Source organism: Rhinolophus hipposideros, assembly GCF_964194185.1.
Source record: "Rhinolophus hipposideros genome assembly, chromosome: 9".
NCBI lineage: Eukaryota > Metazoa > Chordata > Mammalia > Chiroptera > Rhinolophidae > Rhinolophus > Rhinolophus hipposideros.
Window position 1 is genome coordinate 53,131,734 of NC_138055.1, and position 62,900 is coordinate 53,194,633.

General features: G+C 49.3%; 3 protein-coding genes across 3 annotated transcripts; all 3 read right to left on the reverse strand.

The window, feature by feature from the left end:
• Positions 1-9,255: 9,255 nt before the first annotated feature.
• LOC308502481 (keratin, type II cytoskeletal 74-like) lies at positions 9,256-16,472 on the reverse strand (the record flags this gene model as incomplete). Its single annotated transcript, XM_081060333.1, has 9 exons — positions 9,256-9,458; positions 9,982-10,016; positions 10,425-10,645; positions 12,112-12,237; positions 13,443-13,607; positions 14,080-14,175; positions 14,652-14,712; positions 15,168-15,382; positions 16,002-16,472. The coding sequence occupies 9 exons, from the start codon at positions 16,470-16,472 to the stop codon at positions 9,256-9,258; spliced, it is 1,593 nt and encodes a 530-aa protein (XP_080916459.1).
• A 14,232-nt stretch (positions 16,473-30,704) lies between these two features.
• Positions 30,705-44,287, reverse strand: KRT72 (keratin 72). Its single transcript, XM_081060326.1, has 9 exons — positions 43,424-44,287; positions 41,328-41,542; positions 36,716-36,776; positions 36,223-36,318; positions 35,333-35,497; positions 34,582-34,707; positions 32,783-33,003; positions 32,049-32,083; positions 30,705-31,274 (listed from the first exon to the last, which is right to left on the reverse strand). The coding sequence occupies exons 1-9, from the start codon at positions 43,880-43,882 to the stop codon at positions 31,081-31,083; spliced, it is 1,572 nt and encodes a 523-aa protein (XP_080916452.1). The 5' UTR covers positions 43,883-44,287; the 3' UTR covers positions 30,705-31,080.
• A 6,005-nt stretch (positions 44,288-50,292) lies between these two features.
• Positions 50,293-60,493, reverse strand: LOC308502479 (keratin, type II cytoskeletal 73; the record flags this gene model as incomplete). Its single annotated transcript, XM_081060331.1, has 9 exons — positions 50,293-50,543; positions 51,349-51,383; positions 52,345-52,565; positions 52,721-52,846; positions 55,770-55,934; positions 56,681-56,776; positions 57,432-57,492; positions 58,315-58,529; positions 60,050-60,493. The coding sequence occupies 9 exons, from the start codon at positions 60,491-60,493 to the stop codon at positions 50,293-50,295; spliced, it is 1,614 nt and encodes a 537-aa protein (XP_080916457.1).
• Positions 60,494-62,900: the final 2,407 nt, after the last annotated feature.

The window sequence follows — 62,900 nt, forward strand, 5'->3', positions numbered from 1 at the left end:
CCTTCCCAGGTGTGGGAACACCCGTGGTGGTTGGAGCAGCAAGCAAATGGCAGGGACAGTGCATCTTCAGGGAGCCAGCACCCGCCTACAATGGCACCAGGTAGGAGCCCAGGCTGCCGGAGCTGCCCCTGGGGTCTAAATTCTAGTCCACCATTACACTCCAGCAGTGTCACTCTGCTTCACCACTCTAAGCCTCAGCTCCCCAACTATACATGGGATAAGAAACTTCTCGTGGGGTACTTGTGGTAACTACATGTGTCAATCCATGTAAAGCACTTGGTAAGTGCCTGGTACATAGTCAGTGTTCAATGAATGTTAACAATTACTAGAAGGAGGGAGTAGAGTAGAATTTAGGAATCGCGCTGTCCTCTCCTCTTCTCCTCTCTCTTCTTCTTCTCCTCTGAGGGAGAATGTCTGGATCTGCACATTCCCATAAAGTGCCATCTGCTCATGGAGACAAGGAGGGAGTGGCGTTCCCAGAGGTCCCAGGCTCAAGGAATCTCTCCACTCAGCCCATCTCTGATCATAGAAAATTCACCATTAGAAATAATAATAATGAAGCCCCTGTCTAACAAGAGCTTGCCAAGTATAAAACTCAGGAGGAAGCATTTTTCACACATCAAGTTCTTGGTTTGACCCATTCATCAAATATTCATTGAGCATTTGCCATGTGCTGAGGGGATCGACACAAAGTATTCTGCCCTCAAAGAACTTAGTTTCTGGATCCCTCCAAATGCAGGTGTCCCTGGGAAAAAGCATCTCATCAAGCTATTAACAAGTCATTAACACTTCAGCATGAATTAGTTAATCAGATACTGGCCATTAGGTATGAAACACCCAATGTTGTTGATGAGGATGATGATAGAACAGGAAGGAGGAGAGTTCTGGGCCACCCACAGGAAGGGTGGGCCCAGGTGGGGCTCCTGGGGTGCGTGTGTGTGTGTGTGTGTGTGTGTGTGTGTGTGTGGTTTTTTTGTTGTTTTTTGGGGGGGGTTTGCTAGCTTTTTTTGGGGGGGGTATGCTAGAGGGAAAGGGGAGGGATTGAAGGAAACCAGGACAGGGCCACAGTTCACCAAAGTTGCAAAGGCCCTTCGCCAGCCTTAATTGAGATTTGGGGAGACTTGGGTCAAAAGGAGGAAGAGCCCCCTCCTTGGGGAGGCCTGTCATGCTTGTGGGGGAGACACAATGTGATCTGTTGTACTCTAGCTTCGTTTTCCCTTCATGCCCTTCCGTGGGATTTCCCAGCTTTCTAAGTGGGAATGAAATTCTGAGTGGTGCTTGGCCAGCCGTGGACGTCTCTGAGCCAGTTTTACTCTTCTGTGAAAAGTGGAAGGAATTGTGTCAGATCAGAGAATCAAACCCCCAATCTACCGGGATCATGAAGCTCAATCATCGAAGGAAAATTTAAATTGTGTATTAAATAAATTACACTTGTGTGTCTCTTGGTTTTATAACCAAATGTTTTATTTGGTTCACACAAATGTGTAGCTTTCTTTGTATGTGTTGTTCAATGTCTGTGATGATGATAAGTTTGACATGTTTGTAGGGATCCCTTGGCCCCAGTTGGGACCCACTGGCTCCCTCCTCAGTGTTCTGGGGTTTGATAAGCCTCCAAAGAGGGTCTCAGAGAGATGAGCAAATACAAGAGGACAATTGCTGAGTGAGAGAAAAAGGAAATGCACAGAAGAGAGGCAAGACCTGGAGACAGACACTGACTCCACAAGGGCTGCCTGGCAGATGGGGTTTGGATTCCAGTCTTTTAAAGGAAGAGGGCTTGGGTGGACTGGCAGTGAGAAACAGGGAGAATAACCCAGGCTGGCAGGAGGAAAGGCATTGAGGAAAGGACCCTCCAGGCCAGAGCAATCATGAAAGTGAAGAGTGACCGTGGGTGAAGACACCCTAGGTCCTAGCTGTGTATAGGATAGGGCGAGTGGTAGGGGGCCACTGAGGGCTCTTGAGCCAGGCAGAGCCTGAGCCATACATGTTCCAGGAAGCAGAATCTAGCTGCTGTGTAGGTAGGCATAGTGGAGGTAGGGAGAGGCTAGAGGCACTGAAAGAGGGGCAGGTAGTTCTCTAAGCAAATAATTGTCTCCAAAATTAGAGAATGAGCTGGGCTGTTTGAATGACATCAGCTCAGGTCCTGCCAATCCTCCTGAACAGATGGACCCAGGAAATGAGCATGTTGTCTGTGAACTCCTACAGGTCCCCCTCCTTGCTCCCCGACATACTCCTGTCATTTCAGGCAGGAAAGATGCTCAGCCCCAAGCCAGCGGGATGGAGCACAGTCCCTGGGGCACTTGGCCACAATCAAAGCCACTCATCTGGGGGCAGGACAGTTGTTCAACAGGTTTGTAGCTGGCAAGGGCAAAGGTGAGTTCACCCCGGAGGAGCTGGGATATAAAGGACAGAGGTGGACTGCCTTGCTAGGCCCTCTGCTTCGCTCCCCTCCTGCACTATGGCTGCCAGAGAGATGCTTTTCGGGGCAGCTCTGCCTCTCCTTCCTCCTCACTCAGCTTCGTGGCTAGAAGCACCTCCTCTAAGCTTTGCTGGCCATCTCTTACCTTCAGCCCTACCCCAAACCCCTGGCAAAGTGTGTACACCTGGCGCTCTGAGGACGCAGATCCTCGTCCTGCCGGGTAACCATGGGCTGATCCCCCAACTTCCTAAACCTCTGTTTCCACATCTCTAAAAAGGGAAATGCTAATACCTGCTCCACCTACTCCCCAAGGTGGATGGCAGGAACCTTGTAAATAATAATAATGATAATATTAACAACAATAACAGTAATAATAGCTAACACACTGTGTGAGCTCTGCCAGCCTCCGAGCACGTCACATGTATTAACTCATTTAATTTTCACAACAGCCTTCTGAGGCATATACTATTATTATCCCCATTTTACAGATGAAGATACTGAGGCACAGGAAGTTAAGTAATTTACTCAAGGTCACAGAGCCAGTGAGTAGCTGAGCCAGGATTTCCAGCAGGATTCAACCCAGGCGGCTTTGCTGCAATCTGTGCTCTTAGCCTCTTCACTGTCTTGGCTTTCTCATGCACTAGTGTCTAGCACAGAGCCCTGCCCTATTCCAGGGGCACATGCCCCACTCCAGCCTCCCACAAGCTCTGAGTCCTATTTCCTGCTGCCCCTCTTACACCTACAACAGAGTGTGGAAAACTGAGCTCAAATTTCCTATCATAATGGGCTCCGCCACACGGGGACCCACAGCCCCATTCTCCCAGGTGCTCGCCTCCTTCAGGAAGTCACCTGCCTTCTCTTGCCACGGCTCCTCTGTCCCTATCGCCCCTGCCATGGCCCAGGCTGCACCCCATCCTCTCTCCCTTCAGAATTTTGGCAGGAGCCCCTTGGGCAGTCCTCCCCTGCTCCGCCCATCTGACCCCTTCCACCCATCCTGCAAGTTCCCTTCTGACTTCTCCCAGATTCTTTTCTTCCTGTCACAGATCTTTCAGCCAGCCAGATCTAACCCCTTGCTCCTCTTCTCAGCCTTCTCTGCTCTTCTGAAGAAAATTAACATAATTTCAGGACTTGGGTGAAGATGGGGTGGGGGTGCTTGTGAGACAATTACATGTTTCCCACACAAATCATGCTTTTCCTTGATGTCATGCTCTGGGCTGCTCTCCCAGCCTCCCGCCCACTAAGGCAGGCTTGTCCTGTTCTTTAAGACAAAAAGACACACCTTCTATGAGAAGCCTCCCCTGGCCCTCCCTGATGTCTCCAGATTTCCGCACTCTCCCTGTCAGGGCCCACTACACCTTTCTGCACATAACTGTGTTACTCCGGTGCTTTGTGTATCCCTCCAGCCTGCGATGAGCTAACAGGCCCCTCCAAGGCCGGGCAATACTCTCCGCTCCTGTGGCCGCAGGCTCCAGGCTTTGTGGCATGAATTGTGAGTGCTGCTTGGCAGCTGACAGACGTGTCCGAGGACCCGTGTGGGAGCAAATCTGTGTGAGCATAGATATGAACCTGGATATGAGCACAATGGGTGTTCAGCCAAGTAGGAGGTGGCATGACTGTCCCAGTTGTCTGTGGCTGACATCTACTGTGAAGGGTCAGTGCCTGATTATACCATTTGTTAAATAGTTTCAGTATCTTCCGTAGACAGGAGCTTGTGAGCCAATGAGCATGTGTCTACGGGTGTGTACATAGGTTTCTGATGACCGCCCACCTGACAATGGGCCCCATCTTGAATTAGCTTTTGCTTGCTGCCCTTGATATTTCCATTCATCTCCACTAGTAGAACACAAGTGAGAGCCGATTGTCTCATTTTCACTATATTCTTTTTTAATAAAAGCCATAGGGGGATATGGTGACTCATAGCTGGAGACCAAGTAAGGGAATCAAATTCACTAATTCAGTCAACATCCCTGAGACCATGAAAGCAGGAGAGATTCCGACTAGATGGGCCTGAAAGAACTTTCCTTCCCAGAGGAAGGAGGATAGACGAAGTGACTTCTCAAGGTCACAGAGCAACCATTTCAATGAGACTTTCTCTACCAGGGAACATGTATGAATGAGTTAAAGTCTTGCACTACATCGAATTTGGAATCTATGGAGAACGTTTGTAAAGATCAGGAAATGGGAAGGCGGGAGGCAGAGGGAAAGGCACAGAGAGGAGCAGCAGGGAAGATAAGGGTCCAGGAGACAGGTCACAGACATCGTGATTGCTGTCTTCTTTTGCAATCAGTGATTCATTCTCCAATTACTGAGCAACCTCTGTGTGCCAGACATTTGCCACATATCCCAAATCCCCCAGGCTTGCCCTTGATTAATTAAATGGAGGGTAAGTTATCTCTGTCCTCCGACTGGTCCCAACTGCTTTCCCCATCTTTAATCCAGGTTGCTATTTGCCACATGCTGGGAAAAGCTGGGGGCAAAGTCTGGGAACACAATTTCTCTGGCCTCTTCTCTGCTACCCTCCCCCCACCACCAAAAATATTTATTTTTTATTTGGGTGGTATTCACATAACATAAAATGAACCATTTTAAAGTGAACGATTCAGTAGTATTTAGGATATTCACAATGTTTTACAACCATCACCTCTATCTAATTCCAAACATTTCCATCACCCCAAAAGGAAACACAGTACCCATTAGTCGGCACTTTTTATTCCTCCTATCATGATCCCTACAACCACCAAATCTCTCTGGATTTACGTACTCTGGACATTTCAGATGAATGGAATAATACAATATATGGTCTTTTGTGCCTGGCTTCTTTCACTTAGCATAATGTTTCCAAGGTTTATCCACACTGTAGCATGTACTTTATTCCTTTTCATGGATGAATAACACTTCGTTGTAAAGTATGTACCACAATTTTTTTATCCAGTCATTCGTTGATGGACATTTGGAATGTGTCTTTCTCCTTTCAGGATGCTATAACAAATACCATAGGCTGGGTAGCTTATAAAACACAGAAATTTATTCCTCACAGCTCTAGAGGTTGGGAAGTTCAAGGTCAAAGCACCAGCACGGTCACGTTCTGTAGAGGACCCTCTTCCTGGTCACTGCCAGTGGCTTCTCGCTATGTCCTCACGTGATGGAAAGTGCGAGGGAGCACTGTGGGGTCTCTCTTATTAGAACAGCAATTCCAATTCACAAGGTCTCCACCCTCATAACCTAAGCATCTCCCAAAGGGCCCACCTCCTAATATCATCTTTGGGGATTAGGATTTCAACATGTGCATTTTGGGGAGACACAAACATTCAGATCATGTTAGGCTGCTTCTACCTTTGGCTATTGTGAAAAGTGCTGCTATGAACATACTTGTGCATGTACTTGTTTAGCACCTATTTTCAATTCTTTTGGATAGATACACCTAGGCGTGGAATTGCCCAGTCATACGGCAATCTAAGGTTTAATTTTATGAGGAACTGCCCAAGTGTTTTCCACAATGGCTGAACCATTTTACATTCCCACCAGCAATGTATGAAGGATCCAATTTCTCCATATCCTGACCAACACTTTTTATTTGCCATTATTTTCTATTATAGTCATTGTAGTGGGTGTGAAATTGTACCTCATTGTGGTTTGGATTTGTATTTCCCTGGTGACTAACCATGTTGAGTATCTTTTCATGTGCTTTTTGGGCATTTGCATATTTTCCTTGAAGAAAGGTCCATTAAAGTCCTTTGCTCATTTTTTAATTGGGTTGTTTGACTTTTGTTGTTTTGTGGTAAGCGTTCTTTATATATTTTGGATACTAGACCCTTATCAGATATATAATATGCAAATATTTTCTCATTCTGAAGTTGTCTTTTCATGTTCTTAATAATGTCCTTTGATGGACAGTTTTTAATTTTGACAAAGTCCAGTTTATCTATTTTCTCTTTTGTTGCTTGTGCTTTTGGTGTCCTATCTAAGAATCCTTTGCCAAATTCAAGGTCATGAAGCTTTATCCCTATATTTTATTCTAAGTGTTTCTATTTAGGTTACTAGTCCATTTTGAGTTAATTTTTGTATATGGTGTTAGGTAGGGGTCCAACTTCATTTTTTTGCATGTGGATACCCAGTTGTCCCAGCACCATTTGTTGAGGAGTTCCTTTCTCTATTAAATGGTCTTGACACCTTTGTAAAATGGCTATAGATGTATGGGTTTTACCCCGAAAAATCTTTTAAACATATTTGTGCTGGGTAGAAAGATCCTAGGAGCCTCATCCTTTGGGTGTCTCTGTTAGATTCTCCCTTAAGCCCAGCAAAGAATAAGGCCAGTCCTTGCCCTTGGGGACCCAAGGTCTGGTGGCGATGGGCTCAGTCCCACAGAAAGATCATCTCAGTCACACGTGGAACTGTCACCATGGAAAGGAGCTTTGAGCACTGCAGATCCTAGATGATAGGTACTTAGCCCAGCCTGGGGGTTCAGGAAGTTTTCCAGGAGGAGTTGGTACCTGAGCAGAATCTCTAAAGAGCAATAAAAGTTGTCCCCTCTGCCCTCCTCCACACCCCAGCACACGAAACGTTCTCTCTGTCCCCCAAGATCACATCCACCGAGGCTCTGGGTACTTCACCGGGCTTCTAGGGCTGGGTGCAGCCCTCAGCCTCACAGGCCAGTAGTCAGAGGTGTGCCTACACCCTGACCCCGGAGGAGGTGATTCCTCAGGTACTTCACAGATTCCTCTAAAGGCTATTTCAGGATGAGGGTCCCATCCACTCCCTCACCCCAGCTCCTCTTACTCTGTCCCTTGGAATTTGGTCTTTTGAGAAAGGCAGAGCATCAGTGCTGGGAAGGGCCTGAGGGGGTATTTGGTCCTGGGATTCACGGCCGAAGGAGTCCATGGATGAGCTTCAGGGGTCTGGGGACTTCTGAGCATGCAGATGTAATTGTCTACACTTCCAAGGGAAAAGGCCCATAGCCTGCATCAGATCGCAGAGGGGTTCATGACCCACAAGGTTAAGAGCCATTGGTGTGATCTAAGTGTAACAGGTGACCCAGAGCATTATTTCCAGTCTCCACAGAGATGGCAGCAATGACATCAGAGGGAAGCAGACTCTGAGCTCTTGTACTTCCCAAGACTTATTATATCCTGACGCACAGAAGAGGACCTCCTTAATACATGAAAGGACAGCGAGATCAATGGAGGCAGCCCCTGAGGACCAGAGGCCCCGCCATCACAAGGCCCTGTCCCCCTGATCGAAGGGCTATAGATGCAAGATCCCTGTGGACACCTGTAACACAGACGGATCAGATACCTAACTATAGGCCTGAATTCTGCTGACCAAAGCCAAGAGATTTGGAAACTCATCCAGCCCCACTACTCACCAGAAAATCTGAGTCCCTTCCACACACACACACCAAAACAGCACACAAAACCTGCACCCAAATCTACTAGAATGATTTGATTTCAATTTCTCTCTAGTAATCTATGCGCCCATCTTTCTGATTATTTGATTCAACTTTCCTCCTCCTCCAGGAAGCCTTCTTTGCTTAGCCCCTCCATTTTGGTCATTTTTCAACATTGCTGCACTAGGCTGCCCTTCCTTGATTTGTATGAGTGCTTTTCATATGTGTCTGTCTCTCCCCTCAGCCTGAGATCACCCCCAGAGCAGCCTGCTCTGGTCGGCCTCCAGCCTCCCGAAAGGCTTGTGTCCATGTGTGAGGTGGGAAGATCATCATTAGGGATGGGCAGTTTGGAGAGATTGACACACTGGCAGGAGTGTACTGACATTACTCAGGGACAGTTTATTGAGTATACAGCAAAAATTCAGAGTTCTTGACCGAAGCAAAGGAGGGACTGGGTGTTAAGTATTCTTGGGAAGATTTACATCAAGAGCCACAACTTCTGGGCTGGGAGGTGCCACCAGAAAGAGATCAAGCTCCCCTTACTGAACACATCTGATGGTAACAGGAATTGAGAGTCTGAAACTACTGCAGAACACAGCTCAGAGAGAAGACAAATCACATGCCCACAGTCTTTGACAAAAAGACAATGTAATTTCGCTGCCCTCATCAAAAGAACCATGAATTGACATTGCCTTTGTTAAAGAGGCAGTGACACGCCATGAAAGGAACATAGACCCTGGGGTCAGCCAGGTCTAGGCCCATCTCCTGACCCTGAAACTTAGTGGGTGATGGGAACAAGTTCCGCAGCCTCTCAGAGGATGGGACTTCTTGTCTGTCCCAAGGATGTTGATTGCATCTACCTTACAGGATGGGTAAGAATCAGAGGCAATGCTTGTCGGGAGACTGGTACGTAGGACATGCTTGACAGACACTAGTAGCTATTACTGCTAATAAAGGTGGCAGTAGTGACACAAGTGGCAGAAGATTCCCAGTTCTCTTTCATTTGGCTTTGTGAATATGGATATGGCTGGTTGTCTGACAGTATACACATTTTCTCCTAAATAATGGAGTCATTCTGCAAAAACCTTTCCCTCTCCCCTCCCCTCTCTCCCTCCGTTCCCTCTCCCTCTCCCCCCCCCTCGTTTTCCCCCTCCCTCCCCTCTTCTCTCTCTAGGGATGATGACAACTTCCCAAGGCCAAGAAGATAATTATAGCTTGTGCCCCTAAGCCCCCTGCCAATTGAAGGCAACAGGGAGAAATGAGAGTCTACAAGGGACCTGAGGAAACAGAGAGGTGATGGCTCTGATCAGAACTTGACAGTAAGATAAGCCACGGTGCAAATGGCTGAGGGCACTCGACTGGGGGTGGAGATTTGGGGTGTGGCAGACATGTTCGGGCAGGGTGGCGGCAAGGCCATCTCTTCTCCCAGATGCTGAGGTGAGTGGGGCCCTGTGGCTTATCTGGTGGCTTTTCTGGCTGGGGCGCTGACTGGAGCACTCTTGCCTCGAGAGTCCTTGGGGCCTCCCACTTGTGCCCCTTTGCTTGTGGTCTGCCCACTCTGGGTGCTGCTGAAGCAGCCCGCCACACCACTGGCACCAAGAGCGGCACTCGCAGAGGAGCCGGGGTGGTAGCTGCTTGCACTGCTGCTGCTGATGACGGCTGAGGAGGAAGGGCCAGAGCAGGGAAGGAGGCGGCTAGGTCAGTCAGCAAGGGAGATGGCCCCCTAGTTCCCACATCAACCCTCAGTATAGAGAAATACCACAAAGAAAAAAGTCTAAAAAAGAAAAACAAAGAAATACCACAAGATGAATGGAGTCCCTATTGTGCACCCAGCTTTAAGTGAGATGAGGAGCACAAAGAATGGACAGGCTCCTGACCCTCCTGGAGATACTAGGACCATTTGACTCCCAAGACCATATTCTCAACCCTTTCTCTTGAAGACGATGCCCCAGGGGAGAGCCAGAAATGACATGGGGTGGGCATGACTTCAGTCACTGTTTCCATGGGACAACAGAGGACTAGGACTAGGTTTCCTTTAAAGCCAGAGAACCTTCGCCAGACAGTAACAGCTCCCAGATGGGGGGAGACGATGAGTGAAGGTGGCATCACCTTATCCTCAGGGATGTACTCAGCTTTCCCACCCAGCCGGAATTCCTACCTGGCCCACCTCTCAGATACTCACAGAGGCTCACAGAGGATGGATTTTCCCCAGACATCCTGCAAGATGGAAAGTTAGAGAAGAGAGAAGACCTCAGGAAAGTGTCTAGATTCAGCAAAGCCTTGATGGGCTCCTGCTTTTATATGTATATTCTTTTCATTGATCTTTATAACAACCCATGAGATGGAATTTATAATTCCCATTTTACAGGTAAGAAAATAGAGGCACAGAGACATTAAATCATTTACCAGGACCATACAGCTAGTATGTGGCAAACCAGTAATTAATCCCAGGTCTGTCTGACCCCACTGGCTCTTTTCACAGTACCACACAACTACCTGAGCTTCTTGGCTCACATCTGACCTCCTCTTGCAGGAAGCTCCCATATGGCCCCTCATCCCATCAGGGAGCCAGCCATAGCCCCTTCTCCCTTGGCACTGTGGCATTCCCCAGGCCCAGCCCCTCACCTGCACTCCTCGCCCTCCAGCAGCTTGCGGTAGGTGGCAATCTCCACGTCCAGGGCCAGCTTCGTGCTCATGAGCTCCTGGTACTCACGCAGCATCCGGGCCAGCTCCTCCTTGGCCTGATGCAGGGCAGCCTCCAGCTTGTCCAGCTTGGCCCGGGCGTCCTTCAGGGCACAGTCGCCCTGCTGCTCGGCTTCGGCAATGGCCGTCTCCAGGTTGGAGCACTGAAAGGCAAAGAACAGAGAGATCATCGGAACACAAAATAATTTTTAGATCTTAAAGGGTAGGTGGCACAACCCCCTCACTTTACAGATGACGCCCAATGTGACAGTAAGAAGTACCTGCAGAGCCTACATCAGAACCTGGATCTCCTCTATTTTCTATTGCAGACAGATATTTGTAGTTGTGAAAAGCTGTTGGAACTGTTGCATTTCAGAAATGTAAACAGACTTTGATGTTTGCAAAGTTGTCTAGTGCCTGGGCTTGGAGGTCACCAATGGCTGTAGGTTCCAAGTATGCCAGGTCCAGAAGAATCATGCTGAGACCCCAGCTAGGTTGGCTCTGAGGATCAGATAGCATGCCAAGTACCACTTTGACCAGATTCCTGCCTGCAGGACATCTCCGAGTGGGAGCCCTTCCTACCTGTCAGCACTAAGCGTTGACTGCTTCTGGACAGGGAGGGTCTGTCTAAATGCTCCCCAGGTCCGGCCAGAATGGATAAAGGAGTTTCCTTAGAGCAGGAGGTTAAGGGCCTGAAATTAGACCGCAGCCTCAGAAACTGGGCTCTGACGAACATCTAGCAGCCCTGTGATGACAAGTCCTAATGGGGAAGAACGGTCCTCCTGGAGTCTGCAAATCAGCCTTACATACGGTCACAAAGCTGTCCTCGTGTTCCCCACATTGCCTGGCATGGAAAGTTGTGGGGCACAGGAGGAAAGCAGATGCTGATTTTCAGTTTGGCAATTCTGTCACTAGCAGAATTGACCTGGATTGGGAGGGAGGACACGGGAAGGATTCCCAACCCCCCAAAATTGTCTCCCCACTGACCTGATGTTTGAGGGTTTGCTGCCTCCAGGTAAGACAGAATCCCCCAGGTGACATGGAAATGGTATTGTGGCCCAGGGCAAGGGACTCAGGAGGGCTTCCCCCGCTGTCATCCTCACTCTGTCACCAGGACCATGCCCCACCCTGAGGGCAGGAACTTAACATGGCCACAGAAGCGTCCAGATTCACACCCCACACACCCCACATATACTGAGCGTCCAGTGGTAGGAGGAGTCGTGGAGCCTGCCCTCTGTAGGGCACACCTGAGGGGATGTGGGCAGATTTGGTGCACACAGGAGAGTCTGATAAAGAGGGGGGAAAAGAAAGAGGAAACCTGAATTCTAATGCTGACTCTGCTCAAAAACCAGCTGGGGGCCCTGGGTGAGTCACTTCCCCTCTCCAGCCCAGTTTCCTTATCTAAACTGTGGAGTCCAATGAAAGAAGCTCAAGGCCCCTCCCAGTTTTGAACAGGGTGCCTGCTCTGACTGCAGACGTTCCCTGAGGCAGGGTGGGAGAGAGGGACTGTGTATGGCCAAGGGGTTCCAAGCCCAGGTGGTGGCGATTTGCTTTTTACTGAACGGCTCCGGTTTCTCCAGCAGAGAGGGTGAAATTGACCTCTGGTGTTCTCTGAGGGGTTGCTGCTCACCTGCTTCCTCAGGTTCCCAGTCTCACACCGCAGCCTCTGAAGGAGCCGGGTCAGCTCTGATATCTCGTTCTTGGTCTGCTTGAGGTCATCACTGTGCCGGCTGGCAGCCAGCTGCAACTCCTGGATCTGATTTCCCAGAGACAGGAAGTTGGTAATGAGATGACTGCCGAGCCCCTCAATCAAGGAAGGGGAAGGGTCCTGAGAAAACACTTCCACTGCTGGAATGAGCCTGGGGAGGCGGCTCTGAAGCAGGAGATGATGGCGCCCGGGCCTGGGTATCCTCCCAGCTGTTTGGTGGTGGTCCTGACCAAGAAGTCCACCTGCTTCTTTCAGCAGAACCTATTTGCTGGGCCTATCCTCCTCTCTCCTCACCCTGCCTACTATCTTTCCTGAGCTGGATAAGGGAAAGAAGCACTTCACATTTATTAAGCACTTTCTAAAGGTAATAAGAGCACTGACCCTCTCCGCTCATTTAGCATCTCTTTATAGAGGCATCTTTGAAAGCCCAGGTTCTGCTGAGGTACTGGCGATACAGCCGGGAAGAGGGTAGGTAAGGTCCTTGCCCCCATGAAATCTGCGTTCTCCTGCAGCCCTTTTGTAGGGACAGGCAGAGGGCCAGGGAAGCCAAGGGCAGCACGTACCTTTGGGATGGTGGCATTTTTTACTCCGGACTTGTAGCTCAAACCTTCCCCTGTCCCTTTGGCCAGTCCTTCAAAGAAGAGCGGCTGACATGGCGATGGATAGGGACACGGAAGGTGTGACTCCATTGTTGGTGGGATTTGACGAAGGTGAAAAGGAGTGCTAAAGACCCCCAGGTAAAGGGTCTTCCAGTGACAGTGCTGAAGGGTTTTACTCCAAAGCATACGTCCCCTTACCCAGAAGCCTCCTAGAATTCTACTTTCTCCTCTTGGAAGTCTTCCCACACTGATCAGAAAAGAGCTCCTGGCTTCCTCTCCTCATACCTCTCCTGCCCCAGCTCACGCATAGCCACTCTCCTCCATGTCTGTTCCTCTCCTTCTGTCCCTTGGCAACATGCCCCAACTCCTGGAAATATATTTCCTTTATGACAAGGACACCTCGCTTTTTTCTTCACCAATGGATTGGCTATCCTTCTATGTTGGATGGGCCCCCGCATACCAGTTTTTTAACTTATTTTTCATAATGGTCTCTGCCGAGAATTTTTTAGGGGTAGAATGTCATTAAACCATTGGTTATAATCACTCTTTCATTCAGCACATCTATAAAGACACCTCTCGCATTCACTGGTGGAGGTGTCCCTTCCCAGGAAAGGAGAGGATGGTGGAGGAGGGACATTCCACGCTGGTGCTCACCTTGCTCTGGTACAGGGCCTCGGCCTCGGCCTTGCTCTTCAGGGCGATGTCCTCGTACTGGGCCCGGACCTCGGTGATGATGCCGTCCAGGTCCAGGGAGCGGTTGTTGTCCACGGACAGGATGACGGAGGTTTCACTGGCATGAGTCTGAATCTGGGCCATCTCCTGAGTTGAGAGGTGAGGACAAAGTCAGGATCCCCCGGCCTCCTCCCCTGCCCATCAGTTGTCCTGTCCTGCAGCCCCTGGCAGAACAAGCCAAAGTGGAAGGAAGAAGTGCCTGCTGGAGACCTGTCTGTGGGAGCCGAGGGAGAAGAATTACAGTAGCAGGACATGGAAAGCATTTCCTTCCTTTCACAAAATCAAGAACCTGTGCTTTAGGAGGACTTCATGGGATCACGTCTCCCTGCCTACGGGCAAGACCACTGTCTTGGTCAGATGGGATTGTCTCCTGTGTGTGGTCTCTGGGGACTAGGGTCCTACATTTCCATGGTCTCCCAGTGCAGGGTTTTGCACCTTCCCATCAAAACATCCTTCCTTCTGTTTATCCTAAATCCCTCCTAGTGGCATCTCCTTGGAAGAGCCAAATAAAGCCCTCGGTTGGAAAGAGGAAGGATGGGGAGCGGGGAAATGTCCTCACCGCATCGTATAGACACTGGAGGAACTTGATGTCTTTGTCCAGAGCGTCCACTTTGGCCTGGAACTCCACCATGGCGGTGTAGGCCGCATCTGCATCCTGCCAAGAGGCACCCAGAGCCATCGGTCAATAAAACCCTCATCCCGTCAGCCAGCCTGTCCCTGCCCCAAAGCCATTTGATTTTTTATGTTTTGCCCACAAAGGGAAGCATATTGTACAAAATCACTTAATATTGCTTTTCTCTCAGACTCAGTGAATCTTTGGGACTAGGGAAAGGAGAATGAGGCCTGCTCTTCCTGTTACACCTGGAAAAAACAAAGCCCAGAGAGGTGGAGTGAGTTTCCTGAAGTCACACAGGAAGGCTGAGCTGGACCAGAATTTCCCAATTCCCAGACCAGAATTCTTGCCTGTCTCTGTCCATTTCCTGGGAGTATGTCCTGCCTCTCCAACATCTGACTCCATCCCCATTCAGGCACCAGCCACCTCCCAGGAGGCGGGGGCTGAAGTCCTGAGCAAAGTTGGTTCGCATGGGGGTACAAGAAAGACCAGAGTCCATAGGCTGTTCTCTCCCTTACCTTCTTGAGTACCACAAACTCGTTCTCAGCCGCTGTGCGCCGACTAATCTGCACCTCATACCTGTGGGCAAGGAGAGCAGATAGCAGAGGCCTCAGTCCCCTTGGCCAAGTAACCTCCTCTTCCTACTGGTTGGGTACATGCTCAGACTATAGAGTCCCCACAGGATCTCCTGGAGGCGAGTACTGCAGAGGCTGGTGGGGACAGTACTATGTCCCTGAGGTACCTCACTTGCCTTCCACTTGCGGGATCTAGGAAAATAGCCAGGTGCCTGTTAGGCTTCCCCACCCAGCTGCGGAACCAGTCAGTGGATCAGTGAGCATAGGAACTCCTCCCTCGCCATCACCCCGGTAAGAAGTTCTCATCAAACAGGAGAGGTCCTTCCCCCACAACCAGGGAAAGGGTGTGAGCCCCTGACCTTGGTGCTGGCTCCCTCCCCTCCTGAGGTGGCACAAAGATTGGGTGAGTGCAGGAGCCTCTGGGAACATGACCCATGACCTTTGGCGGTCCCCGCTCACCTCTTCTTGCAGTCCTCCACCACGTCCCGCGTGCTCTTCAGCTCCGAGTCCAGCCTCACCCTGTCTCTGGACAGCATTCCGAGCTGCTTCCGCAGGGTGCTAGTGTAACCCTCAAAGATGGGCTCCAGGTTCTTCTTGCAGCTGTTCAGGTCCAGCTGCTGCAGCAGCTCCCACTTGGTCTCCAGCATCTGGTTCTGCTGCTCCAGGAACCGCACCTGGAACCGCAAGAGATGCTATCCTGTCCCATGGACATACACCATTGACTCCCCAGGTTATGTAGATTTCCCTAAAGTTATTTAGCTCGAGTCCTTACTCTCCACTCATGGAATTCCATGTAAACTAGACCCTTTACAAGGGTTCACTCCAGAGCCTTCTGGACAAAACCAACCACTGAAGACTCAGTGAAGGAGATCCCGCAGCTTTCTTCTGTCACCTAACCCAGGACCCAGGCGATGTTCTTCGCTGAGCCCCCGTGAGGTGTTTCTTCTGTGCCATGAGTCCTTCCCTCTGAACGGTTCTGCTTCTATTAGCCCTTTGTCTTCTTTAAAGAGCTGGAGGTCCATCCAGCTGTCCCTTCTTTCTCAAGTTTGCTAAACAGCTACACTTTACCCAATTTCCCATCCTTCCCCGTAAAATCCCCAAAGAAAGCAACACATTCATTTATTCTTTGGTGCTACCTAGCTTACAGGTCTGTTCTTCTCCCTCTGAGGTTCAGGGAACCGTTCCTGAGGTCCCGGTGCAACCTGTCCACCTGCAATGCCCTGTCCACTCCCAGGCAGCCAAGAATCGCTCGTGTCTCCCTGGACTGTTCTATCCTCCTCCTGTGAAATCTACCTTGTCAATGAAGGAGGCGAACTTGTTGTTCAGAGCTTTGATCTGCTCCCATTCCTGGGCACGTACTTTCTTGATCTTGGGGTTCAGCTCCACGTTGAGGGGAGCCAGGAGGCTCTTGTTGATGGTGACTTGATGGATGCCCCCAGGAGGGCACATGGATGGGCACAGAGGCCCCAGGGCCACACTGCCAAACATGCTGCCAGCAAAGCCAGTGGCCTGGCCCCCTCCATACCCAGAGGCAGGCCGGAAGCTGTGACCTCCATTCCAAACACCACCACCAGCCACACTGAGGGAAATACACTGATCCCTTCTGAGGCTGTAGAGGCTCTGACTGCTGAAGCCAGCCCCAGCTCCTTTGCCAGCCACACGGTAAGAAGCTGCTCTGCCCACAGCCTTCCTCAGCACCACGGCTGACTGCCCACTAAAGCCACCCTTGTCACCACCAGACTTGACGTTCAGTTGTTGACTCATGATGGGAAAGAAGGAGTGGACAGAGCTGGAGAAAAGCAGTCACCCACAGACAGAGAACACTGATGGGGTACCCGGAGTGCTGGCTCCTTATATCCTGTGGAGCTCTGGACACCGGAAAAGGGCGTCTCTCTGCTATCTCCTTTCCTCCTGCTGAAGGCCCAGGGGCCCTGGGCAATTTGTTGAAGAGAGATTTCCAAGCCCTTTGCAGCAACAAAGTGCCTCTGATAGCGAGTGGGATATGCTGCCCTTGCAAACTGGAGGGGTCTAATCACGCATTTATCTGTGCTTCTAATTAAGGCCCTGGAGAGTTATCCCCACAAGAGATCTCCTACCTTTATTTTTCCAGGGTTGCCTCCTTCTAGCTTATCTACCAGCAAGGAGCAGGAGAAATGCCTGGCTTTATCCAAGAGGGCTCATCCAGAAACCCCAGGTTTCTCCCCAGAGGTCCTATCTCCCTACTATCTGGTCTTGTTGAGGAGCTGGGGTGTTCATGCCGGAGAAGAAACTCAGAAAGGACACAATGGGTGTCTTCAAAGATATGGATTCAAAAAGGAGTTCCAGGGGCCGCTCTCTGGGTCACTCTAAGAACCACAGCTGTCCAGCAATAGCACAGACCTCAGGAAGATAGCGGAAATGGCTGCATGTCTCCCCATTAGGGGCAATGCCTGAGGCTTTCTGTACTGGGCAGGGCCTGGACGGTGCTGACCTTGATGTTGCCTCTTCAATAGTGGGAACTTTTTCAGGCAGATGGCAGTTCCAGGGGCTGAAGTTTTTCTCCTGGATGAGATGATCTCTTCCATCCATCCTAGGAGGTCAGCCTTAGGAGCTAGGACATTAGCTCTTCTCTCCCTGGGGAGAATGTCTACCCCTATACTCCCTGGGGAAACACTCCATGCCCAGTGATCAAGGTACAGGAGACCCTAGTGCTCAGTCCTGGGTTTAGGGTGGGCTGTTCTGCCAGTTTCCTAATTTACTTCAGAAGCTATTCAATCTTGGCATAGAAGAGACTGGCCCTTTATACCTCAAGTAATCCTGGATTGGGGCTGGGGGTGAAATGTTAAATAATTTCAGAAACAAGTACCAGTAGCTGCCCTAATGCAGGACTCTGACCACTTCTAGAACTAAATTGGGAGCCTTGACCTATTCGCGTCATCCACAGAGCAGTAGCCAACTGCTTTGACTGCTGGAGAGGGTAAGGGGGAGACAGTGAGCTGGGCAGCGGAATGGGTATAGGCCTGGAATGCAGCCTCACAGGGTTTTTCCCTTCAGCGTTCTCCTCTCAGCCTCTGAAGCAGTGGTGGAAGCCCCGTTTCCAGGGACCCTGTTTCCCAGCCTTCCTGGCAAGGCCCAGCCCTAAGGCATGAGAAGGCCTAACTGAAGTGGGTTCTCGTGCTCTTCTCAACCCGATTGTGAGTACTGATGTTCTGAATGCCAACAAACTGTGCAAGTCTTTTGACCAGGGTGACCAACATGTGGCCCCAGCCCCCCCAGGAGCCTGCAGACCAATGAGAGGAATCTACGCAAAGAACTTAATCTGGGGCCAAAGCTTGAGAATAGCAAAAGAGCCTTGTGAACAGGGATTAGAGGTGCACTGGGGAGGGGGGCTAATTTGGATTAGGGGTTTTAGGGACCTCCCAAAGGCCAGGCGTATACCCACAATGGCACTCACTGCAGGGGCTGCCTGAGTAGGTGCTCCCAGGCAGAGGGGATTGAAGGGCGACTTGCAGTTGCAGGAGCAATGGTGGCAGCAGTAGCCTCAGCTGTGGTCACAGGGACAGCAGTACCAACAAGAGTTAACGTTGATTGTTCCTTTTGCGTGTACCAGACATTGTGCCAAACACTAAGAATTTCTCATTTAACCCTTAGGTTACTATTATAGCTTCACTTAATAGTTGAAGATACTGAGGCTTAGAGATGTTGAGGAACTTGCCCAGGTCAGTCAGCTCGGAAGCCAGGGCTAGGACTGGAATTCAGGTGTGACTGGTTTCCAAGTTCATGTCCCTAACCAACGCCATCACGTATTGCCATAGAGATGAGAGTCAGGGCCGACGATGCAGGGGCAGGCACAGCCGCCACGGGCTCGGAGTCCCTCGTGTTGGTGTTCCTCTTACGTTGTTGAGATGAGTTGATGACACGAGGAGAAGGGCAGGTTGCCCCTGAACTGGGGGCTCATCGAAGGTAGTTGCTCTAGATTAGATGTCACTCTAGTGTTCAGAGAGAAAGTCAGCCGAGACGGGGATGGGCAGAAGATGGAAAAGACTCACTTTCATGCACAACTATTTTATTCTAGACGCCTCTGCCTTGAACCGCCCGGGAGCTGGGCCTTCTCTGAGGGGCTCCCAATGGGAAATACACATGAGCTGAGTCTCCTGGGCCAAGTTTGCACCTCTACTGTCTGGCTGAGTATGAACCCCAATCTACTAGGGAAGCTAGACCTCTTACCGGGACCCTAACAAAAGAACATCTACGAAGTAGGAAAGGTACAAGGCTGAATCCTCAAGGCTGGGGAACACTTATGGTAAATAAAAAGCAGAGTTTCAGATGCCCAGGAAAAATGCTGCCAAATGAACTGAGCCCATCCACACTCTGAAGCAATAGGCTGGGGAGAGCCAGGACTAGGGCTGGGGTCCCCGCACCTTTTATGTTTATTCCACACACTCTCAATGAGTGCCTCCCTGGGCCAGGTCACGTGCTAGGGGCTGGTCAACAAGGGTCTAGTGATGGCAATGACGGTGATGATGGCAGTGGCCATGGTGGTAGTGACGCAGAAGAAAGGGGAGGAGGCAGAGGGTGATTTTCTGACAACAGTGTTGTGACCGTGGGCACACACAGGTGCCCCTCCCAGCTGATTCCTAGGGATTTTAATTGCAGAGACTTTCCTTTGGCCTACACAGTAGGGTCTCTGACAGTTCCAATTTTCATTGTGTTAGCCACCCTTTAATTAAATGTCACACTCCACACCCCAGTCTTTGAGTTCACTGGACTAATGCGTGTCCCAGGGCTTGAAGAGATTGCGTTATTTAACAAATATAAAACTGAGTGACTAGTGTGTGTACTACTCAATGCTAGACACTGAAAGATGGAGACATCTAAGACACTCTCCTCCCCCTCTAAGAAACTGAAATTGAACTGGAGGAGACAAAATATAAGCCCGTGAAAGTTGTTTTGCTCTTGTTATTGCTGTAGTTTAACTCCACATGTCGTATTCAATAATGTGCTTAAGTGAGTGACTCAGATAAACGGTTATTGAAATTCTGATTTTTAAAAAAACTCAGAATAAAATACATTGGGCTCTGCGAGGTGGAGGTTGAGAACTGGAAGTTGGGCCAGACTGCATAGTGGGCCCACTGGAAGGTGGGCCAGGTGCATAGTGCACCTAAGAAACAGTGAGCAGCCCAGGTGAATTGTTGGGGAAGGTTTGACTTGGTGAGCAGAGGTTAATGGGAGAAAGATGGTGGCCAAGACAATTCCCTTCTCCCTACAGATAGTGTGGAATCATGTGAGGTCCTGAGGGGAAGAAACATCACAGAGCCAGTGCTTTAGGTTAAAGAACAGGCTCTGTGTTACATGAGGAGAACTCTGCAAGAGACAGGACCACAGAGAGCCCCAAGGAGCTGAGTCCATTTGCACCATAACCTACTGCCATCTTGCTTAAGGATATTCCTGGGGGATAAAAGTCCTGCTTCGCAGAGCACACCACACTGGAGGTAAATAGAAAGCAGTGTCATGAATAACCCCAAATGGACATATACAAAATCATTTCTGCTTGGTTGGAAAATGGATGCTGAAGGTCATTTTACTCTAGTTCATTGGCCTTTTGACTACTGGGTACATTTGAGGGAACCAACATTCTGTAGGTCAAGGTCATTAATAGAAAGAGGAAGAAACTTGAAAGATTCTTGAGCTAACTTTGGGGTGACAAGACTTGGGGACAAACCATAGCATCTTAGAAATGGAAAGGACTTGAAACTGAGCTCTCTGATTATTTGAAAATGAGCTCAGTGAAGAAACCTAATGCTCTCTGCCTGTCTGAACCAGTTTGAAAGGAGCCTGTTTTTCCGTCCACATCCAAAGTTAGCTAGCTCAAACAATGTAGTTCATCTGCTTTTCCCTATTCTCTCCACGCCCCTCTCAACACCTTTCATCTTTCTGACATGAAATTCTCTGGGTCCTGGTGTTATTATTTCCCTGGCAGGTGGAATATGCACCCAGAGAAGGGGCAGAGCCCATTGCTGCAGTCTGGGACCCTAGAAATGGGGGTGGGGGCAGGGTGGGAGAGGATGTGGAGAGAGTGAGGCAGAAAGTTCTGTGTTAGTAACAAGGGGAAGGGGCAACACTGGGCACAGAAGATGAGGAAAGCACCCCAGACAAGACAATTGGGAGCAGCTAGCTGACAACCGTTTTACGGTCGTTTCCCGGGACTGAAGGGTTTTCCAAGACAAAGGGCTTCCAGTGCTACAACCTGGACAGTTCTGGAAAACCTGGATGGTGGATTACCTTAACATCACCCACTATATCACAGAGTTCAGAGTACCAGATACTCCAGTAGTTTGTAGGGGTCACTAAAATTACACCTCTCCAAGTCTTTCAAACTTAAATACCAAGCGATTCACTGATCTCTCACCATCCCTATTATCCCTCTTCCCCTCACCCTGCCCCCCCACACACGTGTTAACGTGAATTCTCCAGATTATTAAGAAAACAGGTAGCTGGATGAGATCAATTTAAATTCAATTCCACTCTCATTTATTAAATAAATTCCTGCTGTTACAGGCCTGGTGCTGAGTGAAATCCCAGACAGGCAGTCAACATGGTCCAAATCCCCATCTGTTGGTGCCACGTTAGTGTAGAGGACATTGTGCAGTAAGCCTCTATTTATTAAAACTTAGCAGAGGATGTTTAGTAACCTGACACCTGGTGGTGGTTCCCTTAACACTGTTAGTCTTAGAACTTTCTAGCGGTACTCCTAGGCATCGCTCCACAAACACCCTTTTCTGAGTCTAGGGCCTTCCCCTGTCCTCTCCTCAGCATGAGCATTTCCTTCCCTGTGCTGCAGCCCAGATCAGGAGGAGCACGTCCTGTCCGTCCCACCTCAAGAGAGAAACATCACAGCAGTTTAATCAAGTGGTTGAACAGCCCTTAGGGTACTTTTGTGCTAATTAGAAGAGGTGCCCCTTCCTCTGGGCAGATGCAGCCCTTTGCCTGGGTTCATAGCTGAATTCCAGTCCCCACTCACCCCTCACCGGGCCCTGGTGCCAGGCACGACCCAGAGGGCCCTCAGGGCTGGGTGGCTTGCTTAAATCTCAAGGAGAGGCTCATGTTATACTGGTGAGCTGGAGCCTCTGGCCGGAATTCTCCTCCTCCCAAGGGGAGGGTCATCAGAGTCACCTGCCTTCTCGACTACTCCTCCAGGGCTGGCTAAGCTCTGTCTTCCAGTCCCAGGTCTTTTCCTCTCTGAGCCCTAGGGGAAAGTGATGGTCCCCCAACTCCCACTTCTGTCCACTCTGGAAACTGCCCTGCCCTACTTCCCTCTGGCTTAGGGACCTGAAGACTCATTTTGATTTTTTCCAGCCTGAGTGTCCTTTTGCCCTTAGCACATCCTGGCATGTGTCTCACTAAGTTCCTGCAGTCTTATTTCCCTCTCCTCCTACCCTGGATTTTCAGGCTTTATGACAGGACGAAGTCCTAGCCCTTTAGTGTCAATCAAGCACTCTAAAGTTCTCTTTCTTTCCTCTTTTTTTTAAAAGTCAAGCTCTCTGGACTCTTTACAATTCCCCCACCCCCCACCCCCCCACCTGCCCTGTCATCACAGGGAGCTTTCCTGTAAGCTCAAATGCACAGAGGTATGTCTGACAAGCGCGGTCTTGTTCTGGGAAGGACACGTTTTCTTCCATTTACTCATTTCAAAATACTACCAGGCCCCCATTCCTGTATTATTTTATCCATCTTCTTACCTTTCCCCCTTCTCCCAGCCACTTCTGGAGGAAGTTTGTAAGGTTTTTTCTGACCCCAACCTCCTTTGTTGCATGATTCTTTTTTAAAAGAGAATAGAGGCTGGAGGAAGTACCTTAATCTTTTGATCCTGACTGAAGTTTGAATCGTGATCCGCCTCTTCCTTTGCCCATTTCCAAAGCAAACAAGCCGGGCTTCATGGCTGGTGGTAATTAAGCCAGTCAGCGGTAATGACACGGTCTCTATTTCCCATCGGAGCACCACACAGCGCTGTCCAAACAGGAGGAAGAAGGCCACCCCTACCCCCACCTGATCCCCTAAGGAGAAGCCCCTGGAGAGGGGGCACCTGCCTCAGGTGTGGGAGAAATGGCTATCACCCTTCCCTGTGCCCACCTTATAACCGAGTCTGTTGGGCCCTGGGACGGGAGGAAGTTAGGAGGGGGACAGGAGAAGAAAGTAAACACCTAGGCAGGGCAGGAGCACTCAAGGTCCTGGATGACCACAGGCAAGGTAGGAACTGGGAGGAAAAATGTAAAAGTGGATGTCAAGAAAGAAATATGAAAACTGAGTGTTTTAGGAAAAGGGAACTAGAAAAGCCTGGGTCAGTGGGGAGGGATGGGTTGGTCCTGAGGGGGAGCCCCTAAAAATGCAGAGAGAGTGCAGGATGAACCCAGAGGCTGGAGGCAGGGACTTGCACTGAGTCCTTCACAATTCCAGCCCAGCCTGGGTGGAAGGAACCTCCTCACCGTTGTGCCAAGGGGCCCTAAGCACCACCCTCTAGGATGCAAACAGATTGGCTCAGACAGCTGGGGCTTAAGTGGAGCTCAGTGCTGGCACCCGAGGCTGGGGGCAGAGTGTTAACTCCTCCATCCAGAGCTAAGACCACCACCCAGCCCCTTTGAAACCTTCTGTCCACCTTCTCTTGTAGAGAAGGAGGCCTGCAGACAAAGTCCCCTTCTCCCCAGCGTCTTAGACCCCCCCACACACACTGAGGCAAGTGGGACTTTATGGCCGGGTTACATGGTGTGAGAGAAGGCTGTGGGTTCAGGAGGCTAGTTGTGAAATGAGCCTACATATCAGAGAGTGGAGAAGAGGGCTGCACACCAGCCCACAAGCAGGCTGTAGGTGTAGGTGTGAGCCAGTGAACCCAGGGGACTGGGGCGGACTGGCTCCCAGGTAGGGAAAAGGTACAGCCAGGCAATGTGCACTCCAGGGCATAACAGAGAACCAAAGGAGAGGACTGAGAGGGCCTAGCAGACATGGGGGGGAACCTTCTGGAAATGGATGTGGGCTGCACGGGCTGAGAAGAACGCAACAGGGAAGAGTTGCTGGTCTGGGATTGGAACTGAGCGGGAAACTAGCCTGGCAGTAGAGCCTCAGTGGTAGACACGGAGCAATCGTTTGTTGAGAGCTCGCTTGGCACATTTTAACTCATTTCATCCTCACACCAGTCCTACAACAAAAGTGCTCTTATTATTCCCACGTGACAAATGAGGAAACACAGGAGCAGGGAGACTGACATGCCCACGTCACGGTTATAAGTGACAAAAGAAACCGACGAACAATGGGATTCACTCCCCACAGGCCAAGTGCAAAGTGCATGTCCTTGTACACTGGGTGACTTCCTACACGGAGGTCCCCTCCATCCCTGGATCCACCACGCTATGGCTCAGGTCATGAGGTGGGAGCAGCTTTAACATGGAGCTTGGGGCTGCATCTGGAGTTCCAGCAGGGAAGCTCTGGAATCCTGAAAGCCCTCCTGGGGATAAATGGATTGGAAGAAGGAGAGTGTGGGGACAGAGCCGGGAGTGCAGTTTCCAGGCTCTCCGCCTCACGTGGAAAGGTGATGGCTCAGGTAGTAAATGGCCGTCAACTGTGATTGATTGGATGGCTATCAGCTGTGGCTAGTTGGCCGTCAGCTGTAACCAGTGAGCCATTGGCCACTAGTATAACTGCCGTGGCTACACTAGCAGCAGATGATGGTTGGCAAGCGCGGATTGCAGTTAGCAAGGGGTTGGTTGGTTGGCAGAGAAGCGGCTGGCGGATTGCGGATCGTGTGGCTCCTGCTTCCTGTGTCTCCAACCCAGCCACCAGAGAGACTTTAGTGGTATGACGCCCCTATCCATGGTTCTGTTGGGGTTCCTTTTTGGCCTCATCATGTCCTGCGTTCTTGTGTGAGGAGCGGGAGCAGAGACCCTGCACGACACTTGGAGCAGCAAGCAGCCAAAGCTCTGGTGCCAGCCAAAGCTCTCCAAAGGGCGGTGAAACAGTTTGTGCATATGAACACTCAGTCTCAGGAAGACCAGGAGGAGCAGCTGCCGGAGAGCTGGACCCCTGTGGAGGCGTGGGAGGACGTGGATGGTTCCCCAACCAGCACAGGCCGGAGAAAGCAAAGATCATTGCAGCCCTGTGAGCTGGGAGGTGCTTGCTGAGGCAGCTCGGATGCAGGACTTGTAGTCCCAGGAGGAAACGCTTGCTGAGTCCTCATTGGGAGATGTGGGTGAGGTCAAGGTCGTCCCTCACCCCCAGGCTGGGGAGGACTAGGAGCCCTCGCCCTGTGGAGAGGACATACGTTGTGGGGCCGGTGCACAGCCCTGGCGAATGACTGTGGACTATGGGGAATTGCCTTCCATCACTGATTTGATGGACCGCTTGACTGTTAGCTTGGGAACGTACCACCATGTAGTGGGACTGGTGGGTGTTTACTTCCTGTGTCTCACCCCGCTGCCAGCGAGACTGGTGCAGGAAGACCCCTTGTTGGGGAGCAGGCGGATGTTTACTTTTTGTGTCTTGACCGGCCGCCATCAAGAATATGTAAGCACCTTGACTGTGAGACATTATTGTTCCAGCATGGTACCCTGAGGAGGCCTGGCTGTGCCCAGGAAGACTGGCTGTACACAGAAAGACTGGCGGTACCCTGAGAAACTTGGGCTGTACCCAGAAAGACTGGCGGTACCCTGAAAAGCCCTGGCTGTGCCCAGGAATTCTGGCTGTGCCCAGAGAAGGTGGCAGTGCCCTGAGAGGCCCTGGCTGTGCACAGAAAGACTGGTGGTATCCTAAGAACCCTGGCTGTGCCCAGAAAGTCTGGCTGTTGGCCAGAAAGACTGGCAGTGCCCTTAGAGCCCTGGCTGTGCCCGGGGAGACTGGTGGTACTCTAAGAAGCCTAGGAAATCTGGCTGTGCCCAGAGGATTGGTTGTGCCCTGAGAAACCCTGGCTGTGTCCACCTGCATTCACCTCCAGGCTCCTCGCACAGGGCCCCTCGCGGAAGACACTTGTCGCGTAGATTGTGAGGCGAGACCTGGAGTGTTGAAGTGTGGGGACAGAGCCAGGAGTGCAATTTCCAGGCTCTTGGCCTCACGTGGAAAGGTGCTTACTCGGGTAGTAGATGGCCATCAACTGTGATTGGATGGCCATCAGCTGTAACCAGTGAGCTATTGGCCAGTAATATAACTGCTGTGGCTACGCTAGCAGCAGATGGTGGCTAGCAAGAGCGATTGCAGTTAGCACGGCGGATTGCAATTAGCAAGGGGTTGGTTGGTTGGTTGGCAGAGAAGTGGCCGGTGGATTACAGATCATGTGGCTCCTGCTTCCTGTGTCTCACCCCGCTGCCAGCGAGACTGGTGCAGGAAGACCCCTTGTTTGGGGTGCAGGCAGATGTTTACTTTCTGTGTCTCCACCGGCCGCGGTAGAGAATATGTAAGCACCTTGGCTGTGAGCCATTATTGTTCTAGCATGGTACCCTGAGGAGGCCTGGCTGTGCCCAGGAAGACTGGCTGTGCCCAGAAAGACTGGTGGTACCCTGAGAAACTGGCTGTGCCCAGAAAGACTGGTGGTACCCTGAGAAACCCTGGCTGTGCCCAGGAAGACTGGCTGTGCCCAGAAAGACTGGTGGTACCCTAAGAAGCCCAGGAAATCTGGCTGTACCCAGAAGGACTGGTTGTGCCCTAAGAAACCCTGGCTGTGTCCACCTGCATTCACCTCCAGGCTCCTCGCACAGGGTCCCTCGCGGAAGACACTTGTCGTGTAGATTGTGAGGCGAGACGAGACCTGGAGTGTTGAGTGTGGGGACAGAGCCAGGAGTGCAGTTTCCAGGCTCTTGGCCTTACATGGAAAGGTGCTGGCTCGGGTAGTAGATGGCCATCAACTGTTGATGGCCATCAACAGCTGTAACCAGTGAGCCATTGGCCACTAATATAACTGCCATGGCTACGCTAGCAGCAGATGATGGTGGGCAAGCGGGGATTGCAGTTAGCACGGCGGATTGCAATTAGCAAGGGGTGGGTTGGTTGGTTGGTTGTTGGTTGACACAGAAGCAGCTGGAGGATTGCAGATCATGTGGCTCCTGCTTCCTGTGTCTCCAACCCAGCTGGCAATGAGACTATAGTGATTTGACTCCCTCATCCATGGCTCTGTTGGGGTTCCTTTTTGGCCTCGCCATATCCTGCGTGCTTGTGGGGGGAGCAGGAGCAGAGACCCTGCGTGACGGGGTGGTTTCAATAATAAGTCTCTAATGGGACCTTGGCATCTGCTGGGAGATGTTGTATTGATAGAGCCCGGGGATTGAGGGTGATGGAAAGCAGTTTGCAGGAGAGGAGAACCCCTCAGTGTCCCTGGTGATCCTGGCAGCATTTGCCAAATATGAATGTAAGAGTCAAGGGATGGTGCCCCAAGCACAGTGATTGTCCTACAAGAAGTTGTCAGTCCTGGAGGTGGCAGAAGTGGTGGAGGCCCTGGAAGAGAGGTTAGAGGCAGCTGGCAAAGAGCAGCTCAAACCTCAGAGAAGCTGCCAAATGTGAGCTAAAAGGTCTTTAAGATGCTCCCTCTCCCCAGTGATTCATGTCCGTTTCACCTCCTTCAGCAAGCCTTCCTAGATTGTCTGTTCAGCCCTGCTCCCCTCCTTCCTCTGTATCCTCTGGCTGTGCCTTTCAAGTGCCTCCATGCCTGGATTATCAACTGCATTAGATGAGAGAGAGAGATCTCAGAGCGCCTCTCCCTCACCCCCCCCACCCCTAACCCCGTACAGCCAGGGCAGGGGTTTATACACAGAGCAGGTGGGGCTGGGGAAGGGTATTGCTGAGGGTTGAGGGCTCTCACTCCGGATCAGCACCAAGATTCTCAGGCATCCATTGAGAGAGAGCTGTCTGAGGCCCCAGGTGCTCTGGCTAGAGATGAGAAGGTTCAGGCAGCGGCAGCCCCCATCCACCTCCTGTGAGAGGACCGAGAGGGGAGGCAGGAGCCAGGGCCTGGCCAGTATGGAGGCTGGGACCAGCCTGAGCATGCCGGGGAATGAAACAGCATCTCCTCCAGCTGGCAGGTTTGCGGTGGGCCTATCCAAGATCATCCCGTACTCTTTGTGTTATAGGGAGGTCTCTCCAAGGGCACACAGATGGAAGGTGCAGTACCTGGGTCTGATGGCAGAGGGCAGTGTATGCACAAAATACAGGCACAGAGGAGTTCTTTTTCTTGCTTGGAAATTAGCAGTTGGTGACTAAATGGGAATGTGTGTCAATGAATAGACTCAGTTCCTCCACCCTGCACTCAGCCCATCTCAGCCAGGCCTCTGGGTACAGTCCTGTCCTAGATCGACTGTCATGACCCTGTACACAGCCAGCGAACACAGAAGGCTTTACAAACACATTAATAACTATTATAACTAACATTTATTGGCTGTCACTTGTATTTCTTCCATTATCCCTTTTCACATTCTCAACTCTCCTCTAAGGTGAGAACTTTGACAGATAATGAGGTAGCGTGGCTGGTAGCGTGGGCTGTGGAATGGGACTGGGGTTCAAATTCCAACTCGTCCATTTACTCAGGTGTGCCGTTGGGTGGGTTCTTTAGCCCTTTGAGCCTCAGTATCCTTGGTTCTGAGAAGCGCATCATTATACTTGCACCTGTGACAAGAATCCCTATCAGGTTGCTGGGAGAGTTGATTGAGTTGCGAGACAGTGCTGAGAACAGCACCTAGCATGTAGGAAGCCCTCAATAAGGACCAGCTTACGTCAATGTTATTTTATAAGGACAGGATCCTGGGTAGGCCACCCCTAACCATCCATTAGAAGAGCCAGGATTTGAAGCCAGGCATGTGACCGCTCAGCCAATATTCTGAACCTGGTGCGGGGTTGGGGGCAGCCTTTCCCTGAGATGGTGCCGGCTTCTGCCTGTTGTCTGAGGACCTAGTTGAGCATGAGTCCAGTTTGGTTGGTGAATGATAGAAACCGCATACGCACGCATAGAAAACACACATTTTTTTAACCCAAATGTGTTTCATCGTTTGTACGCCAAATCATCAGGACCCGTACGTACCTTGAGCTCTGTCTCTCTGGTGGAGGGTAAGCTAGACTAAGGCCACACATTCCTGTGGCAAATGTACATTGAGTGCCGAGTGTGAACCAGACTTGAGGACCCAGGAACAAGGGGCTGTGAGGGGGCAGACGTGTGTACAGCTAAGATGACACCAGGAAAATAAAGCAATAAATATAGTCAGAAACAGTGCTGCAGGTGTGGGGGGCTGTGAACTTGAGCAGAGCACTTAGCCACCGAGGCCTCCTTTTGCTTCTTTATAAAATGAAGGAACAGGAGACAGCTGTTGAGCCAGTAGCTCTAATGTTCCTTCTCATTTAATGCTTAACGACTTAATGGAGTCCACCTGGGAAGACCAGCAAATGCATGAACAGGGAGACGGCATTTCAGCTGGGCCACAAAGGATAAGCGGGCTTTCAATAAATGAATGGGGCATGGGTTCCCATGATTAAAAATCATATTTACCCTTTTTGAGCCTCTTGAGCCTTGCCTTTGGCTCAGGGACCCTCTCCCAACCCTTTGGAGTGTACTTTCTCTTCTAATAATGGCCCTTGCGCCATTCTCTGTTGCTCAGCTCTGCTCCTATTTCTTTAGAGTGTACTATCTCTTCTAATAAGCTACTTTCACCACTTAAAAAAAATCATATTTACAAAGGTCTGGGTGTGGAAAAGTCCTGGCCTGCTTGAAGAAAGACTGGAGTGTCAGGACAGGGGATGATGTGGGAGGGGAAAGGGGCCTGGGCACCCTGAATTGCCACTCTCAAATGAGGCTCATCCTTGGAAGGTGGTCTCACCCTTGAGGATTCTGCTCCTTAGCACCTTGCTCAAGTCTGCTGTGCTGATTCTGAGAAAACAAACACTCTTGCAGAAACACGTATGCACTCTTAAAGAGCACCTTTCTAATGCAATCAATAACGTTGTAAAGATTTTGTAGGGTGTCCGATGGACACTTGTCTCATTAGGGAGACCACCTCAGGGATGATGTAGATGCCTGATCACTGCACTGTACACCTGAAGCTGAACGATAATGAATGTCAGTTGTAATTTTATATATATAGTTATAAGAAGCGGAGTACAGCATTAGGAATAGAGACAGTGGAAATGTAATGGCTGTGTGCGATGTCAGAGGGGTAGTGGATGGGGTAAGTAGTAGATGACACAGTGTGAGGGACATAAATGATAAATGTTTAACTATTACATTGTTTTGTGCACCTGAAATTTAAAAAAGAGAAAAGAAATAAATAAAAAATAAAAATAATGCACTTAAACGAAAAAAAAAAAGCACCCTTCTTACTCCGCAGTTGTCACTACTGACATCATATTATATATTCCTTTGTTGGTTGCTTATTTTTACTCTTCCCACCAAACTGTAAGCTCTCCGAGGACAGGGCCTGCGCCTGTTTGTTTACCTCAGTATTCCCAGTGCCCGAGCAATGCCTGGCTCACTAAGGAGTTTTCAATGAGCCACTGCTATCTATACACAATAGATACAGAGGCATCCATAAACATATATACATGCGGGCCTCAAACTTTAGAGTGGAAAAGAGTTGGCTGGAAAAAGAGGAAAGCAGGGCCATTGTGAAGGAGCTGGATTGGGGAGGAGGAGCTGACAGGGGAGTGAGGAGGTAAAGAAAGAGGACTGGCAACTCTACCAATGAGAGGCAATTCGTGTGGGACACTGGGTACCTTTGAGAACCAGATCGAGAATGGGGTGAGCCTCTCTGCACAGTGACGCTGTATGTCTCCCAGGGCCAGTGTGTGGAACAGGGACCCTAACGCACAGGAAGCCCTGAGCCTGTCCAGAGGCTCATCAGTAACAAATCTCAGCTGTCTGCTAGGAGCAGCTCTGGCCAGAACCAGAAAGCAAAAATCCATGTCAGGCCAGAGACTCAGAGGAAAGCCAGAGTTAGATCATGGAAAGTGAGATGGGATGATGCAGCCATCAACATCTTGGGCAACAGATTGACACTGAGAATCAAATGGCAATGAGCGTTTATTGCGGGTGAAGCAGAGAACTGGGCACAACCCCAATCAGAGGACAAAGAGCCCCTTGGTGGAGGCCCAAGAAGGGCACATGGGGACATGGCAGAGGGGCTGCCACCTGGCTACAAGGAAGCATGCTGGACATGTGTATTATCTCTGCCTTGGGGGCAGTGACCCAGTGAAAGGTGGTGAAGGAGAAGGTCGCCAAGCACCCAGGATTGGACTTCCCTGCTCAGGAGCATCGCTGCCACTGAGGACAATAGGGAGAGGGGAGGGGACTGGGATCGTGGTTACAGGGACAGCATCTCCTCTCTTGGGAAGGGGCCCAGGGGAGGAAAGGAGGTGGATGGGTTCTGCAGCTTTCTGCCCTTCATCTGGAGGCCTTCTTTTTGGTTGCACAGCTGCTGCTGGAGGTTTTGGTAAGCGGATCTTTGAACTCGCTGCCACAGATACCTTTGGTTTTGACATCTGCTGCCCCAGGTTTGTAGCTGTAACTGCTCGAGGAGCCAAAGCCCACGCTGAAGCCAGCCCCTCCTGCCCCAGCTCCTGTGTTGCTGATGACAGCTGGAAGGGGCAAGAGAAGACCCCAGCCCTGTTGGTCCTCCTGGGGCATCCTGGCCACTCCCCTAGCTCTCTCCCTGTGGTGGTGTCACATGGGGACAGATTCTCTCTGTTGTGTAAAATGACCAGTGGAGATTTTAATCAGCGCTGGCCATTTTTCATGTACTGGGTCCCCTGTATTGGGCCTTTTCCTATTAGTCTGTGTCAATCTACTACTATCAGACTTGAGGTACCCCAGGCTCTAGCAGTGAATTTCCCCACAGGTGGGGCCACATGAAGAAAGGCCTCCATGGAGGCCTTCAGGTGACGCTGCTGAAGAAAAATACTTCCAGCTTGCCCCTGCCTCTCCTACTGACAGCACCTCCACAGAACTCACAATAGCTTTTAAATCCGGAGGAGGTGATTTCAGCTCTTTTTCATCATTTTCCTTTCAGGCTCCCCTCAATAACCTCTTACTGAAATTCAGGGCCTTTATTTTGTCTAGCCTCAGTAGAAATAGGATGTAGCCATTAAGCATTATTCTTATAATAGACTCTTGGATTATACACTGTTGAGTATCATTTGATCTTTCTACAGGTTATACATTTATATTTCATGACATTATTTTTCTCCATCTATGGCTTCTCCTTGATGAGTAAAGCAAGCTTCCTCTCTGTGTCCCTAAGTCTTCCCTGAATCCACTCTGGTAGTCTGGCTTCTCTTTGGTGTCATGGAATTAGAGGACCTTAGACTTGTAGTAAGTGACCAAGGGCAGAAAGGGGTCCTGCAGGTACTTACAGATGCTCACGGAATTTGGATATTCACCAGACATCCTGAAGAGGAAGAAGGAAAACAGATAAATCCTCTGTAAACCATCACCCCATCTATCCAGGGAGTCTCCTCTTGTTCCATCTACCCAGGAACAAGGGGCTGTGAGGGGGCAGACGTCTGTGCACTAGCGTCTCAGAACGTCCCACCTTCCACCCTATCTCAGCTTCCTTTCTTCCCATACTCCCCAGTGGGAGCTCTCAAGAAATGGAGAACCAAGGTGAAAAATCTGCTACAAGGAGTCAGCTCTCCATCAAAGTGGCTTGGGGATTATCTGATGTGTGGGATAATTGTGCCTCCGCTTCCCTCTAGTAATGCCCTGGGTCTTAGGCAATTAAGAGGAATGAGTTCACATCCTCACTGGGCCCCAGCATTGCCAGAGCAACCTTGAACTTACATGACCCTTGGAGGCCATCTGCCCCTCCCTCCACCCACCATTAAGGAAGCATTATGAAGAGTCCAGGCTGCGCTGTTTCTGAAATGTTGCTGACATTAATACTTCCTCTCCTACCACCTCTTAGGGTTTTCTTATAACTTAGATCTTCTTGTTGTCTAACTGGTCTTTTCTACTGCATCGTGTCAAGCCCACTTTCTATAAGGCTTTACTTCATTAGGGCCTGAACAGACCCAAACTGCTTGCTTTCAATCTTCCTACTAAGGTGGAGAGATGACTGCTCCAGACAAAAGATGTCTGGCCTTCTCACCGGCTCTCCTCGCCCTCCAGCAGCTTGCGGTAGGTGGCGATCTCCACGTCCAGGGCCAGCTTCGTGCTCATGAGCTCCTGGTACTCGCGCAGCATCCGGGCCAGCTCCTCCTTGGCCTGATGCAGGGCGGCCTCCAGCTCGTCCAGCTTGGCCCGGGCGTCCTTCAGGGCACAGTCGCCCCGCTGCTCGGCGTCGGCAATGGCCGTCTCCAGGTTGGAGCACTGAGGAGCAAACAGATTGAGCGCTTTGAGTGAGAGCGCAGTTCTGAGATTCTTCTCTCCTCATTTGGTCTTGACTGATACTAAATGTTCTGGGGTCCTCCTGGTTTCTCCATCTTTAGACGTCACTAGAGGGGATCTTGCCCTCAGTTCACCCTAACTCGTGCTGTGGTATGTGAAGGTAGAGCGTCCTTGTCATGGAAAAGAGGGGAAGGGCACTGAGAAGGTAGGCTACCTGGGCACACGGAGCATGCCCTGTCCCTCCCGGCTGTAATATCAGCTATAAGATTCTAATGCCCACCCTAAAAAGGCTCTGGGGAGCTGACCTTAATTCTGCCCCACAGTGTAAAAGTGGTCTTGGGAGATCCCGTAAATCATGAAAAAAAAATTGGGGAATAATAAAGTTCTTAGTAATAACATGTCTGCCCAATAAGCCTGCCATACTGAGTCTGGCCTCCAAAATTCTGCAGAGAATCATGTTACACGGCAATAGCCTTAAAAAATAACTGGCAGGTTTTACAAACTTACAAATATCACTTGCAGGAGGAAACTGCAGGGGGGGGCTCTGTGGTATCCATGTGAAAGTGCTGGAGGGTGAGGCAGGAGAGCTTCCTGAGCCTGTCAGTCTTGGGTGTGTATTCCTGTTACGTGGTTAAGGTGTTGGTGGGATCTACGTATCTGGCTTCTCTTTCTAGTGTGTCCCTTCCTCTGGAATTATATTTGCTTCATCCAAGGAGAAAGCTGACCCTGAGGCCAGATGGAATTCTAGACTGTTATCCAACTGGCGTCACCATCCTCTGCCAGGCAGGGCCCCAGCCATGCAAACATTTGCAGGCTTTTGTTTTTGTTTTTTAATTAAAGTTTATTGGGGTGACAATTGTTAATAAAGTTACATAACATTTGCAGCTTTTTGGGTGAATGGCTTACAGCCTCAGCGAAAACACCTAGGACCAAGCTGCCGAACCAGAGGAAACCATGTCCCATCCTCGGCACAGGGAAGGGCAAACACAGAGCAGAGCCCTGGGCTAACGCTAGGGTGAGAGGCTCTTCCTTCCCACTCTTCTCTAAAGTCCACTACCTATCCTCTCTCCAGCACAGGTTCATCACGTGAAACCTCCCAATGCCTCCCTTTTACCTGCTGCATCAGGTCTAAAACCCACTGCCTGGCTTTGAAGGCACCCATAACTCACCCCTTCCTGCCCAGGGGTGTCCTTTCTGTCACCCCGCCCATGTGGACCTTCTGCTCATCGTCCACACCTCTCCTCCCTCCACACATGCCACGCACATGCCCACCTCGGGTCTGCTGCTCCTGCTGGCTCCCTTACCAGGCCCCTACCCCTCTCTTTTCTGCCTCCCTCCCAGTGTCATCCCACCTCCTACAGGCAGCTGCAGCCCCGCGGAACTCCTCCAGCACTTAGGGGGCATGCCACCCAGTGGTGGATGCTTCGTTCTCCCATACAGGCTCAAACTGTTCTCTCCCGATGAGTTATAAATGCCCGAAGGAGGGACCCTTTTCCATATTTGGTCCTGGACAGGTTGGTGGTCAACAAAACCTGTTAGCTGACATTGTGTAGAACCCACCTGCTTCTTCACACTCCCTATCTCTGAGCGGAGCCTCTGGATGAGCCGGTTGAGCTCTGAGATCTCGGCCTTGGTGAGTTTGAGGTCGTCCCCATGCTGGCCCGCTGTGACCTGTAGCTCCTGGATCTGAGAGTGGGGGATGAGAGAAAAGGCGCACAGGACAGCTGAGCATTCACTTCTTACAGGTGTTCAGCATGAGGCGGGGAGGCCCACATGCTGTTCTCATTATCCAAGCAGCGCAGACACAAATGAAAGAGGGAGGAGGGAGAGAGAAGTAGGGAGAGAGGGGGAGAAAGACAACACCTTCCTTCTGGGTAGGAAGGCCCTGCCCCGGTTTAGCAGAATCCTTGCATTCTTAAATGTGAGCACTTTGGTGGCATTTGAATTTCCTGTCCTTATTTTAACAAAGTTGGAAATCAAAAGAAAAGCCAAGATATCTGGATTACCCACAGAAATGGTGTCAGAGTCTTATCAGGGCTGTGGCTGGTGTGGCTTCTGCTGTTAGCAAGGGCCATGGCAGGGAAAGAGCTAAGGCCGATACGTGTCCCCAGCACCTGCCACGCCTGTGGTTGACCTCCCTGGACCACCGGGAGGCATTTCCACAGGCCCAACTCCAAGAGGCAGGAGGTCTTCACCCAGCCTAAATATACATGCGTGCACACACATAAGCACATACATGCATTCATGCGTGCCTGATGAGAGGGCAGCAGCTGTGGTCACTGGGCCTTGGCACACCTGGCACACAGCTCACCTTGCTCTGGTACAGGGCCTCAGCCTCGGCCTTGCTCTTCAGGGCGATCTCCTCGTACTGGGCCCGGACCTCATCGATGATGCTGTCCAGGTCCAGGTCCCGGTTGTTGTCCATAGACAGGACCACGGACGTGTCGCTGATGTGGGACTGGATCTGAGCGATCTCCTGGGGGAAAGTTAGGAGAGTGGAGCAGTTAGAGGGTCCTCACAAGGGGAGCGCCTCTCCTGATCATTCCTAGAAAACCCCTCACTGCCCTTTCTGCCCTCCTTCAGCAGAGCCCACCAGGGCCAGTGCCTGCTGGGTGTGAGATGCACGTGTTGACCTGTCAGCCATGTGGGACCACCCTCTCCACCATACACTCGGTGCTGTTCCCACCCCTGTTCCTTACTCTGCAGCAATGGCCCCCCTCCACCCATAGAATCAAGTCTGAGCTCCTTACATGGCACTCAGAGGAGCCTCTAGGGAGCCACCAATGATCTTGCCTTCTCCAGGCCCCTCATGCTTCAGCACAACTCAGGTCTCTGAATCTCCACTTGTTCTGCTCCTTCATACAGGAGCGTCATGCCCTTCCCAGCACCCATGGAGAATTCCCCTATCTTTTTCCAGGAGCCTTCCCTGACAGCTCAGACAGAACACACCATTCACTCTGTCCTCCGACAGCTCATCTGCACGCTGTGTTTCCTACCAGACTGGGAATTCCTGACGGACAGGAATCATTGCTTCTCCATCATGGTCTCCTCAAAGCCCACCTCATCACTCAGCTCATAGTAGGGCTTTAGCGACTGTCAGCTGCACTGAATTGAAGGCTTTTCTGCCAACGTTTGGTCCACACAACCATCTGACCCAAGGGCCAGAAGCCACTTGTAGGAGGAGGTCAGCAAGGTCCTTACCCCTTCATAGAGGCACTTGAAGAATTTGATCTCATCTGTCAAGGCGTCCACCTTGGCCTGGAGCTCCACCTTGTTCATGTAAGCTGCATCCACGTCCTGGGGGACACAGAGAGCAGCCAGCTCCCCTCCCTCACTCCCTCCCTCCTTCCTCCCTACCCTGCCAAGAGGAGCCTCAGCTTCCCTACTCTTCCCTCCCCTTACCCTATGCTTCCCAGAGAGGCCCCATGCCTGAGAGCAAACCAACAAATGTGCAGTGCAGTGGTGCACCAGAAGTGTGGCAAATGCCTAGATTTTAAGATGGCAGGTTCTGGGAGCAGCATGCATCCCAGGCAAGGGACTTGGAGAGAGAACCTGGGAAATTAGAATCCCACGCGCCACTGCCCAAGGGACTGAGGGACCCACAGGGTCCCTTTTTCCTCAGCCTACGAACATCACTGTGCCAGGTGCTCAGGGAGCTCTCTAGGCTTCCACCCGCACTGGCTGCTTTCCTTACCTTCTTAAGCACCACAAACTCATTCTCAGCAGCTGTGCGTCTGTTAATCTCCATCTCGTACCTGCATGGGCAAGAGAAAGGGGAGAGAAAGTGTGGCCATGGGGATAATTCAGTCCTGCAAATGGTCACGAAGCAGTAAGTGTTCACCTCTGTGTCAAGAGCTGCAGGGCAGTGGTCTACAAACTGAGGTTCATGCATTGCCTTCCTCAAGGGGATGTGCCAAGGACAGGTTTAAAGAAATCAGTTTCCTGAGTTCATATGCAGTCTGGGAATGTACCTGTGAGAAGATGTCACGCAGGTTCCACTGCCCCACTTCCCTTTCACAACTACTCCCTCCCTGAGACAGCAGAAAGACACCCCTCCGCCATCTGGCACCTTATTAAAGAGCATTAGCCCGGCGTGCAAAATCTCCCAGGCACCAAACAAAACACTATCCCACCTTCGAGCTGTATGTGATACCTGTTTCTTCTACATATTTCTGTTCCACGTGAAGCAAGATCTTGGAAATAGGTGTTCAGATAGTACTGGGATGTTCTTAATACAGATATATTGTGGACTGGGGAGGTAAGAGTATTGGTCATTTCACTTAAACACTTCACTATACCACCCCTTACTGTTGCCAAAGAATGTATTACAGGACATTTGGGAGAGCAAACAAAACAGAGCATTGGAAAAAAATAAAGCTAGAAAATGGCTTTGTAAATATACTTTAACATGAGCAAATCTTTTCAGCTTTTTACTCCTTCCTAAAGCATGTCACTGACTACCAAGATTGGGGGTGGGGAGCCTTGTCGAATGGCTGAAGTATTACAGGTTAGTAAAGTGGGTTATTTAAAATGGACTAGAACATTTCCTGAGACTGCCAGATTTTTCTAGTTATACTGGATAAAACATACAGAAAACCATTTATATGATTTGTCTCAGATCCCATGTATATTATTCAAAAGGTAATTGAAAACTTCTTTTTATACAATTATATTATGAAATTGTTGTTTCTTTTACAATCAATCTTTATCTCATATTATCTTAGTAAATCTTATCTTCCTCCTATTAACGGAAATAAAAGCATATGCTAGTTGCAAAGCAATTCGTTTTTAGCAGTTTACATCTCTGTTCCATAAAACACATAGAAAAAGTTTGATCACGATGGCTATCAAAATTAATGACATTCATTTATAATAATTTTTCATTATTTACTTCTAGAAACCAAAACCCAGAGTTCAGTGCAAACATACACACATTTACAAAGAGAAACAATACATTTTATGGTACTACTGATTTTATAAATAACTTATTTAAAAAATACATTACAAAGCATAATTGAAAGTTAAACAGTGACAAAGTACATATTGATTTACTTGTTTTTGAACATAGATATATTAATTATATTAAACCTATATCTCTTTAATCTTAAAAGTTTTCCATAACCTACTGTACAAGATGTAGTCCTTAGTTTATTGCTGAGTGGATTTTATAATAGTCCCCAAAGTGCATATCCATATTTTTTACTTGAATTTAGAAATGAAGCCAGACTTTTTCTGACAGAAAGCAACTCTTAGTTCTGTGGTTTGACAATAACAGCTCGCTTTCCAATTAAACTAGATGGCAGATAGATATTTTCTATAAAGTGAATAAGCTAAATCTGCTGTTCTAAAGTTTCGGAAATGTGTATGTGTGTATACATATATAAAAATGGAACTAAACATTTTTTTTAATTAAAGAACTGGCAAAGATGTACTGAAGACTGACGGTGATTTTATGTTGCTAGTCCTTTCTGGTCTGTTGGATCAGACATGTTGTCCTTAAGGACAGAGTATGTTGTATAAACAGTAGTTATCGGGTTGGTCTTGATAAAATTGTTTTCGTAAAACTTTCCATAAATTTGGAAGATAAATGACTTTGCTGACTAGGAAACAAATCCTTTTTGCAATTCATGTGTTTTCAATTTTTGCTCTCAACAAAAAGAGGGAACTAAGTTGTCAGCTGACAGATTCTTAAAAATGATCTTTAGTAATGAGTCATAATGTGACTTTGATACAAAATCATTCATCTAAGAAATATATATATCAAATGTGGGATATTTTGTAGGCACTGAGACTAAATCAATGAACAAAACAAACAAATGTCATTGCTTTCATGGAGCAGAGAGAAACAATAAGCATGACAAATAAATTATATAGTATGTTAGAAAACGAGTACTATGAGAGAAATAAGCAGCAAAATTGGAAAGGCTTTCAAAGAACTGAGTAACACTGCTCTTGCAAAATTTCCTCCCTGAAAATCTATTTGAATGTATGAAGTTTCCCAGCACTTAGGTAAGAATGGAAAAGAATCCGGTCTCATTCTAGCAAGAATCAATATGCATACTCCACTTCTTGTGTGTGTGTATATATATATATATATAATTTTAGTTAACATTTATTATTGTTCAGCTTCAGGTGTACAGTGCAGTGATCAGGCATCTACATCATCCCTGAGGTGGTGTCCCTAATGGGACAAGTGTCCATCGGATACCCTACAAAATCTTTACAACATTATTGATTACATTCCCCAAACTGACTTTCATATCTCGTGGCCATCTTGTGGTTACGGACTGTGCTTTCTAATCCCCTCACCTTCCCCCTTGTCCCCACGCCCCCCCATCTAGCAACCCTCAGTTTTTGAAATGATAAATGTTTAACTAATACATTGTTTTGTACACCTGAAACTGAAAAAAACAATACGCATGCATGAATGATTAAACCACTTGGGGTAAAAAAAAAAAAATCTTCCCCATTCAACTCATTAAAAAATGTATTTCCAGAATAAATTCTTTAGACACTTAAAAACTTATCACAAGAAGAAATTTTTCTGAACTTTTCAAGTTACAGATTTTGCGGCAGCTAGGGTGATCAACAAAAGATTGTAAGGCATAAAATATATTACATTGGAGCAAAATCCTGTGAGGAAAGTGACATAAAAGTGGGAGTTCAAGTGAAGAAAGGATCAAGGTCAAGTTTATGATTTTTAAAGCAGAGCTTCTTCGTTATCTTTTTTGATGAATGATAGTGGGAATTAAACTGTTTTGGCAACTGGATACACTTAAACTAGTTAATGTAACCTTTATCATTTTAAATGACAAAGTACTACACAGTATGCTTGAAATTATGTCCTTTGCAACTACTTAAATCTATGATAAAAATTTTATGTCAACTTTTTTTAAAATTGTGAGATTTTTAAAATTGTATTTAAAAATTATTTTATAGTCTATGAGAAAAATCTTGACCACTGCTATAGCATACAGTGGTGCTTAAGACACACACACTGACTATTCTCTAGAATCTCATAGTTTTACAGAAAGGTAAATGCACTCAAAATTCTAACATAAGGATGACATGATTAGGATCTCATGATATATCATAAGAGCGGTAAGAAAAAGTGGCTGAGGACCCACAGGTGGGAGAAATTAGTGATAAAAGTAATATTAAAAAATAATAAGTGCAGCTAATATTTCTTTTACCCCTTACTACAGGCTAAACATTGTGTTAAAGTCTTCACATACATCCTTTTATCTAATCCCCACAACAACCCTGTGAAGTAGGTTCTGTTATTATCTCCCCATTTTATTAATGAGGCAAAGACTTGCCCGAGTTCATAAAGCTAGTTAATAGTGAAGGTAGGATCCAAATCCAAGACTTCTGACATCAGGGACACAATGCCTAATATTTGTCTAGCCTTTTGGTTCTTTGCGAGCTGTTGACAGATTGCTATCTGGCTTTACCCTCTCAACTGCTCTTGCAGGTGGTAAGACAGGTATCAGTATTTGATTTTCGTAAGGATTAAAACTGAAGCTCACAGAGGATCAAGAGTGACCCAAGGTCATTCAACTAGTGAATGCTAATCCTGTAACACCTGGCCTTTCCATTCCGAAAGGCCCAGAGCCAGCAGACCCCTGGATGCCTCTGACCTGAACATCTGGGCTATGCCGGCAGCCCTTTCTTCTTCCAGGAATCCTGCTCACATCTCCATCAGGCTCTATATTCCCATCATAATTTCTCTCAGTTCATACTGCATTAATTTCCACGGACTAGGAGCTATCTGAAAGTGTTCTTTAAGCCTGTCTCCACAATCTGTGTGCTTTCAGAGGTCAGAGACCATGTCACCTCTTTCCTCAGGATCTCCATGAAGAGCTTAAGCCAGAGTTCTGCCTTGGGGGGACTTCAGAATAGGGATGGACCGGCAGATCAACCATGGAACAAAGAAATTACCTAGCTCTGACCGTCTCCACCCCATGAATTATGGCGGAAGTTATCAATCCCAAGAAATCCTGGCACCTGGAAGCCAACTGCCCAAATAGCAGATCACACTGAGTGCAGGGGTATCACTTTCTCCTCCTTGGCTCAAACTAGAGGGAGAAAGGTTCCCTGGCTCCAAGTACATCCTCAATTATTCTCTTTAATGGTGGCATTCACTAGTACAGATATGCCTCCTAAGTCTCTCTTCCTTCTCTATGGGAAAGGAAAATGCAATGGGATCAGCAAAGGATCTGAGAAGGCAAAAATGCTGGCTCCAAATCCAAACCTCACCTGTCATCAAGACCCTCCAGGGGCATATTCTCTGCCTCTCCACTCACCTCTTCTTGTAGTCCTCCACCACGTCCCGCATGTTCCTCAGCTCCGAGTCCAGCCTCACCCTGTCCCCAGACAGCGTCTCCAGCTGCTTCCGCAGGGTGCTGATGTAGCCCTCGTACAAGGGCTCCAGGTTCTTTCTGCAGTTGTTCACATCCAGCTGCTGCAGCAGCTCCCACTTGGTCTCCAGCACCTGGTTCTGCTGCTCCAGGAACCGCACCTGGAACCGAGAAGTGGTCACAGCCCAGAATCCCCATGCTTTGCCTCTCATGAGTGGGAAGAAGGCCCCAGAAATCAGATGCATTCATCCTGGGATGGGGGTAGAGGGCAGGAAAGGTTAAGGCTCCTTAGAGAATGGATTCAGCCAGGGGGACATGCCCATCTGGGTCTCCGGGACAAGAAATAAGATCCAGTCTAAAAGAAATTGGGGATGAAAAGAATAAGAAAAGGTTGGGGGCAGCAGGTTAGCTCAGTTGGTTAGAGCCCAGTGCTCTTAACAACAAGGTTGCCAGTTCGATCCCCACATGGGCCACTGTGGGCTGCGCCCTCCACAACTAGATTGAGACAACTGCTTTACTTGGAGCTGATGGGTCCTGGGAAAAGACACTTAAATAAATAAAATTTTTTAGAAAAAGAATGAGAAAAGGAAAAAAGAAAAGAGGGGAAAAAACAGCACAAAATAAAAATAAAATTATTTTTTAATCTGGAAAAAAAAAGAAATTGGGAAGTGGGCTTAAGCAAAGCTGTAACTGTTTCTGTGGGTTATCATGATTGAGGAAGCTTCTTTTGCTATAAATGCTGGTACTTTCAGAGTGAAGGGAAATGGGAAGCAGGGGAGATAGCACTGGAAGTTCATCATGGTGGTCAGCATGTTCTTTTTTATGTGCAGCCTAAGTTGCTCTTGGTTTGTTTCTTTGGTTTTCAAAGTGGGTTACCACATCTTTCTAAGGTTCCTTCCTACTTGACCAAAGGTTTCACGTTTTTGGACTAAATAAACTCAAGCACTCTGCTACTCACTGGCGTTCCTCTTCTCACCCATCTTTTCAGCTTGAGGAAGAGAAGGAAATATGCTATGGAAGAACAGACTTAGAGGAAGAAAATGACCCTTGTCCTCTGGAATAGCAGCTGTTTCTTCCACTTCTGTCCTCTCCCCTCCAACCACTTCCCTTTCTCTTCCCCAGCACAGTGGTGAGGGACACAGTCTACAGCTGCCTGTTCTGTCAGCGGGGGCACATTGCTTAGCCTCCCTCTGCCTGAATTTCCTCATCTGCAAGGCAGAAGGAGAACAGAACCATGGGTGTGAGTTGATAAACAAGAACCACTTGGGACAGCACCAAGGACTGAGAACGTCAGCTATTGTTAGTATTATGTCCCCTGTCACTCATGGCCTAGACCTTCTGCCCAAGGTGGAGACAAGAGAAGCCCATTCCTTGTGTCCTCCCCATTTGTTGAGGTCACTGCCTCTGAAGCTCCGGAGACATCTTCCCTGTTACCCCAATTTCTGGGCACCCCACACACACATACACAACACACACATGTAACTTGACATGTCCTCCTCTATATCTTCTCCCTTCATGTCCATCTTTCAATTTTCTGGTCCTTTTCTCTCACTTCTAGAAACCTTCCTGGTTTACACCTTTGTCCCACTTCCTGCCTTCCAAGTCCTTCCCCACTCACCAAGCATCAAGTCCCGTGACACCTGCTGGCCTGTGTTCCTCTAGGGCCCCTGTCCTGAATGTATGTCCCCAGATCCTCGTCTGACATTGAGAGCCTTCAAAGGGCCCGTTCCATGCATCTCCTGTCTCTGACGCAGCCCGTCTCCCACCCCTTCCCCAGATCTTCTCCTAGAAAGAAGGAATGAAGCTCTGATTTATCCCGCATGTGTGTCTAGCACTGTTCTAAGCACCTGATAAACATCTAACTTGCCCTCATTACAAACCTACTGGGCAAAAGCCACTCTTGTGCCCATTTTACAGATGAAGAAAGGGAGGCTCAGAGGGATAACTAACTCATCCAAGTTCCCACGCAGCTGTCATGTGCAGAGCGAGCACCCTTGTAAACAGTGGTCATCAGTGCAGGGACAGATGCTCCAAGGACCCACCTTGTCGATGAAGGAGGCGAACTTGTTGTTCAGCGCCTTGATCTGCTCCCGCTCTTGTGCGCGCACTTTCTGGATTTTGGGGTCCAGCTCCACGTTGAGGGGGGCCAGGAGGTTCTTGTTGACGGTGACCTGAGGGATGCCACCTGGTGGACACACAGATGGACACACGGGCCCCAGGCCGGCGGTGCCAAAGACGGTGCCCACGAAGCCCCCCAAGCGGCCGCCGGTTCCTGCGCAGTGGCCCAGCGCAAAGGCAGCGCCCCGCCCGGCTGAGGCGCTCAGGGCCAGGCGCCGGCTGCCCCCCAGGCTGAAGAGGCTCTTGCTGCCAAAGGCAGCTGAGCTCTTGACACCAGCTCTGAATGAGGCGGAGCTGCTGCTGACCCGGCCAGAGATGACAGCGGAGCAGCCACTGAAGCCCAGGCGCTCCCCGCCAGGGTAGGGGTGCAGTTGGCGGCTCATAGTTTCAAGGACGTGCTGGGTGGTGCGACAGGCAGGAGAAGGCTCAGAGGGCAGCTGGACCTTCCTTCACCCTGGCTCACCCCTTAAATAGCTGAGCAGAGGCGGGACGGGCTGGAGTCAGCCTAATTTGTAGGTCAGGAAAATCATTTAGGCCACATGGGGCCTTTTGGGTTCTTCATTTAGGAAATTACCATCCCTCTCTAAGATTTTTGTCTCTTCCTCCTGAACTCCCCATCAATTCCCTATAAAATAGCCCAGAACCTTGCATTTGCTTAGCTTGCCTCCTGCATTATAATAATTTGGCTGCCTTATCTCCACTTGCTGCCCTCCAATTACTGGGGTTTTCACTGACAAGATCTCCAGTGGAAGCTTCCAGTGGGTCTGGCCTCTCTGGGTGTGTGGGGGGAAGAGGGAGGTACAGGGAAGCAGATGTCCAGGCTGGTGCTGCGTCACATGGACATGACCAGGGCCAAGAATATTCCAGAGAATTGTCCTTAGCCTGTCCCCTGATGCTTCCTCGGGCTTCTGGATGAGGATGGCTGTGTGCTGAGTACTGGAAGGAGCTTGGGAGAGTGGAGGCTTGTGGCCTGTCTGCAAGGAACGCTCAGTATGCTGGGGGAGGCAGGACACAGTGACAGACCTAAGGTGACTGAGAGCGCTCGTCACAAGAGCTGGGGGGAGTGACTTTGGACCAGAGCTGAAAGGTTTCTCCAGAAAAGTATTTCTGGAATAACAGCAGGGAGATACTAGCTGGGATGGCAGGAGGAAGGCCTGCGGAGATGGCAGGAGAAAGCCTTAGGAAGATGGTCTTTCCTGAGGTTTGGGGGTTTTTTGGTTTTGTTTTTTCCTTTCATAGCAGAAGAGGATCGTTCATCCAATCCAGGAAACCTGTGATCAGGGCACCTGCTGCCCTGGCGTCACTGATTCTGGATCAATATGTGACCGACTCTTAGCAACAGGTCGAGAAGAGCTGAGGAAGATACCTGTGATCTGAAACTAAGAACCAAGTTCTAGAACATCCTGTATAAGCTCAGGAGTATCTTTCTTCGCTCTAACCCAATTTCCTTTCCTCCAAATTAAGTTGCCTCCAATTTGCCTGTTAGAACCCCTTCCCGTACTGCTCCCCTGGCGCCCAGGGGAGGTTCCACTCTACATTTCAGTCTGAGTCCTGAGTATGTGTTCCATTTCCCCCAACAGATTGACAGGTCCCCCTGGATTAACTCTTCCCTCCTTTGCTCCCCCCATGTTCAATCAGGCCTTGGTACCAAGAACATTTAGAACAAATATGAAACAGATCAGTGCTTAGGACAAGGCTCATTGCTGTGCCCTCAGTTACACCCTAGAGCCCAGACTCCCCTTGGGGCCTTCATGGTGTGGCCAGATGGTACCTGGGGTAATTGGCTGACACAGCCTCCAAGAAACCAATCACAGAGCATAATAACAACCAAGGTGTTTACCCCACAGGGAACAAGGCTCTGGGGGCATTGGTGAGTGATAGAGATGGCGCCAGCCACAAATGAGCTGGTAGACGAGTCTGGGGTGTCCTGCCTGCATGGAGAAGAGGGTGGGCTCTCTGTGCTGCCTGAGATGTTATAGTCCATTCCCTCTGAAGAGGAGAAGCGCAATGTCAGGATGGCTGGGTGGCCAGCAGCCCCTTCAAGACACTTGTTTCAAAAAGGTTTCCATTATTTCATGAGATTTTTCCCCTCACCGTATAATTTGACAGTTTTTGTTTTTGTTTCTTTTTCTGCAAACACAAGAAAGAGTTGATTAATTCTGGTCATTGATAATAGAAAAGTAAGATAAGGATTTAAATTGGAGAAACTTACATAGGATTGGCTGTCAAAGTGAGCCTCTGAAATCTTTTTTCTGGAAACTTTCTAAGAAGCTGAGATACCCATGCCTCGGGAACCGCGCCACTTCTGCCCAGGGTTAGGAATTAGATAAGGTGACCTTTCCTTATCTTCCCATGAGGAGCTGACTGGCTGGATGAATCAGGAATTCCTCAACCCCTGGGCTCACCTTTCTCACAGGTTACTCAGAGACAGAAGTGACACATCCAGGTTTCAGAAGTATCAGATGTGTGGGCATGTGGGCAGATCAAAAGGTGGCTAAGGCCCGGGAGGAGGGGTTCTCATTGCATGTGCCTCTGACAGCAGCGTACTGTGTCACCCCGGGTGCTGGTGGCCACCTCTACCATTAGTTCTGGGTGAAAACAACTCCTAGATTGGTAGACGAGGACAAAAACATCGTCCTCTGACACCAGAACTCAAGGATTTGCAAATGTGTCGCCGATTACAGTGGGTCTCTTTGGCCCTGGAACACTAGTTCTTGAGAAATTATTATGTATCGTGTAGGAAAAATGTGTGGGGATGGACTTCATGATAGATTAAAAAAATAATAAGGTTAAGCAGCCAACTTATTCCCAGACTTCAGATCCATTAATATGCTTAATGCTTTCTGCTGCACCAAAGGGTGATGCCCAACTCAGTGTTTTCCACACAGAGTGACTGGGAAGTGGGATTATGAATAAGATTTATTTTTCTACTTTTTAATATTTTTGAATTTTCTAATATGAACATATATTTATAAATGACTTATTTTTAAAAATCTACAGAAGAAAAGGGAGAAAGGCTGATATAGTATCAGAAACAAAGTCTAAAGACCTCAGTCAAAAAACCTCAGTGTTTTCCAAACCTTTTTTTGACCATAGAGCCCTCTCTTTGGCCAAATAACATCTGATAAAAATCAGGATTTTAAGGAATATACTTTAAGAAGCACTGAACAAGTTGTCTCCATTCACAATTAAATCAATTTTAAATTCCCCAAATTCGAACATACTTTCATCTCCTAAAAACATGAAGGAGATTTAAGTATAATAAGTGCAGCCTGATCTGGTTTATGGCAATATGCCCAGAGTTACATTGTCAAAACCAAAGAGAGCATCATCCCAGTACGGCTCAAAGGAGAAAGATTTCTCAGGCTGGGACCAATGTCAGTATCCACCCTGAGGAAGGTTATGCCAGAGACTGCTGGTGCCCACCAAGTGTCCTCACTCTCCTCCTCATTTCTCAGCCACCTTTGGGATTTAGTGGGGCCTTGGGGCCGTGTTGGCCAGTTAAATGCGAGTGGCATTCAAGTGTGTCACTTCTAGGGTGCAGCAGTTAATAGTCCATGTGTCTCCTCCGTCTCTTTTCCCCTGTCCCAGTAACCTCGCGGGTCACGTTTGCCATGTGGCAGGGCTTTAAGACAGAAGAGCCGAGGTCCCTGAGATACCCACTGGGAGAACCATGTGGGAGAGCTGCCCCAACCTGCCTCGGACTGTGAATGAGAAATAAACCTCTTTTGTGTTAGATTAAGCCACTGAGATTTCAGTGTTTGTCCGTTGAGGCAGTCAGTGTTAATTACCTGAATCCAAGCATAAAGAGTTGGATGGTAGCAATATCTCTTAATAGCCAGTTCTATTGATCTTTAATTCCTATTCATCAAATAATCTTCTGATCACTATTAAACCTTCCCTATTTCCCTTCTCACTTAAGCCTCTTAGAAGACTAGTCTAGGAGCCGGCCCAGTGGCTCAGGCGGTTAGAGCTCCGTGCTCCTAACGCCAAAGGCTGCCGGTTCGATTCCCACATGGGCCAGTGGGCTCTCAACCACAAGGTTGCCAGTTCAACTCCTCGAGTCCTGCAAGGGATAGTGGGCTCCGCCCCCTGCAACTAAGATTGAACACGGCATCTTAAGCTGAGCTGCCACTGAGCTCCCAGATGGCTCAGTTTGTTGGAGCGCAGGCTCTCAACCACAAGGTTGCCAGTTTGATTTCTCGACTCCCGTAAGGGATGGTGGGCAGCGTGCCCTGCAACTAGCAACGGCAACTGGACCTGGAGCTGAGCTGTGCCCTCCACAACTAAGACTGAAAGGACAACAACTTGACTTGGAAAAAAGTCCTGGAAGTACACACTGTTCCCCAATAAAGTCCTGTTCCCCTTCCCAATAAAATCTTAGAAAAAAAAAGACTAGTCTATCCTAGTAATACTGAGAGTGATGATAGTAATGATGGTTTAATAGCATATGATGTGCCAGTCACTGAATTAAATAAGTTTTATACATTCTTTCACTCCATTTAATTCTCATGACAGCTGTGTGAGGAACTACTGTTATTAACCCCTTTTCACGGGTGAGGGAACTGAGGCTCACGGAGCAGAAGTATCTTGCCTAAGTCACATAGTAAGTGGCCAAGGAGACCTGGGTCCATCTGGTGCCCAAGGTACTAGCTTCTCCCACAAGCTCTACAGCATCAAATCCCAGCTCCTTAGCAGATTTGAAAGGTCCTCTCTGATGTGGCTGCTGCCTGCCTCCCCAGCTCCAGGTTCCACTGCACCCTCCATCTCCACTCACCGTACCTCCGGCTTTCCACCTCTCACCCCAGCAATAACACCTATTGTCACCTTGCTAGTGCCTCTGGCTACAAAGCTCATTCCCTGCTCTGTCTACCGAGTAAACTCCATCCTCGGAAAGCTCTGCACATGTTGCCTCCTCTGTCAGCCTTCTGGAACCTCCCTGAAGTTCCCTTACTCTCCTGTCTGTTGTCTCAATATCTTCTTTTGTTGCCAACATCTCCCGTCACAGCAGTTTTGTATTTTATGGTTATGTCTCCATTAAGGGCATAGACGAGGTTTATATATCCCCGTAGCCTCAGCATGCCAGGTATGTGATAGATAATAATAACATTCATTGAACTGACCACAATTTCTTCACTGGCCCCAGTAATGTGTTCCCTGAGAGTAGTTATTCTGCCAGCCAGTTCTCCTGTGGGCAATGAATAAACGCATATAATGTATAAGATGGTCTCTTTAACGTTTGGATTTTGTGCCTTGCTCTGCCAGCAGCTAAACACCTCTTTCGGTGACCTGATGAAGTCCAATTTTGAACCAAAAAGACGGAAGACAAGATTCTATTTCCATGAACCTTTATTAAGCATGAATTTTGTACCAGGCATTGCACAAGACATCCTCATGTTGTCTCACTTTAGGCTAGCAACAATCTGGGGGTATTATTCTGCCTGTTTTATAGCTAAAGGAATGAGGATCAAAAGATTTGAGAGCTGTGCTCATGATCCCCAACTTGCAAAGTCTGAATCTAAATTCAAAGCTACTGATTTGAACTCTAGGACTCTCTCTGGACTCCCAGCGACCCTGTTCAGGTGTCCCTAGGAGCCCCGGCCTGAATGTGTGCCAGCCTCTCACTTGCTCTCGGTATCTTGTTGCCTCCTGACAGCATTGTCATGATCTGGGGACCTAAAAGAAATCTCTGAGTGCAGAATGTTTTGGAAGCTGTGTGTGTAACAGAAGTGGTCCCATATTTAAACACAACTCATACACATATACCTTCACATCCAGACTCCAAGGACCAAGAGAACAGGAGTCTTTAAAGAGAATCTACCTTTGGCCTTTTCCCAGAGAACTGGGAACAGCCTCACTCGAGTCCCAGGCCTTCTGGAATTGCCTTCTGCTGCCTCTTGACCAATTTTAAATCTTGCCATGAGACAAGTGTTGGCTCCCTCTCCATGCTGATACTCTGAATATTCTTAAAGATTGACCATTCACTGGAGCGTTATCCTGAGAAAAGCATGATTTAGAAGGTGCATCTGCTGGGGATGGGGGAACAGAGATCAATCCTGAGTGTCACAAAACCTACTGGCGGTGACGATGGGATCCTACCGGTGTGCAAGGATCTTTTTCACTCAGATCTAAGGCTACTTGGGTGCTCTCTGGAACACACTGGACCTCCAATGTCCCAGGTTCCAGCTCAGTGACCTCCACATATAGAAGAGGTAGCCTGAGATAAGGATTCCCTTGGAAGAGAGAACCAGCCTGATCCTGCATGAGTTTTATTGGTTTATTGGTGATACACAAGAAGCAGGGAAGTGAGGCCTGAACGAAGACAAGAACATAAACAGAACATTGAAAGCATAAATTCCGTCATCAATAGGGCCACCCTGTAGGGGAACTCCCAGCTATATAACCTGCAGGGACCATGCAAGGTACGACCTATAACCACCAGGTGTTTCACCTGAGCTAATGTTGCTCTCACAGGAGTTCTTACAGGCCTATCAGTGGGCCTGTAATCTCATGTATCCATGAACACATGGCCAAATAACTCCCTAAAGCAGGGCACGAAAGGGGCAGCAGGAGGATTGGGGTTACCCTTGAGAGAAAACCTTCTCCTATAAGGCAGAAGGATGGACTAGAATCCTGATTCTACATTAAGACAGTAAGTCAGAGAGGTGGAAGAGAGGGGATGTCAGTGGCAAAGAAAACCAAGAAGGAGACAGTGACAAATGTGACCAGAGAGAATTTCCTGGAGAAGGGAGTCCAAAGGAAACCAGGGCAGGGCAGACAGCTGTCTTTCACTTTATCTTATGGTTTTCTTGGTGGGTGAGCTCAGAGCTGAGGTCTTCCCTGGAGCGTCCTTAAATTCACTTCCGCTCCCCAGCTTGGTTTTGGCCTCGCCACGTGGGCTGCAGTTCCCACTGCCAGTGACACAGCCCCCAGACAGCATGCCGTAGCCAACAGAGCTGGGCCGGTAGCCATAGGTGCCAGCACCACTGAACCCAAAGCCTGCCCCTGTGCCCGCAGTCCCAGCCGTGGAGCTGCTGATGACAGCTGTGGAGGATGGAGAGAGGAATGATAAGCGTGTGTCCCAGGACAGGGGTGACCCCAAGTCCCCTTCAACCTCCCAGGCCCAACTAACTTAAATGTCTCTTCCTTTAGCAAATATTTCACATCAACTGTGGACTTCAGTTGAATGACACATGCTCAATTTCTGAGCAGTTCAAGCACCAGGAGAAATAGCCCAGATCCCACAGAACCCCCCAATCAGGCACTTTCTCATTCTTTCAACAAATAGAAGTAGCAGGGACTCCCCCTGAAGTACGGATGGTGCCCACACATCATATAAGCCAACAAGTCTTGCATTTAACTTCAGAACACATTCTTAGTTTTTTCCAAACGATTTCTTGATTGGTTGATTTAGGGGAGTATTTGCTCGCCTCTCTTAGACAGAGACCAAGCTGAACCCTGTGGGGCCAGCATTAAAACTGGCTGTGCACTGCGTGTTTGTGCTGGTCTCTACTCTCAGTGAGTAGGTATGGTTCTTCCTGCTCCTGGCTTCCAGGCATCCATCTTGCGGGAAAGCCAGGTGGAGGTGACAGAAGAGGGTGGGGCTGAGAATTTCATCCCAGCATGGGAGAGAGATCAGGGAGGGGGCCAATGTGAAGTGTCAGAATGTGATGGGGAGCTGACTCCAGGAGGGAAGGGACAGCAGGTCTCAGCAAGGGAGGCAATTACCACAATGGAGCTCTACCAGGCAGAGCCCAAGCTGCAGCATCGGGGTCCAGTGGCAGGCATCCACTTACTTTGTGTTTGTTAACAGACTAAAAGCATTCCCTTAGAGGTGTGAAATACTCACAAATGCTGACAGAGTTGGTGTATTCTCCAGACATCCTGTACGGAGAGAAAAGCACAGGTGACGCTCCATCACATGGAATTCGAGTTACCCCCACCACAGGCTGAAATTTTCAGCCAGATTAGCTCATGTCCAGGTGGCATAAACTGCATTTGTGTGTCTCCAAGCACATCGTTTCTCCTCAGTCTACTCTCCCCACTTCAGAGATGTGTAAACTTGCAACCTTGCCCCCCCAGCTACACCACCTCCAGAGTCTCTCCTGCTGAGTTCCTCCTTAGCCCACTTCTTCATTCCTGAGAGGCTACCATCTGAAGGAGCCCACATGCGGAAATACGAGCATCAGAACTTGCCACTAGTGTGACTAACTGTATGATTGTAGGAGCGGTAACTTCTCTCGGGTCTCATGTATAAATCCGTGCTAGGTTAGAACGGAGTTTTTTCAAATGGCAGTGCTTCAGGTACCACCCTCCCAAGTGTTGCTATGACCACGAACAACTCATACTGTGACAGAGTTAGTATTTTTCATCGACTCTCCCTTTTATGACAAAAAATGCATTTCTCTTAAAAGGAAGTTTTATATGCCAGGGCAAATAGAAAACCAGTACCATATGACCAAAATGGAACAAAACAGAGGCAGTAAAAAGAAATATAATGAAAATAATTTTTAAAAAAAACGTTTTGACTCGATATTATTGTCTGCCCAGAGACTCAAACCTGGGATCTATATCTCTTTATTAATAGGGTATCCGTGAGAGTCAGGGCAGTGTTAAAGGCATAGTAGCACCACGCTGAGACTTACTCTCTGCCTTAGTCTGAGGACTGGAAGGAGAGCTGTAAAGGAAACTCTGTCTCATTACCTGACCAGATGCTAGTTAAGGCTATGTTCGTGAGTGACCTGAAAAGCACCTCCGGCACCTGCCCTCCACACTCTGGGAAACTGAATCAGAGGATTGCAGATGTTCCCAGCTCTAGCATTCTAAGACCCCTCCCATCACCCACCGGCACTCCTCGCCCTCCAGCAGCTTGCGGTAGGTGGCGATCTCGATGTCCAGGGCCAGCTTCGTGCTCATGAGCTCCTGGTACTCACGCAGCATCCGGGCCAGCTCCTCCTTGGCCTGATGCAGGGCGGCCTCCAGCTCGTCCAGCTTGGCCCGGGCGTCCTTCAGGGCACAGTCGCCCCGCTGCTCGGCGTCGGCAATGGCCGTCTCCAGGTTGGAGCACTGAGGGCCAGGAGGTAGCATGCCCCTGAGTTCTAAGGCATCCTGAGGCTCACTTCACCCGTCATGCACTCACTGCAGTTCAACCCTCTTCTGTCCTGCCCCACTTCCTAGAGCAAAGCATGGGAGTGAGCCAGGATCCCCCAAAGCCCTTTCACCTGCTTCTTCACACTCTCAATCTCTGAGCGCAGCCTTTGGATGAGCCGAGTCAGCTCTGAGATCTCGTTCTTGGTGTGTTTGAGGTCATCCCCATGCCGACCGGCAGCCAGCTGGAGCTCCTGGAACTGGGAGAGAGGGCCCAAAGCAGAGGCCTTGACTTAGGGCCTGGCTGACCTCACCCTGGTAGACTGTGCCTTTGGCTGGGGAGTATGGTAGAGGTGGGTAATGGGTGCCCAACTTTACCAGGTCTACCAATTGACTCCCACTCAACCATCTGTTCATTGGATTTCTTTATTTGCCTTAAGCACAGTTGATCTCCCTGATGGTTAGATTTGACCATAAGAATTGTTGAAAGTCCCATGTTCTCTACATTGCAACTTTATAACACACAACTCCAGTTATGGTTCTTCTCTTCTTATAGCCCTTCAAAATCAAGGTCAAAATCAAACTCAAGGTGCTTTGAGATCTGGCATCCACCAGCCTCTCCAGACTCCTTTCTCACTGGCCCTGCTCATCACCTACCTGGCTCTCCACCTGTGCCAAACAGTTCCACGTTCCCTAAATGTCCCACATGCTCTCAGTTCTCTGAGTCTTTACATGAGCCTCTCCCTCCACCTGGAAAACCCTACCCCATTCATCCTCCCTTGTTCCGTAGCTGGCTCCAACTCAGCCAGTGCAGAATCACTTCCTCCAGGGAGCTTTCCCTGATACACTCGTGGGGTGCACTTCTGTTCCCATAATCCCCAGCGCAACAGTCCATAGGTCTCACCACACTGTAGTGTGATCACACGTTTCTATGTCTTTCCAATCAGATTCAGAATGACTGGATGGCAGGGACCCTTTCTTTTATTTTTGAATTACCAGTACTTAGCACAGTGCCTGCCCAATGCTCAAAAGAGGTCTGTCTGATGAGACGGAAAAGGACAAGAACCATAGGATTTCACTTATATGTGGGACATAAAAACAGAAAGTAACAAAAGAACAAACAAACTCATAGACATAGACAATAGTATGGTGTTTACCAGAGGGAAACAGGGATGGGAAGATGTTGTAGAGGGTAAAGGGGGACAGATAGGTGATAGAAGGAGACTAGACTTTGGGTGGTGAACACACAATGCAATATACAAATGATGTGTTATAGAATGTATACTTGAAACTTATATAATTTTACTAACCAATATTATCCCAATAAATTTAATTTAAATAGATACAGAAAAAAAAAGAGATCTGCTGAAGGAATGAACCAAAAATGGAACTGATGAGTTGCCCCTGTATTTCTATGACTTCCTTTCTTTCACAGCTCAGCTTGGCCCCAGGCTATTGGCAGTCTTATTAAACATGGAGGAACATTTTGTGTGTTTGTAGTGGGGATAAAGTTAACTATATCGCTAGTCATGGATTTTGGGTCATCTACTAGTTTGGGATTATTCCTGCCTTTGATGTAATCCATCGAATAGTGAAAGAATATTCCATTTCTACCCCAGAATTTGACTTAAGGGAAATACGAAAACATGTGACATTCAGAACTCTGATGGCTGTGCCCTGCTCTCTGGATGGTTGGCTTTGCCAGTTGTCTCGTATCTGTCCCCAGCCTGGCCCTAGATTCAGGATTCCTTTTAGAGATGCCAGGTCTCTCAAAGGCATGGAGGGCTTCTTTCTATGCTCCGGTGTTTTTCCTTTGATATTAACCTTGGGACAATGAACGGGGTCAGGACAGCTGGCCTTCTCTTGCTTCTCTGCAAGGCTGTGTGAGCATGATAAGCCTCCCCACACACTGACTGGGACAGAGGCACGAGCTCCCCCATTTCTAACACCAAGCAATCTTCTTCTGCAGCAAATGGGGAAGCAAATTCCTGTCATTCAGCTCTCCACCCACCCCACACCCTTCTCATAAATGCTTCTTAACCAGAGTCCTGTCCTGATTTTCTGTCTAAACACCACGGAATTAGCAGTCGGTCCCATAGATTCAGATCCAGCTCCATCACTCGGCTAACTGATCTTGGCAAGTTAATTAAACTCCCTGAGCCCTGGCTTCTTCACCTCCATAAGGGAAATGATAAGAGTAGGCCCTCATAATAGTGTTGCTATACTAATAAAATTCTGTTTAATGAGTGCTTACCTCTCACTGGGAAAGTACAGGTGTAGATAACACCAAATAGCAAATGGTCTATAGTGTCTGTACGGACCTGCTTGATTCTTCTGGAAGGAGCCTGAGGTTAAGCACTGGCCACTGACAATCTAGAGTGGTTAGGCCACACGTCCATCCCTGTCCCTGGCTGGCAGCAGTAATGTGGAGAGATTTGTGGACTGGGAACTTGAGTTGGAACATTTATCAAGAAGCCCTGGCCTGTGTTGTCTTCTAGGCTTTGAAAGCCTTTCTTCCTCCCATCCCTGGAGGCCAAATCTTTCTGTCTCCAGGGTATCAAGGAGGCAGAGGGATGGACAAGATAAGGTCTCAAGAGTGTGGATTTCCCTTGAGAAGGAGCCTGATAAACAGCAAGGAACAATTAGGAAGTTGCCATGTAGATCTGAGAAACCACATTATCTAAAGAATCATTTCCCCACCCACAACCCATTAGGAGGAGTTAAGATCTAAGGGACTCAAACTCCCCCTTTATTCTTGGATTTGGACTTGAATGAAAAGGTAGGAGTTACCTGATCTCAGATCATACTGCAGAGACCCCCTAATTTATTGTAATTAACGAGGGAGTTGAGATGCTAACTACCCATGCTTCCCACCCTCCAGACTCAGTTCAAAACTCTGCCTCCAGAAGTCGTTCCTGATCTGCCGCCTGATCCTAGTTCCCTCGCCTGTCTCCCAGCATTCTGGTTGTGCCACATTCATTTGCACTCAGCTGTGTGTGTCCTCCCATGGCTGCCATAGTCTAAGTGGACCCTAAACACAGAGCTGCATCTTCTCTTCCCTTCAAGGTTCCCCTAGAGCCCGGGACAGTGCCGAGCTCCCCGGCAACGTGGGGGCCATGGTGGGTCATGGGACTGAACCAGAGGCCCTGGAACACATGACTCTAGGTAGAGATACAGCTTCACCTTGGTCTGGTACAGGGCCTCAGCCTCGGCCTTGCTCTTCAGGGCGATGTCCTCGTACTGGGCCCGGACCTCGGCGATGATGCTGTCCAGGTCCAGGTCCCGGTTGTTGTCCATGGACAGGATGACGGACGTGTCACTGATGTGGGACTGGATCTGAGCGATCTCCTGCAGGGGAACAAGGAAGCATGAAATGCCTTTTGTGAACAGAGGAAGGTGCCAAGGTGATGGCCCTGTTCCAGCAGGGGAGCCCCAAAATCCTCCCACATATATACAAGCTGTATTCCCCAAAGTTTATAAGAATAGAGCTCACCATACCAGAGAGTGTCAACAACACATCTAAAATTGCTAAGAGGCTCGGATGCAGCCCAGGCAGAGAACAGCCCTTACGTCTGTCACCTGAGGTGCATCAGGAGTGGAGAAAGTAAAGGGGAACCACCTCGGCCACCACATAAGAGACATTAAGGACACAGGAGGCCACAGGTGCTTGGCCAACAGGCTGGGGCTTGAACCAGATGGTCACCGAGGCAGTAGAAAGGGTTTGAGGACTCACTATGTCCATCCCTGGGGATTCCTGCCAATGACCTGAGGAAATATTCCAAGCGGCAAAGAGAAAACGGCCAGAAATGAGAATGTGCTCCACTAAGGGTCACTGGGAACCCCCTAGGTACCCATGGCTTCCTGAAAGATGTGAAAGCAGGGCATCTGGAGGCCAGCCTGGGACTGAGGGCATATATCATTTGAAGGCATCAGGATAGATGTCACTCTCACCTTTGATTTACAAAGCGCCCAGCATCCAAATGCTAGAGATCTCTGGGCTCTGAAAGTTACTGATGAGTAAGTAACTGCTCGTTCATATGTCTTTCCTTCCAGACACAGAGCTGGGGCTGGGGCTGGGGCTGGGGGAGGCTTACCCCCTCGTACAGACACTTGAAGAACTTGATTTCTCTGTCCATGGCGTCCACCTTGGCCTGCAGCTCCACCTTGCTCATGTAAGCCGCATCCACGTCCTAAGAAAATCCAGGGACCCCATGACATCTCCCTTCTTCAACCCCAGCCAGTGTTCTCCTGGGAACTGGCACCCCAGTGCCAACTCTGTGGCTAACTGCCTCAGGGAACGGACTCAAGACCAGGGGCCCAGGAATCTGACCTCTACCCAGGACTCACTGAGACCTTGCACAAATTCCTGGTGCCTCTGGAACTCCTTCTGTCCCATCCAAAGACAGGATCTTTTTACTGCCTCTATTACTCAAATAGAAGGTATGGGAGAGAGCCCTGTCCTCCCCACCCTGTCGGTCATTCAGCAGTCAGAGCTGAGGGCAGCCCCAGCGATTTGCCAGAGACAGGCAGAATTGGAAGGTAAACCTGTAGCTCCTCTCAGAGCATGTCCTGTTTCCCAAGCCAAAGTGGTCAAGACCTGGGGATTGACTATCCACATCTGGGCTCCTGCCCATTTACACAAAACATGGGGACTGACAAAGTGGTATGTTCTAGATAAACATCAAGGTGTCCCAAGACATTCCAAGCAGCAAAGCCCTCCATCTTCTTTGTCACTTTAGCTCCAGGCCCTTCCATGGAAACCTCAGTCTCCTCTTTGATGTTACTTCCTCCCACCGTCTACATTCTACTCCCTGGGTGACCGAGGGATATGCAACCCCTTCTCACCTTCTTAAGCACCACAAATTCATTCTCAGCAGTTGTTCGCTTGTTTATTTCCTCCTCATACCTGCAGGAAAAGCATCACAGTGAGCTGCGTATAATGTGTGTGTGTGTGTGTGTGTTCTCATTATGAAAAGAGATGCCTATGTTACTTATTATCTTATAATAAGTATTATTCTACATCTTTGCAAATTGTCTAATTCAGTAGACCTATTTGTTCAGCGTTGTGAGCAGGGTTTGAAGCAGGCCCCTCCCGGGCCAGGTGACAGGATGGTTTGGGGTCTGGATTTCCTCTGCTGCCTGAAGTGAATAGGTTCTTCTTCTCCCACTCAGTGTCCAAATCGCAGGAACATGTTGCTGCCCTTTTCAGCCATGATTCTCGTGTCACCCAGCTGCCTGACACCCCTGCCAATAACTACCCTATCCCTAAGCATGAGTCCCAAGGAAGCCAGAACTGTCCCCTGGGAAAGGAAGAAGAAGAAGCATGGCCCAAATATCCAGGACGTGAGGGAAATGAGAGAGGAAGCCCAATAGAAATGCTAACTCCCTGCCCTGCTGGGGGGTTTCCTTGGAACTCAGGGGCAAAATGAGCTAGCTTAGGAACTGAGAGACTATGGAGTGGGCACATTTGCGCTCTCTCAAGTGGGGAGCAGGAGGAAGGTGGCCACCTGCCCGGACAATGCTGCCACTGTCCAAGAGGCCGGTTGTCCTTGGTCTAGCCCGCCTGGCTGCCCGGAGAAGACCCTCATCTCGCCCAGACAAAGGAGCTCAGGATGGGTCATCCTCACCTGAGCTCAGCGCTCCTGAGGCCAGGAGCAAATGTCCCAGTGTCTGCTGGGAACGGCCAGCCACAGGAGGTGACTCAGCCTGGGCACAAGGCCCCGCTCACCTCTTCTTGTAGTCCTCCACCACGTCGCGCACGTTCCTCAGCTCCGAGTCCAGCCTCACCCTGTCCCCGGACAGCGTCTCCAGCTGCTTCCGCAGGGTGCTGATGTAGCCCTCGTACACAGGTTCCAGGTTGTTCTTGCAGTTGTTCAGGTCCAGCTGCTGCAGCAGCTCCCACTTGGTCTCCAGCACCTGGTTCTGCTGCTCCAGGAACCGCACCTGGAACCCAGATCAACAGACACTCAGTCATAGAAAGAGGCTGTGGGGTTTCCTTTCCTGGATGATTTCCTTTCCTATGTTCTCTTACACTGCATTAGCTTAAAGGGTAAACCCCAGCCCTTAGGAAATGTCACTCATGCCCCTCCCCGGCCGGGCCCTTTGTCTGACGGAGGTTCTCTTTCTGGGAGCAGCCCCTAGGAGCAGGAGAGGGCTCAACATTTTCATTTCTCTCTCGTCCACATTTGTCTCCTCTGCACCAGTTGAAATCTGCCTGGATCAGTGTCAGTGGTCAGCCTGGACCGGCTCTCTAACGCAAGTCCTTAGACATGCAAACTGGCTTGTACTGACTTTCATGCTCATGGGCGTCTCTGCTCAGAGCCCAGCATCCTGGCCTTTGCTCTGCCTGCTCTCTGTTGCCTTGGCCATGGCCTCTCCCAGCCCAGCCAGAGACTGGCACTCATCTGCTCTGGGGTCTCAGGCCCTCCTATGTTGTCTTCACGTCCAACTCTCTAGGTTCTCAGAGCATTACCTCAGGGAAAGAACCAGCATTCCCAAGTGTCTGGCTATAAATATCATACCATTCCCTTGCTTAAATCCCTCTCGTGATTCCACACCACCGACAAGGTCACATCCAAATTCCTTCTTGTACTCTTCCCAAGGTGCCTAGTCCCTCTTCCACCATTCACCCAACACCCACACAAACCCAAGGTGTCCTCACTCTCCAGACAAGTCCTTCATGCTGCGGGTAACTTCTCCTTCTCCCTAGGTTGATTTTCCCCACTTCCGCCTGGCAAACTCCTACTCAGCCTTTACCCCTCTACCTCACTGTCATGCCTGATGAGCTTCCCTTGCCCCCCGAAGCTCAGGAAGTCTGCCTCCCAAGACATTCTTACCCCTTTATGCCTCAGTGGTTCTCAAACTCAAGCGTGCGTGAGCATCACCCTGGGGGCTTGTTATAAATGCACATTCTCAGGCCCCACCCCCAGAGTTCAGCAGGCCTGAGGTGGGGCCTGAGAACATGCATTTCTAATGAGGGCCCAGGTGATACTGAGGCTGCCAGTTCAGGGACCGCTCTTGAGAACCACTGCCCCAGTGCACCGCTGATCCCCTTGCGCCTCACCTTATATTTTGGGTGTATTCTAGGCTATGAGTCTCTTCTGAACAGAGTTTGAGTTGGTCTGGGTCCCATGAGAGGAGAAGAGGGGTCTCAGCATTCCAGACATCCGAGGCTGCCAAGGCCCTCTCTTTTGTCTGGCTTCTAAGTCTCATGCACTGCCACTTTCCCTGCCTCCTGGAAACCCTCCCAGACTAAGCTCTCTAGTTCCTCCCCGCCTCTAGCCATCCCGGCCCTTCAGCACTGATGTCCAAGGGTCGTCCACCTCGTCCCTCCTCTGTCCTCGGCTGTGTCCGCATCCTAGGGAAATGTTCTGCTTTCCTCTCCCTCGGGCAGGGAGCCTCCCAGGGTCGTGAAGCTGGAAGAAGGAAGGGCTCTATGCTCCGCTTTCTCCAGAAAGTCTCACCTTGTCGATGAAGGAGGCGAACTTGTTGTTGAGGGTCTTGATCTGCTCGCGCTCCTGGGTGCGCACTTTCTGGATCTCAGGGTCCAGCTCCACATTGAGGGGGGCCAGGAGGCTCTTGTTGATGGTGACCTCGTGGATACCCCCTGGAGGACACACAGACGGACACCCAGGCCCCAGAGCCACACTGCCAAACATGCTGCCAGCAAAACCGCTGGCCCGGCCCCGGCCAAACCCATATCCCCCTGCCCGCCCACTGCCATTGGCCATGTTGAAGGAGATGGTCCGGGCGCCCCCCAGGCTATAGAGGCTCCGACTGCCGAAGCCCCCGCTGAGCCCTTTGCCTCCTGCCCGATAGGAGGACGAGCTGCCCCCTGAGAGCACGGCGGAGCAGCCGCTGAAGCCCCCTTTGGGAGCTCCTGACTTGCAGGTGAATTGGCGGCTCATGCTGAGAAGACCAGAGAGCTGAAATAAAAGGCTAACCCTTAGCTGAGATACAATCACCAGCCTGCAATCTTAGGCTCCCCCTTTATAGGGCTCAGGAGGGAGCCACTGCCCTAATTTGTGTGTTTAGTTTGCCTGGGAGCAAGAAATCATTTTCTTCCAGCAAAATCAGAGATATCAGATAAATAACTTGAAAACTCCAAAAAACAAAAATGATGGGCTTGCAAGCCTTCTCATGTAATTTGAGTCTTATCTAATAAACCTGGGATAATTAGGCTGGCCAAATTATCCCTAGGATGATCTTGTCTGGGAGGTTTGTCACAGCCTCAATTGCTCTTTCCCAAGGAGTAGGTCTGCAGGGGTGCAGAGGAGAGACCTTTAACTGATAGCATCATCTGTGAGAGACCTCACCACTGTACCTGTTTTAGGGACCCAGGCTGAGCTGCTTGTGTGTGGTTAGGAGGAGAGTCTGTGGCCTAGCTTCCCAGGGTTCCTGGAGACAGTTCTCGTGATGGCCAGGGCCATGGGGACCCAGCGCAACCCTCTGGTTGCCAGCCTCTGCTGCAGCCTCCCGGGCCGGTCTCCTGTTCCTCTGTGCTGGCTAGGCTGCCCTGCACACACTGACGTTGTTCTTGCCCCTTCCTCCCACTCCCACCCTGGACCTGAAAATGATGGTATTGCTGCTATTCACAATGGCTGACATGGTACAGGACCGCATTAAAAGAGCTCCCAGCGCACAGAATCTCCTTTAGTCCACTTGGCCAGGCGAGGGGCTGTGATGATCTACAATTTACTAATAGGGAAAACCGAAGCTCAGGTAGTTACATATAGTAAACATTTCATGAGCCCTTTCTTTATATGGATCATAGAAGATGCCAACACCCAACAAAACCTAGGCCCCAACCTTGAGGACTCTCCTGGCTGGTCTTCTGACCTCCCATTCAGAGCTATGCAGGCTTTATTTTCTGTCCAGCCAAACAGCCAGTCATTCAGCTGCTCATTCATTCATCTATCCACTCATTGAACAAACTTCTGTTGAGGGCTGACTCTGTCCTGGGTTCTATGCTAGGCTCCGGGGCCATAAAGTAATAAGACAGAAGCATAGTTCACAATGCTAGGAGGGCAAACACGTGAATTTCATTGAACCTTTGACAGTACCCAAGTATTCACAATTCCCAAATCCCAAGCACAGTCACAGTATGTAATTTCCTCCATAAAAATGCAATTATTTCATTAGCCAGAGTGCTTGAGTGAACAGCTTGCCAATCCCTCTTTTCTATTTCTGTACAGAGATTATGGCCCTATTCTGTATTATGTATTACAATACTACAGTTTTATGCCTCTAATACTGTTGTACCAAACAATTGCCAAACTTCACCTTCCCTTCTTTTTTTATACAAAACAGCTATTTTCCAGTTAAGAATAATCATTTTCTTTGATGATCTCAATTTCATGACCAGCAATAGCACTTGACGATCTTTTCAGTCTTTTTTTCACCAGACGCAAAGGTTGTGTCCCTTTTCAAATTCTTGGTAAAGTACAAGTGAGGAGCAACGAAGCTGTGCTGTGATGGAAATGATGCGTGTCCCAGCCAGGCTCACTCTGCCTTTGACTCCTTTCAGCACACCAGAGTCAGGGCAGACGCAATTCAGATCTGTGTCTCTGCAAAATTACAAACTGCTATCACAGGCCTTGAAATCACTCCCTAAAGGCTGAGAGCAAGTGTTCGTGCTGTGATTACCAACTCGCAGGGCAGTGTGGTGTGTGAGTGTAAATATGCAGCGAGCCCCTCACCCCACATGGCCTCACTTCCCCTCAACCATCCTGGCCTTTTCTGCTTGTGACCTTCCCAGGGCTCCCTGGGAAAACTTCTCTGGTCACATCTCAATCCAGCCATTCCTATTTGGCCAGCCTCCCCAATGGTAACTTCTCTGACCTGATTCGGTGTTTCTACCTATATTCTAGGTGTGTGCCAGTCTTCCCCAACAGCCCAAAAGTTTTCCGAGGACAAGTCCCATCCTCCCTCTAGTCCTCTTTACTCACTGCCCAGAACCACAGGGGCAAGGGATTCTCAGGGAGTCATGAAGAGGACAAAAAGACTTGTAGGGGAGCCCTGAAGTCATTCCCCCATGGACAGGGTCCTTAACACCTGTCCTTAAAACTCTCTCACGTGGATTTTCAAATAGTGAGCCCCTTACATTTCACATCCTGCCACTGCTCTCTCCAGGGGAAACTCAATGCCAACTGAACCCTTATTAATTTTCATCCAATTACTAAGTCACCCCCACTTCCCACAGAAGGGCGGTGCTGTCATAAGCCTTCATCTAGGCCCCCGTCATCCCCAGGAGCAATAAAATCATGTTGTGAAAGAATATTTAGTATTTCTCATCCTGAAAGACGACGCTACACT

Coding starts and splice junctions, on each gene's coding strand:
- KRT72 (XM_081060326.1), bottom strand. CDS start 43,882: ATGAGCCGCCAACTGCACCCCTACCCTGGCGGGGAGCGCCTGGGCTTC. Junction 33,004..34,581: donor TAGGGAGTGTGAAGAAGCAG/GTGGGTTCTACA, acceptor TTTGCTCCTCAG/TGCTCCAACCTGGAGACGGC. Junction 32,084..32,782: donor CTGGAGGGCGAGGAGAGCCG/GTGAGAAGGCCA, acceptor CTTCCTCTTCAG/GATGTCTGGTGAATATCCAA.